This window comes from Varroa destructor, unplaced genomic scaffold (genome assembly GCF_002443255.2).
Source record: "Varroa destructor unplaced genomic scaffold, Vdes_3.0 BEIS01000001.1, whole genome shotgun sequence".
Taxonomy (NCBI): Eukaryota; Metazoa; Arthropoda; class Arachnida; order Mesostigmata; family Varroidae; genus Varroa; species Varroa destructor.
The window spans coordinates 64,546,809-64,609,894 of record NW_019211454.1 but is presented as its reverse complement, the minus strand read 5'-3'; the positions used below and the strand labels follow the sequence as shown (position 1 = coordinate 64,609,894).

Here is a 63,086-nt window from a genome sequence, read left to right as displayed (position 1 = left end):
CATAAATAGCACTTTCCGAACATCACATTGATTATGTCTGAAACTTTCAGGCGTCTCGGCAATTTTCCATATTATACGCCTTCAAAGTTAATGTTAACTTAGATTCCACCCACCAATTTAATGTAGCTCCGCAATTCTATATATATATATATATATATATATATATATATATATATATGTATAAGAGCATTCAAAAGATAGTCTTACACGATATAGTTATAATGGATGACAGTTTCCCAATTCTTGTTTGCTTGTCGTTTATTCGCTGCACAAAATCACATATTATCATTAAGTTCTTTTCCAATAGATTAGTAATATTGAAACTTGGGGTAAGTGACCAAGAAGAGCAATCTAGTTGTCAACTTCCGTTATGATCCATCAAGTCTTTTTCTCCGTCTTCCTAATATTCGGCTGTTGTTGAAAGAATAAAAGTTCGATGAGATTTAGTGACGTCTTCTGTCCACTGCGTTCTCGCGACACTTTCTCTATAAGCACACACGTTTGTTCTTCATAAAGGTTGTTTTTAGGTGTTTCATAGGTTCCGTAACCCACATGATGAATATGATTGTGATGGTGCCTTGCCACCAGCTATAAAAATGTATGTGAAGCGACTATGATCTCTATTGTCGAAAGAGTTGCTATAAAATAGGTATAAACGACTGCGATGCGAAACAGAAACGTGTACAGACGTTTGTACTCCTGGTTAGTTCCTTAATAATTAAGTTTACTAAATAAAGATAATTTTCATTGAATCAACGGATTCGCAGGATTATTAAATTTGATATAAGATAGATTAAAAACGCGCAATTTTCATCTCGTCCTTGCAATAGATTCTGCATGAATACACACACACACACACACACATAGCTGCAACTCTGAAATTTTGAGCGTCTTACTAGAGGAAAATGTGACCTTTGTAAAAAAGAAAGAAAGAAAACAAAAAGAACGATTGTTAGACTTAGTTGCCGAAACGGTTTTTTTAATTTTCACACTTTTCAGATAACTTTATAATACATATAGAAATTTATTATGGCTGTTACTTGTTCAAACAGTTAAATTAGATGGCAGACGGCCAGCAAGCTGTGACAATAAAGTAATTTTTTTCTTCGCTTATTGCAACTTTATTACCCTCAAATCCTTGTGATCATATTAATGTTCCTGTCGACTTAGACTTTCTTTTGACAGGCGGATTTAGGCTGCGTGAAGGTAGCTGACAGATCGTCGCTTATTTCCACTAATAAAATAGAACCGTTTTGCTGTGTCAGATGTATACTTTACATACGCTGTTCTTGTATCGGCGGCTAGATATTAAATGTAGGATATAATATAACATGATTACTAGAGGAGTCCTGTCTCCGGCACTGGGAATGAAACGAGCACTATTACTCAATTCATCTTCGACATGAGAATCGCGTTCGCGAGATGGAGATGGATCACAACAAATTCAGGCAACAAGTCTGTCAGAGTTACAACGAACCGCGGAGAAACCCCTCGGTATAAACAGTACCTCTCGCTCTTATCTATCAATGTGAGGAAACTCACTTAAGGAAAAGTAGATAGGGAGCTTCAGTATCAATCATTTATATTTTTCTTACTATCATTAGTAATGTGCCTCGCGCGGACGCGCATTTGGACGCGACAATTGCACAAGAAGTTAAAACAGTTAGATGTATACTAACGGTTTTGTATAGCCTGACAAATATCTCAGACGTAACTTACTGGCTGCGTCGTCATTGGCACCATTCTAACGGAGAGCATTCGCCTAATAGTAACATGACAACGGATTATCGTACCTAATGATAAACAATATTGAAAGAATGCGAAATTCCTTCACCTCATCCACGAGCAACATTTTTAAATGCAACATGTTGAAACGAACCACGCTAAAATATATCGCAAATTTGATTGCAGTGTTCATCCATTTCCATTTATTCAAACTGCAAAACAATTGCAAATTTAAGAAAAGCACGGAAATTATATCTTTGTAGTTCTTCTTCGAGTTGACATAAGCGTTGAGGCCAAGAAAAGCGTTTGTCCTATGCCTTATTTTTGGGAAATAGGCTAGCCATGAAACAGAAGCCATTTCAGTGGTCCGCCATTTTTGCAAAGGCTAAAACTTTGTCAGTGCTGTTACCCTTGTATCGTCTGTGTTTGTTTGCATACAAACGGCCGAAGTACGCTCGGAGTGCAGGAGTGTTTACAGTTTCTACTTGACAATCCCCCATGCTAGCAGAAATTTTTTAAAAGCACTTCAAAGAATAATCATTTTGACACGCTAAGAACACACCTTCAATTCTTGCTTTTACCTCTGCTTTGCCATGTGAGCCTCTACCTGACCGTGGAAGTAGGTAATAATGCAGTTCACAGACGAATGAGTTTTTACCGCATGTCAGCTTGGAATATTGGCAACTACTAGCATCGAAATAAATGCCGGTGCGTCGTATAGAAAATACAGCTTCAGCAGTGTGACTGGCTGGAGAATCCATGATAATGTAAATAAGACGCCCTTCTGTGCCTTGATAAAATTTCGATATTAAAAATAAACTGAGAACTCAACGTGACGTGAGTAACGACGCTATCGATAAAAGGAGTGCTCAGGGGGGTACCAATTCTATAAACAGTGTCCGGAACCTAAAGACTTCCCTTATCCTGGCCAACCTGCCGAGTTTCATGACGACAATCTGAAAGCCCTTCTCAGGGAAGATAAGCCGACAGACAGCTCGGGAGTTGGCCGACAAGGTAGGCTACAGACACACGATCATCGTTAACCATCTCAAGTCCTTTGAATTTATACAAAAATTTGGAGCTCTCTGAGTTCAGTAGGGAATTACGACTTGACGCTGCATCGCATGGTATCGATCGTCACGCAGTTGCAATGACCAACTTTTGCGTAGAATTATTGTCAATGATGAGGAGTGGTGTTTGCACGTTAACTTTAACCAACGATGGGAATGGGTGGCCTCCGGATCCGGAGCCTAAGCAGGTCTGCATATAGAAAAAGCTATTCTTTGCACCGAGGGCCTGATTTACTAGGAGGCTGTTTGTTACAAACCAAACAGTTGATTGGCATGTCTTTTTGGCCAAATTGTATCGAGTCTGCTGTGGTATTCAAAAGGTAAGACCCAACAAACGAAGTCAGATCATCCTGCTTTAAGGCAACGCGAGGCCATACGCGGCAAACCTAAGCAAGGCTGTCCTTTTGGACCTCTCACGCTTCTTTGCACTTTTCATATTCTCCGAATCTTGAGCCGACAGATGTTTATTTTTTTCGTTCACTGAACAGTCATCTTTGTAGCCTTAGCTTAGTTAGAACACATAGCTGGAAAACCTTTTTTGGAGACGAACTTCTCGGTTTTCACGCGAGACGACGTTCATCATTTGATGACAGATTTGGAAAAAGTCGTGAAAAGTGGCAGTAAGCACATAATACGGTGACTCATTGTCACAAGAATAAAAAATGTGGTATTCTATTCAGTAAAAGAAGCGTATGAATATGGAATAGAATAGTAATGTATTGTAGGACCATTCTAGGCAATATAAAAGCATTAGTCGTAGGTTAGGATAGTATGAATGCGGATAGTGGGATTATGACCATGTCTAATGATGAATTTATTGGACACTGTATAAATGTATTTCGAAGCCAAAGTCCTGATTCGCCTGCGGTGTGGTAAGTGGACAACATTACATTTAAATGACCCCTTTCAACAGCTGTCTCGTTGCGAAGCTGGTAATCCACTGTTTATTTTCGTCAATGATAGTTTTGCTCAACTAATTACCTCTACAATGACAATGATAAATAGGTTATCTCACTGACATTGGCCTTGGACCTAGAGTGTCGTTCTCCTGCTCGATTTTTAAGCGTACTTCCTCGAACCTTATTGGATTTAGTGCTGTAGCTTCAGATTTAGAGCGACCTTTTTGCAAAATTAACTTTTGCTGAATCAGTAGTATTTAAAACAGGCTGCAGGTCGATTTTGCAACTGAGTAATTCTCTTTACATTTGTTATTATAGAAAAGTTAAAAAAGGACTGCATGAGTTAGAAGTTGTCTTCTGCCACTAATCTGCTGGACAGATATCCTGTGGTTCTCCAACGAACCATTGAGTCAGCTTTGGCGATACTACCCCCCCCCCCCCCCGCCGGCATAGTATTGCTCTACGGTTTAACGAAACGTTTGCTCTGGGACAGCACTCGTGTTTAATGGCGCTCGGTTAATACTGCTCACACTTGGTGGCAACAGGACAGACATTTGGATTCAGTTCGAAACGAGTCTCATAAGGTATAATAATTTAAGCTCTCCAGGCAATAAAACATATATATATTTAGTTTATAGTACTTCTGTATATTCTATGAAAGGCCTTTTGTTTCTTGGGAAGCTCGTAAAGTAGGTGCTATGTATGAATTTTGTTATTATCATGACAAACCTATTGCAGAATGAAGTAAACGACAATTCATCAAACTGACCAATCGAACAAACACAGTAAGAGCTTACCCACGAAAAACCGAACAAAAGTTAGACTAGGAAATTGTTTTTACTGGCCAGTCCTTCGCCCGACTATTGCCACTTATTCAGATGAAGTTGAGATATTTTTGCAGAAATTTTCAAAAGTAAGTACCTCTCTGCCCAGCTCACTATCTAAGCATATATCGGTATGAAAACAGCTGACGTAATATGCATTTCTGCTGCGATAGTGTGGTGCCCATTTATACATTGCAATAATATTAAGGCACTTCCGACTTCCGGGTTATTGACTGAGGACATTTTCAATGGGTTTGTTGAAATGGCGTACCAACTAGCAGTATAATAAAAAATGCCATCCAATTAAACTCTATGTAAACCATCTAATTCACTATCTACCAGGATTCGTGTACGTTGCCCTTATGTCTTCTGCACGAGCTTTCAGAGCAGGGCCATTCCAGCTGCGCATTCAACTTATGCAACTTCCGATACCATAAGAGCCTCTGAGTTAGGTCTTAGTGAAAAACAAAGTAGTCTATGTTTCATAGATCTCAACACAAGGGCCAGATATGTGCCGCTACGCTGGAAGTGAAGCAGTATTTTTAAAAATTGATTACTTTTTTCTTCACACAGCTCTGAGATAGCTATCTCACGAGTTGTAGGATACAATAGCTGTTTTTTTTACTAGGTACAAAAAATGCATTGAAAGTTGCTTAGCGGAGTCGCGCTTTCGAACAGTTCAATGTTGTTTAGCTAAATAGTTTCTGACTCTTTTTTTAGAAAGGACAGTTAGTGCCCTTCTGGCTTCGGACTGCAGCGGCTTTACGTGCTTAGAATATTGCCATTGATCGTCTAGGGATAGAAGGAACGTCCACCATCCCTAGAAAAAGAAATTATCCTATGTAACCTAGGAGCGGAAGAGTAGAAGAGCTGACAAGATAATTGCTTTAATACTGGCTCCCATTAATATGCGCTTAATCTCCCAGACAGCCTGGAACTTTTGTTGTCCTGGAAACAAGCCTCTTGTGTGGGTTTTATCTATAAAGTGCACGAATACCTTTCGATACTTAACCAAGCGAATATGATTTTACTTTAGCTAGTGCGAAAATAGAGACGGGTGTTGTTAAAATTTACGAGGTACGAGCTAGAAAGAATCTACAATCGGTGCTATTCTCATATAGTTGCTTGGAAATAATTGATATTATCACATAATAACACTTTTAACAATCAACCTGCTTCTACCCTCCTTTGTGTACACTAAGGTTCGCCAATAGGTCCGTTAACGGCCACGGATTCGTCCTTATTATGTGGCGATAACTGCCGACGTGACGTTTGCCGCAAGCAACGCGGCTTATTTGCATTAGAGTTCAGATGTTTATTTTGGTATGGGTTACGCTAGACTCCACATCTCTCAAAGTACGTTACCTAATTAGAGTATCCGGAATATTACGGTGCTGATTCACGGTCGAACTCTTTGTTTTGGTTCATCTAGCTTGGGCTCCTAAGTCCTACAAATGATCTTCAACAGATTTTGTCCTGAACGGAGCATTGTTTACAGCCGAGGTACCTAAGCACACAATAGGAAAGCAACCATGCATTTTCATATTATTTAGAGTAAAATAGATTGTCGAAAACACTATTGTTATTTTTTCACATTCTTATAGTCACAACAATTTCAATAAACAACTAAAAGGCTATTTTACATAATAAAGGTATATTGGTCTGACTGGATAAAATTAACGATTAACGAGGTTTGCTATGAGGCGGTGAAAAGGCGAGTGGCGCTGCGAGAGATACAGAGCTTTTGCCATTACGGAAGTCCATTGGAGGTTGGCGGGCGTTGTCTTGTCTTACTTCCATTGTAACGCACCATATCGTGTTTATTAATGCTCTGTAGTGACTATAGTACAAGAAGATATAATAACCCAGCTTAGCTAGAAATTATTTTGTAGATTTGTGTTAAGTGTTCTAAGATATTCAAAGCGTTGTCTTATTTGGATTTACAGCACAGCAAACAGAAAGTGTAAAGCTCCGCTCAAATCTAGTAGCAAATCGATTAATTCTGTATTCGCCGTCACCCCTTCGACCTTCATCCATCCCTCAACCAACTTATGCACTTCGTCTAGCCATAACTTCTTGGTAACTTGTCAAGCCAGCTTTTGAAAATGTCTTCGTTTTCCAGCGTGCTGTTATGGATTTTATCAAGCAATGATCGAACAGTAACGCAACCCTTTGCCGCACTGTTAAAATCCTGTTCAACTTCTAATGGAAGGTATATTTGAGCCAATATTTTTCAATATCGACTCCATATCGTACACGGTAGCCTTTTGGCCTTGGTTAAAGAACAGTTATTGCAACAACGAGCACTTCTAACGCAATTACAGCTGTTTTATGCAGCAGAGGAAACAGCTTTGTTTTAAAACGGAAACGGGATATACGTGCAGTCATCTATATTGTAGCCTTACGTTTGACAAACATGGAGCCGTTAGGTTGGAACAGAATCGTTCAAGCTTATATTTAATCATAGGTTTATTGAAATTTTTACTTACTATTCATTGAATATCATATACTTTTCATTTCAACGTGTATATAAGAGGAAAAATACTTTCTATAGTGCAACCTTTTATACGTACCAAGAGGAGGTTTTCTGCAGGCAACCGCAGCGAGGATTTTCGGCTGAATGCAGCTATGTTGGTGTTCTTAAAAGCTATCGATTTCCAGTAAGTGACCACACACCGTCAGGCAACGAGAGTTCCACAGGCAGGATCGACAACGTTGTGGAAGCTAACCTGGACAAAACTCAAGGTTTAGGAGCATTTGAGAGCAAAAAAAAGTCCTTCAGTCGTTACCCAGTACTAATTCCAGTGTCACTGCAGCTCGACTGAGCCATCCGCTATTACGTATAGCATGGCTTTTCTTAAGTGTCACACATACGCCTTTATAATCAATACCTGTCTAATTTGTGCTGTCGTCTATAAACACAATTGTCTCTTATTGAATAACCTAGCTATTACTACATTGTAGATATTTAGGTTCTGTTAGTTCTTACTATCTGTTTCAAGTGAACCCGATTCAGAAACATACCCATTCGTCTTCTTCATGTTCAAAGTCTAATTTCACAGCAGCTCAAAACCGACCGAATTTTAAACAAAAACAAACTGGTCCTCGAGTTTGTTTTTGCATCGCCGAATTTCACTGTTTGTTGTTAATTTTGGACGAATTTATTAGCGAGACAATATGAATCGACGCCTTTCTATAGTAGCAGGACTCATTTAATCGTTTACGTTGTTGTATTGCAAGGAATTTACTGCTCAGACGCATCCTTGGGCAATCAAGGATCAACGACCTGTCTTGCCAGGCGACTTTTAACCAGCGTCGCCCCATGTCCGACCCCCGCACTGTCTCTGCAGGATTGTTCAACGATCTGTCGGTAACGGTTTCGTCAGACTGAACGAAAACGTGGAGACCCAAAAAAGAAAAAACGATTTAGCCACTTTAATTAGAATAGATAAGGAAGTCGGACGACAATAACGACGAGTAGATATATTCTGGGCACAAGTTGGAATTTAATTTCCCTTTTGAATCAGCGTGTTCTCTCGGTCAGGTTCACGGGCTGCGCTGATGGTGCCGGCTGAAGTCGCGTCCACGCGACAGCAGACTTTTGTCGTATAAATCACAGTATTTAACTGACGACAGTTATCTATCGAGGTTATATATATATGCTATCGAAATTATTTTGTTGGCAATAGGTGTTCTAGCTAGAACATGCAGTATACCCCTGACATTGTACATCTCCGAAAATGATAGTAAATGGAAGAGCATTCCAAATCGTGATCTTGGTTCAGATAAAGGTCAGACAAACAGCTGTCGACATTCTCACAAATGGCATATGCATACATACATACATACATACATACAGGAAGTACACAGAGTGTGCTTTAAAAATGTGTACATAGGTGAGTATTATGGTAGGTAAACTAAAATAAAAGCAGAACAATAATAAGGTTTGCGATGTATTAGAAGTTGTTACTCGCTGAGCCATACGAACCATAAAGGGCCACCCGGATATGGTAAGCTTCGTATGTGTCAAACATAGCAGATTCAAATATGACGACTTTGCAGAACCTCTCCCCGTAGGTCACTAGAACGAAATACTGGCCAGATTATGACTCAGTATGTGCCTTTCAATTTGTCCTGCTGGACTGTCGATTCCTTGTGAGACCACAAACGTCGATGAAGTCATCTATTGTGCTGTGTAATGAAATAAGCATTAATAAAACACCACCACCACAACGCACTGGGAACGCCAAAATACCTTTGCGGTTTAGAATCGACATTATTTGAAATCAATTCTAATTCATTTGTGGCAACATGCGGTGAATATAGGCTCAATGTAGGTGCATAGATATCGAGAATACATCTCGTTAGGGGCAACAGGCCATGGCCTGTCTCGGGATTGACCAGTCAATTTTGTCAGAATAAATTGTTTAGAATTTTATATCTAGCAAATGCTAACCATTGTAAAATTCACTGTTGAAGTGTCAATATTTCAGTGCTCATTGTAAAATCACTTGGCTTTATCATTGGTTAGAACCACGGGTGGAATCTGTGTGTGTTCAACATATTTAAATTTCTACTGATTTGTCCTAGAACGTTCCACAGTTGACTTTATCATTCGAACTAACGCTCACCTTCACGCTGACGCGCCTTGTGCTGCACTCGCTTGTAGCTTACTTTTGTCAGAGCTACGAGCACGCGAAAATGTAAAAAATGTTTCATGTGCCATAAAACTTATAAAACAGGAAAGCTTGTTCTATTTTGCAGGGGATATTGATCTTTTTTGCGTTTTTCTTCACTATACGTGTAGAATGCCAAAGAGTTCGAGCCAGCTCGCTCAATATGCGGTGAGTGGCGTTCCGGAGCCTTCAGCGAAGGCCCATCACGGCCTTCGGTCGTTGCGGAATGCAGAAGCATGTCACATCTTCTATTCGACCCTATGACGTTACTGCTTCTTCCATAGCTCGGGTAGCTTTCGCAAGGCGGAACCTTCGATACAACGTTTGGTAAGTGTCGCAGAAACGGCAAGATCACACGGGCAACGCTCATACAATACTGCTATAATCTTCACAAGCTACGTTCATACTTACGGATATTCGCTCGAATTCAATCGGACGAAGAGCGATGTTGTTTCGGCTCGTTAAATCGAGCCCGTTCATTGTTGTTTGTCCGTGCATCTACCAGTCTCAATATATCGCAATACAATGCATCAGTAATGGCAATTCGACTCGTATAGGTACGGCTAACCGAAGCTGAAACGTCAAGAGAAACAGTTTTTTAGCAGGTTTAACAATGTAGACTTTTGCTCTATTGGGACGTGTTGCCTATATAATTTAATGAAGTATACAATATGTATTCAACATGTGACATGTGTTATCATGCCGCTGTCGCAAACGTTCAATAGATTTTCTAGGTATTTTCATTGAGATACTTCGATTGGATTCTTGGATCGATCTCGTATCAGGATATGTACACCACTTGCTGCACGGGCTCGGCGCTGACGAGTCGTCGCACTGGCCAAAGTAAACAACGTATCCCTAGTGATCTACTAGTATCGATGGGGTGCATGCATGCACCAAAATGTTCTAATAAATTAAATGGGTTTAGTCTATTTTTTTATGATTTATCAACATTCTCATGCGATAAATACCTAAGATGGATCGATAGACACGTAGCCCATACAACGTCTTCGAGCCACACATGCGTTCATGCACGAGGATAACATGTTGATCTGTTGAGTACGATCTACTGCTCGATCTTCTACCTAGTATATAGCATAGTTTAAGCGCCGGATCGTGATAAATGAACATTTCTTATGCGAAGTACGCTCGCAATCTGACCTTACTTGTTGACTGGTCCAATAGGCTAAACACACAGTTTCCTTATTTTCTACAGAAGTAAATCATCATCGTTGAAGGTATCTGACGAGCGGCTAATCCCTGCTGTAGATACGAACCAGTTCATGTGCAGGTTGCGCGTCGGAACGTAGCGAGATCACTGATCCAGTACTAAGTGCACAGAGGGATCCTCAGCCTTTTTGGTCCAGTATTGGATTTCGCAGTAAGTGCTGTTATGATTTATGATATCTAGCAAATGGGGGCTCTCCCCCTCTAGAAAGAACCTCTTCTCTGACTTCTTCAGGTTCTGTTTTTCGGCCAAATCATTTGGCATCAGTCTGATCAAATGATTGACCGATAGAGCCAGGCCTAACGAATGGGCCGCATAAAAACCACTAGTTGAATATGAAGCTGGTTGTTCGTACCCTGTCTGCTACGTAAGGACGAAACTTATTATCGAGCAAAATAACCTTGGCACGATCTCGTCAGTAGAGGGCCTTTTTTCTTTAATTGAACTTCTCAGTTTGATTAGATTACATTCACAGCGTTACGTAACAACCATTTCATAAGGATTTACAAGCTCGCCGCAAAGAAGTATTTTACGGAATAGCAAAAATACAAAGGAACCTTTTTATCCGTAAGGATCTTACTTATCTAGATTAGATATAGCCAGGATGTGTCGGGCGTTGATTTAGAGTAAAAGGTTTTCATTAATTTAAGCATCTTCTAATCTAAGCTGAGTGTGTTGGAGTATCGCGCGTCTATCTTTCATCAGTTAATGAGAAATTTACTTTTCTTTATTCTGTATCTCTGCCATAGCGCGACTAATCAACGTGTGTCTGCTGCGTCTGAACGGAACTTTTGTCAAGAAATGTCTAAAGTTGTTCATTTCGAATCGTCTCGAAACGCCCACGCTGCGAAAACATTTTCAAGCAAAGCGCATCTTAATAATTACAATACAAACTAAACTATAGCATACTGTTGCCTAATTGGTATTCGTGTATCTCGACTGATGCCTTTGGGATCCCATGTAAATAGACCCAAATGTCTCAGAATACGCAGAGCTATTATTCCCAAGCAAGAAACGGATCGAATTTTGAAATGACACCTTTTTAAGATCACGACTATAGAAACTTGGGTTGACAATTAGAGTGTACAGATAATAACATTTGTGGGTCATTTAAAGAAAATGTACAGCAACTATAGTACGGTGTTTCACTTTTTGTCGTGGACTAAATTGAATTTGTTTGAAAATTCAACGTAATTAGATTCTAAATAGGTTTTCCTTTTTCCTGCTTCCGTTTTCTAGTCACTCGAATGCCAACCTCATCGTTGAACCGGAGCACATGTGCGTACACATGCGATAAATTCCAAGGGGCTTTATCTAATCCTATGATTCAAGATGCATCAACTTCGAAATGGCTCCCGACCTCTTCACACACCCCAACAACTAAAGCGATGAAGCTTAAGCGACTCAGTATCGAGTAGGCGAGAACAATATTGAGAGAAAATGAATGCGTTGTATGATCACGGTCGATTGTTTAATTTTTGGATCATTCAAAGTGAAAATAAACCTAATTCTGTCGAAGGACAGTTAGTCGTAGACCCCAAAAGCAGGCAGCTTCCAACTGTTTCATCAGTTGGCGGTCCGGACGGCTCGAAATGAACAGCGACGTTGACGAACGATGATGAAGTAGCGGCATCTCTCTGAAAAAAGGAGTGTATGAGCTTCTTTGTCGATAGTTCCAAATAGCACAATATATTCTAGATGCGTCCAAGGTCCCCTTGCGTGCTTCTTTTTGATATCGTACAGCTTTTCAGTCCTACTATGCAATGAGGCCGGACGAGGCAAAGTTCCCACTGGGTCTCACCGTCTAGTTATAGCCGTGCCCCCGTAAAATCTTAATGATGAGTTCCTGTCTTACCGAAGGATTCCCTCCCGATCCATCATGAGTGGATCTCGAATAAAATCATTTTCTGTTCAGGATCGGCTGACCAAACCGTTTCCCCCAAATACCTCCACACTAACCAAGCCTCCGTAGCTACAGTAGCTAATATTCGTAAGACAAGAAAGTGCCTATCGAAGATTTGCTTTATACGCTGTTCCACTTTAATAATAGGATTTATATTTGGGAATCTCTCTCTTCCAGTAGCTATCGTGAGTAGCGCTTGTCAACAGAGCAAACGGGTAGAGAGCAAAACTTCCTTGCAAAGCCGTAAAAGTGAATGTTACGTAAATGTATAGCCATAAGGATGTACAATTTGATATTTAGGTGGAGCAATTTAATTTGCATTTTTATGGCTTGATTCGTGAAAATGTATTGGGTTGCCACTCCAATTTTTAGCATAGTCTTGACGTAGCATACATTTCCAGCTTGGTATACCCAGAGAATAATATGTTATGTTTATTATGTTCCATTGGCCCACTATTGTAGGAAATTTATAATCTCTCTAGACACACCCACGGTTCAGTGCTTTAGCCTATAGTAAAAACACAAAGTGTTCCTGCTTCAGGTCAATTGAGTAGAGAACAAGACAGGTGACAGCCTTATTAGGATAAGTTCAGGGTTATATGATGGACGGGAAACAACATCTCTGCCAAAGTTCGGCGCCTATTTTGACATATGTCTAGCTGGAGTGCGCGGAGTTACATTTATATTTATGAAAAAGTGCTTTAGTTTGCAAAAGTCTATTGTTGTCGATTCGGGGATGATCGATAAGGGATATACTGTACACGTTTGTGTACAGTATATCCCTTATCTTCCAAGTCACGATGTATTTTTATCTAAAAACCAGCTATACGCCAATACAAACCGCTCCACGTAGCGACTGTTGGGCTCACAAATCGTCCGAAATCTTAACTCGGCATAGAAATAGATCCTACCAAGTCGAAATAATATGGAAATGAGTATTGTCATACAAATAGAGGCAGACGGGAGAGTAGCAAACTTAGTGTAGTACCCATTAAATGGAATCATTACCCCAATCCTACACTGCCACGACAAATACTCAGCAGTGACGTTTGGGCTTGGTGAATAATAACTATACATTAATTTCTTAGAAAAACGGATGCCCGACAAATTTTGAGCGCTCTACAAAAAAATAATTACCCAGTTCTAACGAAAGATGCCGGTCTTTAGTAGCAAGTAGCATTATGTGTGTCGAACAGAAACTTGCAGGTCGTTTAAAGCGTCTTACAGTCTTTTCTTAAAGAAAGAAGGTTACACAGAGGAGTATCCCGTCGACCGTCTGTGCCAACATGCTTCTTTGCCAAAAGTTAAAAATATTTTATACCAAAAGTGCTTCTTGTGATCTTTCATTTTCTCTAGATACATATCTATAATCATCGCTCGGAGTCGAACAAACTCAAAACATGCGGCTAGCTACAGCTTCATTGTCACTATGTGTAGATAAATCTTCTCCCCGCTTTTGTCCTTAGGGGGGAGCTATACCAAAAGAAGGTGCTAGAACGGATTTTCACACGGGACACAGTGCTATATGGGGGCACAGGGATATATCGGCCAAAATTTGCGCAGCGCTACGGCCGAAAATAATTGAGGGCAAGTGGATTCGTCAAAGACCCTTCGATTATATAGCCGATACAATTCAGTCATTTTCAAAACAATATCAATTGAATACATCTATGTTTTTAGTTTATATAAATTACACAACGTTAGACTAAATGGGGCGGAGGCGCGGATCTATAGAATAATGATAATCTTGCGTAACAAATGCAATCATTCAACAAAACTTTAAGGAAAACGCTTTTCTTTTTAGAAATGGGTTGTGATTAGAGCCGATAAGGCGTATGAAGCTTTGCTGCGCAGAGCGAGGTCGGTCTTCAAATGGCCGAAGTATTGGTACATTCAAGAGCTGCATTCCCTTCGAAACGAGAAGAAGAACGGTAAGAATGTGCATACTGGTCTTCTCAGCCAACCTGATCAGATTGAAGTCTATATAATTATCGTGGTATCTGTGGAAAATCCCGATTTATGACCATGTTTGATATGGCATATATATCGATAATATTGTTCCATACGACGCGCTACGGAAAAGAGTGGTCAAGAAAAGTAATCACATGCGACATGTTTTTGAGAACAAAAATATGAGATACAAAGAGCGCAAGGTTAATGTGTCTTAGTTCAACCTGGCATGTACTACCTTTATGCTTCTATTAAACTCAGCTTTTCTATCTTTCTATAAAATTAGTGTCAACGTTAAAAATGCAATGGCTTATACAGCCCCCACGGTAGTCACGTAACGTATAACTCGATGTAATGATAAAACGCAACTCCCTTTCAGGATGCTTTGGGATATATATATACATATTTGGGGTAGGAAAAAGTGTGCTAGAAAAACGAGGTTTACTACCAAATAAGAATAAAAGTTAGATAAAACACAAAAAAAGTAACTAGCTGTTCCATATAGAGTTACGTTTGAGAATTTTGTCACATAAAAAAATCCAGTAATGTGAATCGCATTAAATACGAAATAACGTTCTTCTACCAGAACCAAATAGAATAGCCTATAGCTCCATTTTCCCCTAGGCATTTTTTTAATTTCTTATCATACCTTGTAGATTTTCGACCTTTATTCGTGAAGACGTTCTATTTGCTTCGAAATAAATCATTGGGTAAGCAGAACCATTTTGACCATCTTGCGGCGGTCTACATGCAATTTGTATTTACCTTGTTACTTTTCCATCTTATTTTTTTCGCATTGTTTCACTAGACTTTTAGATCAATTTTGACCATGTTCTCTCTATTGTACCAAGCCCATAATACGATAATAACACTTTTTCTTTAGAGATTTTAAGCCTCGTACAAGCAGCGTTCTCTTTGTAAGGTAAGGAATATTTGTTAGTAGAGATACTTCACTCCATGTTGCACGTAACTGGAACGTCTAACCGCAGCCAGCAGTGCACGCTTGCAGTAAGCCAGCGTCTCACCTGCGTACTATCCTAACAGGTAAGAAGGATAATTTCTTTGTATGATGAAATATCTGTGCGCAAGACTATAGCCAGCTATGGCTTCTGGATATTGTCCGTAATGCGAGAAACGAGCCAAAAATGCACGCAATGGTTGCGGCAGCGAAGACGGTGGTTGAAGTGCGGCGCACGTGAACACCTGAAGGAATGAGGGGAGGTTAGCTAGTTGAAGTGAGAACGTTCACCAAACCATCGCTGTTGTTGTCTCAGTCTCCACGGAAAAGAGGGAGGAGCAAAATAACCGCGTCGAAATGGCGGAAACTCAAAGTAAACGCTTCCTCGCCGCATCTGCGCACCCGAGTGGCTTACCGCTGCCAAGACCCTCGGGGACGATCTGTTTTAAACTCCGTTAGCGGACACTCCTCCTCCCTTTCTTGGTTTGCTTACGTCCTCTGTCCGACCTCAACATCACAGATCCGCTCTCACGGCCCCTTACTCCGTACAGCTTCTTCTGCCGTTGCAGCGGTTTGGTATGACAGCCTAATCCATTCATCCATCGAACAGGTATAAAGCGCAGGCTGGAAGGGGGTAAGGTCGGTGACAGTGACGTTAGCAGGAGAATGTAGAAAACTTCGTCTCCTGGAACGAGTGTCGTTGAGTCTGTCGTCTAAGCGCTTGCGTAAAGCCAGGCTCGAAAGATAAATGCAGAAGGATCCGTACGCCATTTCTTCTTAACAGGCAGGTTAGGTCTATCTGTCCTTGAGCCGCTGCTCTTACTACTTACTGCTACTAGGGATAAATAGAAAATGGGAGTGAAATCGTTATGCAGATGCCTTTATATATGCGAAGCAGGACGTTAGGGTCTGTCAAGTGTCTTCATCTCAAACAGATTCATTCTGCTCTCTAAATCTCCTACCTTTTTTAACGGCTAAGATCTACAATGTTGGCTCTTGATGCAGATATAACTGTAGGCGAATATTACGCATATGTTCTAAAAATTTCTAAATAACGTGTGATGCACCTAATGCGTGACACAGAATGGAGTAAAAGCTTCTCGACGACTATTTATGAATATTTATTTTCGATGCGGGGTGATGATTATATTTCGATGCAAAAAGGTAAAAATAAGAGTAAAAAGTAAACGGAGTACTTGCAAGCTGTCAGGTTACATTTTTTTTTTAATCAAATTGTCAAACGACCCTTGTCCCACTCTATCTAAACACTTCTATTGATGACTTATGTTACCCGACACGATATATAGATATATATTGCTTGTAGGTACTTGAGTTTATTTGTTCATTCGAGCACACGCACGCACGCATGCATCTGTGTACTTGAAATGCCATCGTCATTTTTATAAATACTCTTCGAACAATTACATTCGTCAAAGTTAAGGCACGCAGAGAAGTACCCTTTTTCATAGCTTTTTTGTCGTAGCAAAATGTTCAGAAACTATTATTACCATTGACTTTGTCGATTTTCTGCAGGCGCCTCTGTTCAGAGCTCGCTCCGACCCACCTTGGCGGCGGGAACCTTTGTTTTTATTTAGGAGTTTGCTTTGTGACCTTTCGATCCTGAAGCACTTCACACTTATTTAGTGAGAATAATGGAAGAATTGGCTCGTTTTAAGACAATTCATCGTAGCAATGGATGCACAACTTTAAAAAATCCTATAATTACTTAGCTCAACAATATTTTGCGCGGATCAGTTGAATCGGGTCCTGATCTGATCTTCGTGACGCTTGCGCTTTCAACATCACAATGAACGTTGACTAATTCGGCCGGTACCTTTAGAAAGCGGACAGGCATCAATGGCTCGTTATCGAAATGTCGGGAATATAATTATCTCGATTGTCCCATATCTTTGCTACTATTATGACTACCTGAAAAATGGTTTTCAAATCAGCGTTTGTATTGAATTTTTATTGTTGGCTCATCAAAACATGAATTTGCATTGCACACATAATTAACCACTTCGATGAAGCCACAACATGGGCGCGCTAGCTTCTAGTTGAAACTAGTTCTAGTGGGTTGGCATAGCTATTTTCTGTGGGGAAGGTTTAGGCCACAGTGGTCGGTTAGTAAAACCAGGTGGCTTTAGGTCATGGGTTTTTTTTGTTCCTTGCGCCTAAGCCAAAACCTCGACCCACATTGTAGCCTCTAACAAGGGTTAGTCCTATGTCGTTGCACCTCAAGATATCGAGGTCGTAACGACGCGCTACACGTAAGCATCTGAGTCCATTCCCATCTCCAAATGAGTCCGCAATGACCTGCTGTTCCAAAGGGAACGTTGACCATGGAGGCGGTCAGGCAGAAAATTAGTATTATCTTAGCTATGGGACGCTAAGGACCCTTGAAGGATCAACTTAGCAACTCTCAAGTGTGTCAGTTGTTCGGAATAGGGCTAATAGAGGATGTTAGCAGCAAATCGCCACTTACATAGATGCCTTACTGTAACTTCCATTCTGAAAGGCTTAACAAACGGATTGAACATAAGTATTTATTTGAAAAGCGAATTTATGTGAATTGTGTTCAAATCTTCCAGAGAACATTCTTCTAAAGGAACCCTTCGTAATTAGATACTGGTGACAACGAGAAGGGAAAATGCATTCAGGCGCACAGGAAACCTAGCACATAATGATGGGTTAGATATGTATAGGTAAAGCGCATTGAAGTGTAACTTAATTAATGGGTTTATCTCACGCGAATTATGTCGATATTTGACCGTGTCCTGAGTTGGACCGGACTCGTTCTTCGGTGGACAATGGTGTTTTCATCGCATCATTTCTATCATCACGTGTGGCGTTTGACTAGATATGATAAATAAATTTTCGGCCAAAGTATGTAACACCTGCATTGAGTTTACCGCTGTAGGAGTTTCGTGTTGATTCAGCGTCATAATACATATATATATATATATATATAATAGAAAACAGTATAAATATAGCATCAATGATGTAGTGCGTGAACAGTTTTATTATCAGTACCATAGTATTATTATACGTGAGATATGTTCAAATCCTGCTTAAGGAAACGGAGGCTTATACTCTGAAGGGCCTTTGAGCCTTAAACACATTTTACCCATCAATTTAAACTTGCGTACACTTTTTATTTTGTTGCATGCCCTTATTTACTCGAGCTCGTTTAAAAAGTAAATTTATCCATTTACAGATTTACTAGCTTGTGCTTGTTAAATCTGAACAATATATTATTCTATGTCAGATAGGCTACTACTGAAATATATCCAGTACCGCATTCGTCGGATATACACTACTATTGTTTATTCATGAAAACAAAACTAGAGTCTTTAAAGGAACATCGACGGTCAGAGACGCATTTGTTATCTCAGCATGGCGCTGAACCAAACAACGCTGGGTGTTCGTAAGGAGATTTTAAGGCATTTAAGGAAAATTGTACGTATCTCAAGTAACGCCCCGTTTGGAAGGTTATTTGACGGCATCGAAGACAGGATGCTTTGTTTAGGCCTTATGAAGCAGTCGCTATTCTCGCGACGTACACAAGTTAAAAAACCATCTAAGCCGATACCTTCAACCACTGATAAGCATATATGTCGAGCATATATGCCGAATAGATAAATGAAACCATGTTTTTGGAGAAACCTTATTTTTGGAATAATCAAAAATGTTTTCAAAAATCGATTACCTGATCGATTACCATCGTTTTAGATACCTTATCGAAACCTACTTTGCTTGTTCATCTTCCTCTGGGACACCATTTCGACAAGCTCATTGTTCTACATAGCCACGGAGCTTTACTGAATCGATACTCGTCCTACTACATTTGGAAACGTCGTAGCATACTCAGCACTAGTAACTTCCGGTAAACGCCATTTTGTATCACTTTGTCATGTATGGAAGCTCGGAATTTCTGTTGCCTGTATCTCCCGTATAGTCCGTGAGCCGTTCATTTTCTTCTCGGCAACGGAAGCGACATTGGCACGGGGTGTCATCACACTGAAGCAGGCTGGCCCTTTTTTTGTTTCCTAAGGAAAAGGTAAAAGGTTGCAGAGGCCTACCGAAGTGGTCATGTTTTAGGAAAATGCAGCAATGGAAAGACGGACGGAAGGCGTTTCTGTCTGTATGTCGTCTCTCGTAGGCATTAAAGATTGCCCAGGCTATAAAAGGGTAGGCTGCGATAAATGGGCCCTGATCTGACTCGTATAAAACAGTAAAGCTGGGACTGCTAGTATTACCATTCGATGGCTTCTGCGATGTCGTATCACCATTGGCACCGTCGGTCCATGGGAAATTGGAAGAATATCTATATATACATACTCCTTATAATATCTTAGAAATTGCGGGTTTATACACCATGGCCTGGTATCTGTTTTACCCTGTTTTCCCCGTATGTAAATATTTCAAGTTTTGCGTCCGATATTGCCTTTACTCATCTAGCCCACTATCACTTTATACGTTTTGTTCTGTACTTCAATCTTTATCGCCCATTAAAGCAGCTTGTCTATTGTTTCATTTAAATCTAGCTATTCGATATGGCCTCTATATAGGGTTAAAGAAACGCATAAAAGGCATCGCCGATGATACGATGAAACAAAATACACAATCATATGGATATGCAGAATTATTTATACGTGTGCATTTTTGCTCATATCAACAGCATAGCACGCGATACGCGTAGTACTATAGGAAAAATAACGACATTGTCTTATGCAGATATATTACCCCCACCCCATCGGTCGCCTTCTTTGGCGCCGGAAGCCACTTAGTGTCTTTTTTTGCCTAGACTTCAAACGGTCTGAGGTTGCTGTCACCAATGCTTTACTGTGTTGCTGTGAGTAACGGGCGGCGAAAGGCTACTGGCAGGCCAGTGCTGTACGATGAACTGCAAACGCCCTAAGAATCGCCATTTTTTGAACGTCGTCATCCACACGCATAAAATGTAAATTCTTGTTCCCGTTGACGTTCCTCCTCTCTTGGCCTGTTCTCGACCCAGTCCCCGTCTGCCGTCCTTAGCACGCGAAGTTACGCACTATCACACGCCATCCTGATACCTAATGGTGCTACTGCCACTACGAGAGCATAAGCATGGCTGAAACTATTGTTTACATTATATCGCTACTACCTTCTCTGTGGCTACCGGCTTCGAGTGAGGTCACAGGCAAAGCTAACGACGATTCATTGGTTCGCTGCTGGCCAAGTCGGCTGGCTCCGTGATACTGCGAGGTTAACTTCGCGTGGTACGGTGAAGGAATAGCCGAGCCGCCAGCTGATAGAGTCAGCCAACACTTGACACTCCGCTGAAAAGAGACAGGAAGAGAAGTAGTTTCGTGGATACTAGTTCGCTCCTGACGGTGCTGCCACCTCTACTGGTGCTGGGCTGGCATGACGCAATCATAAGCAAAAAAGGCAATGAAATAGGACAACAAGAAAGAAAGCAAAAAGCAGCGGCAGGAACAATGCGCCCCCCTTTTTTCATGCAACCATTCAAGTTCTGTGGCCCTTTGCTTTCGGATCCACGGTCTCTGTATTTCTCGCTTAGTCGCGGGCTGTGTGCGTGTGTGTCCCATCGCTAGGCCCTGTTGTTTTCGTATGCAAATCGCTTGTACGTTGTTCGCCGGTATATTCCGCTTGCTCGACGTTGTCATCCAGATGAGATAATCATACATCACTTCTCTCATTTATTCAACCATCCGCCTTTAAGCGGTCCGCCTGCCTTCATCATATCATTGCCATCACGAGGCGCCAAGAATCTTGGAAAGTGTCACTCTATTCAAATGCAGGAAGAAACCATTCTAACATGTCCCCACCCAGACACGCTCTCTTCATTCCTATTCTTGACCACCCGGCCCCGCGCGTAGACTCGCCCACCGAGCTTCATGTCATCGTAAATACCCATAGAAGTAGAGTATATATGCGCTTATGGTAAGCGAAGTCCAAAACAGTGCCAGTTAGCAGAGGAACAAATAAATGTACCATACTTATATGCAACCATCTGAGCTGTTGTTGTGTTTCGTTACGAAACGTATTAAATAAAAGAGCTGCCCATGAATGAAGATCTATTATTGAGGAGTGTTTGATACAATAGGAAGGTTCAAAGAATGAACGATCGCCGGAGACTTAGTATAAAATAGATAATACGTCTTAGAACTAAATATTATTTTGCTACAACATACAAAATGACATGAGATTTAGTAGTTAATAAGTTCGGAACGATTAAAAGTTAATTAAGTCAGCACATATGGTTTCGACACATCGCTGTGCATTGCTCTTTATAAGCACCTGCCAGGGGTTCCGGTTGCCATGGATGTTGTCAAGCGTAGATTATTCAAATTTCAAATGGTACCACACACTTCTAAGTTCTGAAGAGATCCTATCTCCTCATTTATTGCATCGCACCGTGGGACGGTCCTTATGGAGTCCGGCATAAGTGGTGTATAAGATGTATATATCGTATACGTATACTAAATTACTATGAAATTCTTACAGCTTGCGCAGGCGTCTAGCAGAAAGAAACGGGCAACGACGTTCACTTATTATCTTAAAAATAGAACGCACGCTCTGAACGTTATAATGCGCGTTAATAATAATAGAAATTTACATTACTGATCGCTACTACATCAAGCTAAGTATAAGATCCGAATGGAGTTTGCCTCTTTTTGCCTCAAACAACAATGTCAAGCGTCCCTATTGGTTTTCTTGGATACAGTCTAACCTATGTCAAACCAAAAACAATCCAAAAAACACTAACGTGAATGATACTGTCATTAAAAAAAAAACAATTATGAATTTCTCAATCGAATCCACTACTACAAATTCTGAACGGTTCTTTCCTCCTGTAAATTACACAAAGCATAACCTAACATTTATTTAATTTGATTTGTTTATTGCATAGTATGAAACGGCCCAATTTTTAATGTTCCCTGAGAATATATAATCAGATCATACAGAAGCAAACGGTCTTTTCATTACAGCAAGAAAATAAAAATCCGTATTATTGATATCGGAGGCAGTGATGCAATTGAAGCTGAGTATTTTCTACATCTTTAGGAATAACTAAAAGTTTGCTTGCCTAATGTGGTCAGTTCATATAAAGGGAACATCTGCAAAATCAATACAGCGCGATGCAACGGTAAAAAAAAAAGAAATGTCAAATGTTGACAATTTTCTATCAAATAATATACCATATAGCTAGCTAGCTAGCTAGCTGCAAGTCCTCCGTTCAATCAATTTTGCTTTTACTAATACGGAAAATATAGGGGCCTTGGAAAAGTAATATTAAGCTATTCTCGGCTTACTACAAGCTTGTTTACGTTAGAAGTCGAACGTAGGGTCGACATTGATGCACCATTTACCGCCTGTAAGGAGGAGGGGAAGCTATAAAAAAATAAGTATAGTAGCATCGCAAGCATTACCAATGTTACCCTTGCACAGAAGTACTTGTATAATCTGACGAGAAAATCATCAGATTATCCAAGTAGAGAAGATCGTAAAAGCGACTGTGTGCTTTACGATTTAAAGCCACCTGTAAAAAAAAACGCAGGTTAACCGAGCCTTTTACGTATTACGTAGAAAGGCTGGCGATTGATTGTTGGTACCTGGTGGAAAAGTGGTATATTGAATTTTATTGGCTTCATTCGTCGCGAGCTAACGGACCGACACCCTTGGGTAACATTTACCGCGACTGCGATCTCCACAACATAGCGGTACATACACTTCCCTCGTTGTCGTCTTTAGGGCACGCCAGAAATTTATTGGACTACTTGTGAACAGCCGTTCCTGATGCCATGCAAAGAAAGCCCACTTACAAGGTGATAAATAAATATTACGAACGGCTTCCATGACACCGTGTCAAAGCAGTGACATAGAACTTCAACGCTAACGAGTTACGGCGTTACCTTCGATGGCCTAATGATAAACACTGTGAAATCATGAATACACGAGCTTGCAATTTATAAACATTTATTACTCTGTCGTTTACGTGTCGCGTATCAAATGCATATCTATACTATCCTAGGAGAAAAAAATCCATACCCACTTCAGTACTAATTATTTAATAGTCTAACTACTATATCTAACAGAGGAACTGTGTGAACATTCCAGCTCTGCGTCCCGTAACCATCACTAGCTTCAAGTTCGTCGGACCAGTTATTCAACATAATACATAAGGTATAACTTAGTTAGTACAAAATCAAAGAGACGATCAGTACCATAATGGGTCACCCGACTGAGCTAGGAACGAGCAAGGCCTTGTATCGAATGAAAATAGCCGCCATTGTGAACACATTCCTCCACACTCCTCAAGTAGGCCCTCGAAACTTAATGGGCTCAGGCGTGATAGCCATGTCTGATAAATAGCTATCGATTGTAAACTTCTATAAATATATCGTAACATTACACGAGCTTAATTTTAGCGAGAATTAGCAGCTCTTGAGGATCTATCATGTTACTAACTTATTTTGCCAGGAAGATGAGCCAGCCTGCTGCAAGCTACTGAATAGTTGTAGTCAGTCCTGCAGATGTTACCATCCTATCCCCTGCTGCGACTGCTGGCACTGACGACCTATGAGATAAGACACTGTACTATATATACCCGTCATTGTCTGCAAGCAGCTATGTAATGCAGGACGTAGACTCCATTCAGCACACTTGCCGGTTCTTGCGTTCGCAGCACTGGACCATCGTTTCTTTTTTGTCTCCACCAACTAAAAGACGTCATTAAAATAATATTAGAATAGACAAATGAGGCGAAACGGCTAAGCCAGAGCCTGTATGCGACTTTCTATTCTATACTTTGGTACGGCAGTTGGTAGTTGATTATTAACTGAACGCGGGGAAGCGGCGCCGCACACCCAACTCCTGCTTACTTCCAGCTGTGTTGTCTTGATATATGAGAAAAGATTTTTCTTCATTCAAACGCGACTGACTTTCGTCATTGTTACTGTCGCCTATTAAGTGAGGCGCCACACTCATGTGGCAGTACGTCCCGATCTGGTCCTATAGAGTTTTTCCTACAGATAGGCCGGGTTTTTTATTCTTATACAACAAAACAGATATTGTGGTACTTGGAATGGCTGGATATTCTCTCACTTACTTGGTAATTACAAATGTGGAATTAGTTATCTTTCCAGTCATAGCTGATCTGAAATAATCCGAAAGTTTCATATCGTCAACCCTTGAGCCGTCGCAGAGGGAGCAACGGTTTTTTCTTTGTTTTTTTTCTAAATTTGACGCGCTATGTATTTATATACTCCAAATGTGTATATGCATATCTCTAATTTTGGGCGCCTGTTTCATAGGCGCTTTTACAATTTAACTTTCCAGGAAGCCACTCGAATGACGCCTAGAAGTTACGGTGCGTGTACGCGGTTTAGTGAATGAATGTCAGCCTTTGTTGTCTACTTATTTGGTGGTAGCCCTTCCACGTTCCAGCGGAGATGGTGCTTTACGGACGATTTTTGAGCGTATCGTCAACATAGCAAATATGAAGAGGTCGATGTGTTCGACAACGATTTTGTTCCTGACGGTATGTGCGCTTCATGCCACAGACTCATAAGCCTAGACTACGAGCGTATGGCTATTTATGTTTGCCGTTCGAGTTCGCAAGGGACACCGCGCCAATAACAAGCCTAAACAATGGTTTCTGAGTGGATAAAAAATGACCAAGTTTGTGGGTCAGGATAATATAAATGTATGATATCGAGCGATAGGTCCCTTTCATATAGCGTCGATCATGTAACTGCGTAACGCACAACCCACTGAACCTCCAGGATATCGAAAACAATACGCAATAAGTACCCACTATCGTCACATCAATAAGTTTGACCACATGAACTCAATTGCAGTCTAGAAGCGTATTTCGCACTAAAATTGGATAAACGAATCAGGATAGAACGCACGGATCTTCTCCTTACACGGCACGCGACCGCCCCTTTTCGATGCAAAATGCGATCGCATTTTACCACGTACTCGTTGTTTACTGTGGATGTAAGTACGTATATTTATAGTACTTTCGCAATCCTGATCTGTTGACATATTTTGATGTGGTTTCCTTAAGGCAGTTCCCGGACACTGATAAAATGGGCACAACGATACAGTCATGCAATAGAACATACATGATTACACCTTGAATAATAGGTACTCGCACCGTTAGATTGCATAGCCGTACTAGTAACTTCGTTGTCTAAAACAGACGATGCCCCCGTGGGTGTCCGCTTCGGTGGCTTGTCGTCCGCTGAAGTAGTGTATGGTATTACCACGCACAGTATTGCCCAATTAACAAAAATTACGATATCTTAATTCGGTTAGCGCGGACATTTGATGGCTTTATGTAGCCTATATACCATCTGGGGACATATTGTGTTTCGAGTTACACGTAACTGAGCTCTATAAAGGCGAACTTTAATCATACGGAGGCTATGTCGGCCATCTCTTCTGTACCAATTCTGATTCGGCGAAAGCTCAATATAGCTTATTTGTCGATAAGCTGGCTTCCTTTGTACCTTCGAGCAAACCCGCTGCGAAATTTCATCGATCGTATAATCAGTCATCTTGATTACTCAAACAATTTTAATCATATACGCCGATTAGCTCCGATAAAAGAATCATATACGCCTATAAAAGAATCAACTAGAGACTCTTCTATCGGTAAAAGCTGATCCAAGGAATTTCCATCATTGTATGAGAAAGCGCCTAAACCTGAAGAGCGTACCTGCTTTTCCTCTACCGACCGGTCGTGTTGGCCACTGAAAGTAGGCTATTTAAGATCATGCGTTCGATGCATGCTGATGATTAGAAGATTAGCATCACTGGGTGCAACTGGTAAAATTACTGATTTTTTTTTCACTGCTTTGGTTACTTTTTAAATTTTATAATATATTGGATATAGGATCTACTACCCAATTAGCAAGCGCCCGTTAATCTCAGGGTCCTGTTTTTCAGTAATGTTAACGATAGCTGACAAATGATCCAGAGCCATTGCCGCAACGTTGTTTAAGATTGCTCCGTTCGCCGGAGGTTTGTGCTTGTTAGGGTCAATTATTTATAGTAGTTTTTTATGCACTGTTCGAATAAATTAGTTCTTTTGATACGTTTGAGTACCTTGGCTGTACACGTTAGAGCTATTTGCCTTTTTTTACAACTGATGCACTGTCCCACGTAATTAAAAAAATGCTCTACTGAGAGAGAGAATTCGTTTCCTGTATACGTTGTTATCTGTTCTTTATTTTTTTACATTTCTTAGGTACAATAGAAGTCTACGGTACGACCTTCATCAACTAAATCTGTATTTCTATTCTGGCTAAGCGTACCCACAAAAAGGTTAATGTGGTATTGGAACTGAATTAAGACATCAAAACGTTTTAGCCTTTTTAGTTTTTTGTTTTTTTTTTAATTTTTTTACTTTTTTCTTACCAGAAGCGGTTAGCTTTGGGAGTGAACGGCACAGAGCTAACGAAACAAAAATGACTATTTCCAAATTCACTCTACTAAATACGATGGTATACAAAGACAATATAATATAATAGATATCTTGGATTTGGATTCGACGTATTTACGAAGTTTAGGGCTTACATTTTAGAAGTGGTCAAGGCGGCGTTCCGTACATGTAATCTTATAGGCAGAGCTATACGAAGGATAACAATAAGCACGTATATCAGACTACGCAAGGAGCACGTTGGTCCTGCATTCAAAAAAAGCTGGTTTCAAAAGTCAAAAGAGATTGATTCGCGAGAGAAAAATCATTGTAATATTTACATAGGTAATAACGACACTACTAATGATGGCTTCACATAGCCCCCGTCATACTACTGCTCTAAAACCTCGTTTTCGAAGTAACGTGATCTAGATTACATTCTATTATGATACGTGTTAGGTAAATCGCCATTACCGTTAAATATGAACAAATTGGTTCGCGATGGTGGATGGCGTAGATACGGAACGTGTCACTGATACCAGTTATCGACTAATGGAGGATAGCTAAGTATAACTGATTCCTCGTCTAACTGCTATTTTTCAGTTTGCACCAATCTTAACGTCAAGAACCATTCGTGACTTACTGCGGTTCACTTTACGTAAAACTATACGCCTTCAGTAGCACCCCCGTGCGCTAGATATTCATTTGATGATCATTTTATTATTAAGATAAATTAGTCAAGATGAGTCCATAACCTATAATATCGTCTACTTCGATCTATTCTATACTTGATTCATTTTTCATATGTTTCTTTTTTTTTATAAATGTTTATATTCGACACGCACAACCGGTGTTTGTGAATATCTCTGCGGAACGTGGGGTTGAAGGGACTGAATACATTTAATTGTAATGGGTAATATCTATCACGAAACTAGTGTATGCATTAAAGCAAGTAAAAATATATACTGAAGCTATCAATAATGGACAAAAGGGCCACCTGACTCTATAGAACAGCATTGTTAGGACCTAACGGCTTCACCTAATTGCCTCCGTTGAACAGCGAACAGTGTGTTAACTGGCGTTGGGTCTACTTTAAAAATACATTGCTGTAGAAGGCAGCGACTAGTCCATCGATGTTCAATCCAGTATAGATGATTAGCCCAGTTTTTTTGTCCTACAGTAAATACTGACTGACCCGTATCAACAGAATTCCTTGTCACTCGCCTGTGACGTCAAAGCAATAAAGAAGGACCCAACGTATTAGATCTCAGATGATGCCCTGCTACCTCACGTCATATAGCAGGTGCTGGATAGGAGCCCAAAACAGCTCGACGTTGGGCACAGCTGGTTTTATCATGTCTGACTATTATGCTACGAGCGGAGCGCATACATAGCCACGTTCCGCTTATATCGATGGGCTAACTGATAAGGTTCAACTGCACTCCGCTGCAATTTTAAGAAAAGTACGAAGATTCTCGGAAAGAGCACAAAGCTCAGTTTGATTCATCTCTATTTCGGCCATACTGAGGAGTCGTGACGTCTCGCCGATGTCTGAAGTGACGAATACGAATCTCGTCTGGCCAGTAATAATTGATGACTGTCATATCTGTTCCTAGTGATTGAATGTCCCGTCTCTGGATGGTTGGATGTCCTGTGGGTGAGTAATATCCAAAATGATCGAGCCCGACCATTGTAACTGTAGCTGATACTTAAACAACAGATCAACCTGCAAAATTAATATTTCAAACTAACTCATTAGTGCCATTAAGAATTACTGTGAAAAGTCTTCTGTCATCATGCAGTAGGAGTAACACTCTGGTGTTAAATATGAGTGTATCGTATGGCCATACAAGTAGCACCTAGTTCTCTTCAACATCGGAGAGAAACCATCAGACAGTATGTGTTAAGCACGATGTGAAAATATCACGTGGCCATAACACTTTACTAATTATCGATCCTGCTAGCAACAATATCTACAATAGATAGTGCATCAATCCGAAGACAGCTCATGCCGGAGGGGGTCGCATCTCCGTTGCGCTCTGACTCTGGCCGACCATCGGTTCGACACAATCGTCTGTCGTTTTGCTTGTTGCGGTCGAGTGCCGGTGTTCGGCCGTTTCTATTTCTACTGATCGATGTTTGCTCCCTTCAGCGATGTTTTGACAGGTGGACATTGGTTCTGTAGGAAGTTGTTAGTGATGCAGTAGCTAAATCGGACTCGTCGCGGTTTGTTCACTTGCCCTACTTTACCGTAGCTATGCGATATTTCTTATCGTCTGCTTCTTGCTACCAGCGAATAAGATTGTACTGTAGCTTTTAGTTGTTCAGTGTCTTGTCCTCTTGCAGATCTGCCAGAAAGTTGCAACAGCCGCCTATTCAGTTCTGCTAACACTATCCGCTCGAGGCAGGAAGGCCCATCCATGTGTATGTACGCTTGAGAGGATATATGTAAGCTTTCTGACGTCAGATTGACCTCTGCTCCGATCTGGCCTCTTGGGAATCGCCTGTAAGAGATCCATCGCAACTCGTAACAGCCAAGAAGAGACCGCTGAAAGGTGTTCTGGTTTCAGCAGAAACGCCAATCAAGATCCCTACTATATTTGTGGTGTTTTCGACGGGGAACAAAAGCCCAAGACTTGTCAAGCGTTACGAGAATGCGCATACATGCGGTTTCATTGTCAAAACAAAGACTATACAACCGTACGCTTGAAAGGAGAGTTAGGCTATTTAACAATACGAGCTATAATAGTCACACTAGTTAGGGTATTGTGCGTAAAAATAACAACCTGCTTATGTACGCTCGAAGCGCGATGGTGCTTAAGATACGTCGGGAGTGTACATGTATAGTTCGCTGCAAAAAGTTGACCGAACTGGTAGCAGCTATACGATGGTCGCTTAGATGTGTACATGTTTTGGCTACCCACCGATATCTATTTACTTCAACGGGACACAGATGCGACACACTGAACTCGAGGTTTCATATCTCAAGGTTATTGCATTTACGCAAACTCTCCCGAAAAGGCTTCTATAGAACGTCGACAGGACGAGTTTAAGTAAGATGTTTTAAGAAGTCCGCTGCAATCCGCTTAACATTTATAGACGACCCCGCGCCTACTTACGTATAGGCGAAATTTCCTCTTATGCCCTTTCTGTGTTCACTGCATTGACTTCTCACATTGAAGCTGCACCAAACGTTAAGGCCCAAAGACGAAAGCTAAAGCTTGTTCCTAATAAAGGTTCGGTTCGAGAACTAATAAACGACACATCCATCAAACTTGACACAGTAACAAAATGATGCAAGATGAAAGTTTCGCAACATGTTCTAGTTTTAAATCAACTTGCCTTCGTTCTTAACTTTCACAGGTAAAATATCGCACCACTTCAAAGTTGCATAATACTTAATAACTTGAAAACTGGATAATTTTGCAAAGACCGTTTTGATTTTGATCCTCGAGAGACTGGACTCTGCGTTCAACCCTAGAAAAAAAATAATGGGTAGAATGTTGCACGAACGACTCGATATCAATAGACAAAAGCATTACTTGCCCGTTTGTTCTCTGCCCGTGTCTCGTTCGGCTTTTCGTATTTGTTTTTTACGTTTGTCTTTTTTCTATTCTTTTCTTATATGTTGATATACGATAGCTTCCAATAAACTGAGAGTAATCGTATTGATTGCGTGTTTATATGGCATCGAGCTCCTAGACAGTAAAGTAACTCTAATTTTTGCCCCGTGTTTGTTTGATAAATACAACTTGCTTAGGTAGTCCTGCCTTCTAATCAACGAAATTTCACGTTCTATTCGTTGCGTACTTGACTGGCGTGAAGGCGCATCGATCCCCACACACTGCTCCTAGTATCTGTGTTATGGAAGTCTTCCATGTTGACACCACCCGCGTTTCTCCGACTCTGATTTATTTCCGTGTATACGATGCTTTAGAAGTCCGCTTCCTGTATCGTTCTGGCCGCAGTTGGCACAGATGCACTAATGAGACAGCGTCTATCTAAGTAGAGAACAGTTAGAAATGAGAAACTTAGCGTTAAGATGGCGTCGTCCACCGTTCAAAGCTGAACCAATTAGTGTAATTTTTCAGAGCCGATTTAAGTTCATTGAAGGGGCACTCTATAAGTAAAGCACTAACAGATGTTTGAAAAATTTAGGCGGATATCAAGAAGAGGAAACGTTGATAGACATGTCAGAAGCAGATTATACCGCAAATGTTGACATTCGATTCAGTTGTATGTACTCTGTTTAAAACCTATTTTTATAGCTTTATTATATGGTTGTCGTCGCTCTGAACGTTTACAAGGAATATATAGAGGAAATTGGTATTAGATTTAACTCTCTCCGAGCGGCTCTCACCACGCGTCCTAGCATAGGCAATGTCGTTTACGATGGACGGCGTAGATCCTATATTCTAATTTCTCTTCTGGTTTCGAGGTCTCCTATTTGCTATTAGGTGTAGAACTTGTTCTACTTCAGGCATTGGATGCCGATGAGTAGAGACCTTCCCCAAGAGAAAGCGGCAGTAAGTGCGAAAACCTATGACACTTCAGTCCACTTCTATAAAAGTATACACTTTATGCATAAAAATGAATTGGATTTAGCAAAAGTTGTACGAGTGAAAACTATTAAGCGGACTCGAACGATATCGGTCTGACCCGACAACGTACCAAAATAGCTATTGCAGCCCTCGACGCGGCTGTTGACTAGAAGTGCTTGTCTTAGCACGTCATAGGCAATGATGACGCTGACTGATTTGATACTGCCTGTTTGTGTATTCGTTAGTACTGTGTATTTATCTATAAGGAAGGGTTGAAGCTTTGTAGCGTACCACTACCAAAGCACAGCGCTTACAGCAGGGAATCGCATGAAATGGAAGCTTCAATTTTGGGGTCGGGTGGCTGGACCTTTTGTTCCTCCTTATTGTCTTGCGTAACCTTATCGCACGAGTCGAAATAGCGGATTAGGAATAGCAAGAACAGTTCCGGGCGGATGCTATTGAAGATCGAGTGGCTGGAATTCACATGGGCAGCACAAAGGGGAGAATGCGAGTTAGTTACGTTATCTTTTTTCTAAATTGGACACCTCTCTCCTTTGTAACAGCCATAGTCTCTTAAATGAAGAGATCTTGTGTATGTATCTATGCCACCGGGTTACTCCCTCCAGTTGATACCAGCCCCTCGACTCGGTTAAGTACACAAAGTAAAAGACGGACCTAAGTGTCGAAAAAAATAAGCGATTCTCCTCTTCCTGTACTAATCGTCGATCACTTTCATGTGAATACTCTATTTGCTGGATACCATTTCAATAGTGGGGCAGCTACCTAAGAACGGTGTATATTAGAGGATCATCTTGATAATACTTCAAGCTGTTTCGCCAGTTAAAACATTTCGATTAGGCTGATAAATTGTTCAGTGCTAATTGGCGCTCTTAATAGTACCAGGAAAAAGATTCGAATATTTTAGACGTACTGATCTCAGATCACTACATTCTTTGGCTTGTTCAAAATCCTACATTTCTTGATTATTTAGAGAACGTTGAACTAAGGACAGATAGATCTGTGTATTAGTATATATTTGATTCGAGAACAATCCAGAACCCTGGACAGAGTGCGATGCATGGCCGAAGAGATTTCAGCGTGCGTCTTTAGCTTCTACGCTATTGCTGCTTCTTCACTTTCTACCACTTATAAATGGAGTTCTCATCAAGGTTTCAGTTTGTGCCAATGGAACCTATGCAATCTCTGTACTATTGGATAACCTTAACAACCCTTAATTAAAATAAGCTATGCAGTTTACTTTGTAGGTAGTTTATAATAACATACCGTTTTAAAAATACTTAGCAAGGACTAGATGTCTTTTAAATATTTCATTTATCCTGCACAAGAAAGGGAGCCACGAACCCTGCGTAACCCTGCTTTTAAACATTTACACCTGCTTTAACAAGAATTTTATTTTAAAAACTAGGCATTTTCGACACTACTCCAACCGCTTTCGCATTTAGGGGACGCCGGCTGTCTCCACCAGAAAAAAGAGCTCTATTCGACAGGCCCGCTTTGGCGAAATCCCTTTGTGAATATTACCATTACATATAAATTAGATGTTTACTATTGCTGATAACCAGTTCAACGTGTATGAATCTGAAGTACTGCGAACTCCCCAGTACCTCCTTACATGCGCTTACTTTTCTTATTTCGGTTTCAAGAAAAAAAACAAGCCTACGACGCAATGAAATGGACTATTTCAAGGTGGCTCTATGCAAAATGAATACGCGGATAAAGTATACTCAAACTGTAGCCCCATTTCCGGACAAGTCAATTAAACACGATTCTTTTTGAATTCACTTGTTTGTATTACACACAAAGTATAAAGCTAATCAATAGGTCGTAGCACTTCATCTAAAAACAGTGTCAAATCAAGTGAAGTCGATCGTTGACGTCAAAGAAATCGTAGAAGCACACTTCCGTTTTTGTGCACAATGAAGCATTTGCATAGTGTGTCTCAAAAAAGCTGCCTTAGCTGATCCAGACAAATTAAGTACATAAAATATAAATAGTATAAAATGTAGCATAGTTTCAAAGTCATCAATTTTGTGCCAACCTAAGACGCAATAGTGTTTTTAATATATAAACTTTGTGCTAACAATTATACTAACAATAAATTTGACATCCTTGCGTGCCACTACACTTCGGGCCTAATACTTGTGCGAGCTTGGCCTTTCATAAAACAAGTAGCGGCCAGCTTTTTTCTGCCGTTCCTTCAGACTTCAAAGCTCAACAGGGAAACTTGTTCTCTGTCGAAAGTTTCAGACCTAAGCATGGTAATGCCGTTCCTCAAAGTAGATGTTCTGCATCAAATTCAGATTATTTTTTCTGCCAGAAGGTAAATGCTTACATTACAATATCCTTCCTACGCGCTGCACCTCATTCTGCACAAGATGCTTCACTATTGAAGAGTAGCGTCAACGGCAACAACAGCATAACGTGGAAGAGTCAGCCACCCGACTAGAGAACAGCTATGCCCACTCAACCAGCCAGTGATCCAGCAGCGGGTGGTGATTGCTTTCCCGGTATTTTTTCCTCCGGCTTGTTACTCTTGGCTATCAGTACACATTGGATGGCATCCGTTGCCCACGGGGACTGGTGAAAGAGAGATTGGAAGGACAACGCTTCAGGACGAGAAGCAGAAGCAGTAGCAGGAGGGGTTCTGCCAGGATCTGTACGTGTTTATACGCCATTTCACCCCTCAGTGAGAGAGGAGGAGAAGCTGGGGCAAACGGAGGAGACGGGCATTCCTCTAAGGGACGCTGAATATGGAGCTTCTCGTGAGAGCTGCCACAGGGGAGCTCTCAGTTGCCTAGCAGACAACAGCCCGCTGGCGTGCACATACTGAACCTCAACGAGATCAGCGATGGAAGCGGTAGCAACGCAACGATTCCGATGGCAAAGCCATGATAACGCCGATAGCAACGGCAACCGGGCCTTTGCTAGTAGCGTATCATCACTCTGTGACGTCGACGGCAGCGGCACTAACAGTCACTGTAGAGGCCATGCGGCGGGTAGCACCGGCTTATCTTTCAGAAACCCGCCACTACATTCCTCTCAAGCCCTAACTATTACGCACGTGGAACAAAGCCCGCTCATACCAAGCAAGCTACCAACGAGAGAATTCGAGAAATTACCATTGCTTCTATGAAAATTTGCTCACTGTGAATTGCATCCGTAATATCTGCATCTACGTAGCTTTTAGCTCCCAAGCGCTACTTAGCGATATGGTCGTGACATGGCGTATAGGTGGAGAGCGAGATTAATATATTGATTCCAACCGTAGTTATTATCGTCTAACATGATTGTCAACAGTCAATGAAGTGCTAAACTAGAAAACGCTATAGGTTGAAGGTTAAATTGCGAATGTTAAGAACAGTACACAAGTTCTTTGCCTTGAAAAAAGGTTTTTCCAGCTCAGAGACCCATCAGAAAAAGGATGGAACACAGTTGAATCGACCAAATCCATGATTATTTTAATTTCCTGAGTTTTTGTTAGTTAGCTTGCCCACGTGCACCACGTGATTGACCTTCAGCACGACACAAACTCATCTCTTTGAAGATCGGAGCCTTAAATCTAGTCCAAACGTATCGTATAATGGACTTATATGTAATATTGCTACGAGGGCCCGCACCTGAACCTAGTTACTAGAACATACGTTACATATAATTTCAGCTAGCAGGTAAATATAACAATATTATTACTGAGGGAATTTTGCCGCTACTTGTGATACTCTCCTAGAATACGGTGTGAGTTTGAAAAATTAGATGTAGCGTTCGATTTGGGATCATTCATTTATATCAGTTATAGTAAGAGGTGTGGCAGTAGTACTGAGAAAATCATAGTAAGCTAACACTCTGCCATAAAGTTCGATATATAATAATATATCAGGTTCCCAATGAGTAGGATAATACGCGAACAGCTGCACTGGTAATATCACGAACCCTAATTCATTCCATATCAACACACGCAACTGTAGCACTGGACTACGCAAGATGATCGTCCTTATCTTCCTTTATTATTATTTTCGATATCTATCGAGTGCATATCGAAGTTCTAACCCGCGTGGTGATAGGTAGCTTGTGTACGGACGTCGTCTGCTCGCCGTGTCATTATGAGGTGTGCTTCCCAAAATGATGCACAGTTACGAACCGTGATGAACGAGACTACTTCCCTCGGATTGCCGAATGTATACTACCTAGACTATAATTAGTGTGGTAATCATTTGTGCTCTGAGGAAATATAAGCTCGGTTGAGGTTATCCGTCCAACGATAATTAGCAACGTGACATCCTGGAGGATTTCTAGCGACTTCCCTGTGTCATCTGCATATCTGCTGTCATAATGCGATCCAATGGCCGTTGTGACATGCTCAACAATGCTAATCACTAGTCGTCGCACAGCCAGAAGAAACTACTTGTGGCCCATATTTGATTTAAAATAACCAAAGCCCATATAAAGTTGTAGACTGAAACGAAGTCGGCGCTGTAGTTCGAACATAACATCTGTGGCTCAATAAAGAACCTAAAGCCTGAAGCAAACGAATCGAGAATCCGATAATTTATCAAGTAGCAGTTTTAATTTTATCGCGTAATTTTAAAAGCTGTAATAGCGACCGTGACTTAAAAGTCGAGTTTATTTCTAGGTGCGGTTCGTTAGGTGCATGATGTTAACTTTTTCTGTGGTTTTGGCAGACAAGCGTAAATGGACTTTTCCGTCACATAGATTTTGTACCGAGCGAACCAAAAATCCACGTTCGAGTTCTATGGGAATTTCATAGATTGCCTCGTGGGGTCGATACTGTCCAACAACAAAATCACTTTGTGGGGTCTTTTGCCTCTCAAGAACCCCCGTATTGTCAACTACTGCTTAGTTTAATTACTCGCATGATTTGATCAGACAGAAAGCGGCTACAAACGAGCATAAAACGTAGACGACCCTTCCGTAAACAGATAAGGATTTTAGAGCAGGAGCATGCCAAACCTCTTAAACCGGACGACTAAATGGTACGAAGGAGCGTCAGAGGTTAAAGATTCCAAGGATGTCTTTCCGGCTGCGTAATCTACTTGCTAAGATAGATCGGTATATACCGTGCAGTAGCTGTATGTTTTTCAACGCATGAAATGCGATAAGATATTGTAAGCACATAAATATACACACATCGTTGTTAAGGTATAACGGCAGTTCTTACAATGACTTTAATTCATGATAGCTAATTGCCTTAGACGTGAGTACACGTTACGGGACGCTTACTCCATATTACGTAGGTCTTATATAGTCGCACAGACAGACAAATGGTGACATCGTGGCAGGGTTCAGAACTAAGACCGTCGAAAAAATAAAACTAACGTTTTTTTGCTCATTTAGGGCACGTCAGAGCAATACAATAATTCACCCATCCACAGGTTAATTTCTTTTTTTCCAACCTCATAAATTAACGTGACGTCTTTCTCTCCATTTCCCTTTTTCTCAGTTTTATCATAATGATTTATAGTTCCCTTGAGAAGATAATTGTAAGAGTCGCGGCATGAAACGGGCTAATTGTTCTGACTATATGTACGAACGAGGATACTAATCTGGATTCTTGGAAGGAGCGAACCCGCAGAAGCGTCCTTGTTCGTCTGTTCGAATTCGAATAAGCTTAAAACAGTAGAATTTTTGTTCGGGCTTGTTTTTGTTGACATTTAATCAATTAGATGAGTGAGTCATAGGCTCACACCCACTAAAAGCCGTAGCTTCCTTTACGGCACTAGCTGGCGTTTAAATATTTCAGAAGGGTTAACCGTAACCGTAAGTGCTATCAGGTGCTTATCACGCAAAGACTCTGAGAAACTGAGACACATTGCTCGAACACTTCCAAATAACTACTAAAGTTGAATCCTTTTTTAGGTAGATTAGACGCCACTGATTTCTTCTTCGACGTTTTCGAAATTATTCTACGTAACACTGAACGAGTCATTCGGTGTTTTTTTCCTAGAAGTACGATTTACAATCTGGCTCATATGACGGATTAGATAAGCCACAGGTATAGTTTATGCTTCAGTGTTTGCCACGTTTAATGGATACAAGTTGTGTGTCTATGCACGCTCGAGGCTGCATCGCTGCAGATGACATGAACTCTCTCACTTTGCCTCTGTTACCCCGCTGGCAGACAAAGACGCTGGTTTGAATATCAAGCTGTTGGCAGCCAGCTCTTGATTTCTAGGGGGAGCAGCATCCTATTTGATAGACAGATACGGTTCCAGCAGTCAGGAAAGACATTCGCTAGCTGTGAAGGCTGGCTGGCTGACTACCTTGGCTCCACAGACCGGCTGTTCAAAAGTGGCTTTTTTTTTGACTCGCGTTTTTGCGCACGGTTTGCTCCCGTCTGCTGTTCGAGCCCGAGGCGATTTCTTTTTCCTACAGTTGTGCTACAACCTGCCGACCTGTCTGCCTGTCTGCCTGCCAGATAGCATGCGTTCCCAGTAGACGAACATCGTGTGTCAAGACCTCCCGCTCTCACATGGTCTCCGAACGCAGCAGAAGCACGTCTAAGAACCTAATTTCCTTTTTGCATCCACGTATCAGGAAGGTACAGAGGATCAATCTGCTGTTAATTTGCAGGCATACTTGAACCGTTCAGTGGTTTAAAAAGACGCGACGCATCAAATGTGTCAGTAGCTGCGTTTTGATGCGATCGGTATATTCGCACCTATCGAGCTACGGATGTACAATGTATGTGCGTGTTGCAATATAAATATATTGATACAGGATATTTGAGATAAATTAGGAGCGGGCGTGCGCGGTTTCTAACAGAAAAGTAGTTATTTTCACAACAAACTGCATCTCCATCATGACCGAAATCCTATTTCAAATGTGAGAGAACGACGAGGCGGATTTATCGTCCAAAGCATTCACGTTCAACGAACCCCCACTGGGATTATAGTCTTTCGTTTTTTCTTTGCCTGAATTTGACAGCGTACATAACTGTCGATCTCCATGTGCATCCGAAATGTCCTGGAACTGTTTTCTATGAGGCGAAGAGAACAATTCACGGCAGAGAAGCTCATAAATTTATCAGAATGCTCCATTTTTGACGACATTTATATTTCGATGCAAAGATTGAGGGCTGCTTCCGAGGTAAGCGTATTGATCTCCAGTTGTGATACCATAGGACAAGATCACCTACTCTGCTAGGCAAAGTTAAGAACGGCTTCCACCCAAGGTCCGTCAAAATGTGCCGGTAGGCTAAATCAAAGCCTCGTAGAACTAAATGTTGTTGTGAACGAGACTATTTAGAGAGTCCGTTCGTCTTTGATGAATTGGCTTTTGAATTGAATCAGGTCGACGTCTGCGCCCATCGTTTTGCTAGGTCTTCGAAACTTAAAATTAAACGTTCCCTACGAATCACAAGAAAAACCCTTAGATTGTCTAAATTGCGTTGAATAATATTTTGCTAGGCGTTGTCAAATTCTGATTGACTAAATCCATTTACTCGCACAATCTTCGCCGCTTCAGCTGGCATATTCCTAAACGGAGAATAGTGAAACCTAACCGCTAAACCTAAATATGCAACTAATCGTGTAGATTCATAGTACAAAAAGCCACTATAGGCTTACTCAGACAAAATGCAAATAGTGCAGCGCACGAGAAACGGTCTGTAGAAGGAGTAGGTTAGGTTTCAGGCCAGAGGGTTAAATAAGGTAGAAAAGTATAGTCTCTTTCCAGGACAGCCAGGCTCTCAGGAACTAAGTAATGATTATAACAATGCTAGAGGTAACTGATCGGAAACGAGAGCGTAATCCAACGGATCAACCAAATGGTGGACCTGCAAAAGAAATTTCGCTTCGGCTTGCTACCAATCGAATGCTCTAACAGCATGACACGAGTCGCCAAATCTGAATGCGGAAATCTAGTTGATCTCTAAGGGGATAAGGTGATAGTGCATTAGATAAATGGCTCGCTCAATAAGTGCTAGACTTCATTTATAATTAAACTAGGCGATAGGCGGCTTGGCGCGTCAGTATGGTGAGATCTATGCATGTTCGTCAGAGACGGTAGATAGGACTTCAATTATGTTCAGTGCTATCTGTTTTTTTCTTCGCGAAGTGCTGTTCTAGGAGTACCTAGCACGATCAGATTCTACTACACTTGAGTCACTTTTTGTGCTCATTTTAATCTACCATTGTAGCAACGTTTGTTGCTCTTTCTTCATATTCAGCAATAACCCGAATAGAATGCCCTAAAAATGAATTACGCCATCGCACAAACGAACACTAATTAAAGGTATTGCTTTTATAATCTAACACGGTTAAATGTATAGTAGCAAGAAATGCAGGTAAAGCTCGTAATATCATAGACTAGCGTAAAGTGACCGTATCCAGTTGTATTTGATCGAGTTTTCTAACAGTGGCTATGTAAGTCAAGCAAACTTATTCTACATATTCAATGTATTGGCCGATTCCAGAATTTACGGCGGACTACAGTGAAATTGAATAACACGATAAAAACAAATGTGTCGTAGACGAACCATGAGCTATGTTATGGTGGCTGCTTAACTTCCCAACGCTATAAACTTTCAGATCAATGAGACCATGGAAAAGCATGGGCAACATCGAAATACAATAAGCGATTAAAGATCTCGATTTCTACGGCACTCATCCCGCATAGGTTAGGACAAAATTTGTTCTTACCGCACAAAGACATCGAACCCCTCTGGAAAATATAAGCGGTGTAAAAGAAATCACAAGTTAGAATATGTATGAAGATACATTACACCTACCTACTGCTATATTATAACTAAACGACGATTCCGCGAATTTGAACAAGGAAAACCTGAACCTTTTGAAGATTCTCTACTATCTGCACGTCTGCCAGAAGAGTTAAGACAAACACCATCGGAATTGCCGCTGTGACAAACCCAGCCTTTTACGTTTATGTCCGGTATCGCCGTTAAATATTCTCCGGACATTAGACGCCCGGTCTAACTCACGCCGAAATTTAGTCGAACGTCTAAAGAAATTGCGATAAAAGTTATGATTTTTTATAAACGCGGCGCAATCAATGTTCGCCCTTGCTCGGCCTGCCCCACCAAAGATCATTGGCTAACAGGTAGAGGCGTATAGTTTTTACTGTCCATACAGTAGGAGCAGCGCGTAAGTGGCTGAGCTTAAGAGTAAGTAACCGGTGTCACTAAGGCCACTATCCGCAGAACCCCCGGGAGAAAATTATTCACGAAGCCATATATATGAATATGAAGGCTTAGAACATGGTATTTACGTGCAGTTCGAATAGACGCCGACGAGATGTTGTAGGTTGTAGTTTTTAGAAACTCAACATGATTAGATTTTCTTAATAACCAGTCGCTATGCTATAGGGGTCAAGCTTTACTCATAGAAAATCAATTGAGATCCTTGCACGGCGCCCATTTTGAATTTATATCCTAAATGCATCAAGCTCTAGCCGAGCAACCGTTTCGTTCGCGCAACCGAGGTTCGCGATCCATATTTCTAGCCTATCAATTTTAGCCTAAGTATTATAGCGTCACTATTTCCCCTAAATACAATTCTGTATATCAAGACTCACATTTATCTATTAATGTGATTACTTCCGGTGTACGCGTAAAAAACGTGCGCCTATGACGTGCAGTTCTGTGGAGTAATCTAAGCTGCTTCAATTAGCCTTCAATAGTTTCACGAGCTAGGCACGCCTTTCAGACGGACGACTTTCAATCGTAGTACGTTTAGACTACAGCGTCTATTGTGCATGTGTACACAAGCATGACCATTGTGTAAATGCACCTTAAAAGGTCAGCGTTAAACGAAGTTTAATTAGTATATCGTCGTTGATGCGGAGCTCAAATATGCGAACGGCATCGCCAGATCGACGAGCGATTTGTGCTCCTTAGATCATTTGAGCTAACACAGCCAAAAGTATATGTTGACTTACTCATTACGCACGTCATCCTACTTGTTAAAATGTATTGTCCGTATCTGGAAGCGATAGCCGAAGAGAAATAGTGAAAAGGTCTGGACCTTTGCACTCATACTTGAAGAATTACTTATTAATATGATATGAACAAAAGGCGTATACTCTAACCGGTCTTAACTTTTACCAATACACAAAATACGCAGCCGCAATCGTTTAGCCAATATATATGTATATATGATTATATATACATCTATATATATATATATATATATATACGTAATGTAAAATACTTCATCCTAATAATCGAAGAACACTTCCATATGGAACATATTTAGGTGGGGAATTTTCAGAAACAACAACAACTGCAACGTAATCATCTTTGAAAGAAGCGTTCGCATTAATAATAACTGGCAAATGACACTGTTTATCGCACGTTCTGCGCTACTGCTTGATTGAAAATTTGCGTTTCGGGAAACTGTGCTCCACCACCCCCGTTTTTATATTACCTCCAGGTAATGGTGTCTTTCTATGTCCCTTCGCGACGTCCATCCATCTCCAATGGACGAGCAAGCAGTTGCGTTATCTAGCGAATTTCTGTGCACTCATCCGGCAATATGGTATCTGCTAACTTCTTTGGGCCCTCCACAAAGATGGAATATTGTTGACCGGCAGGCAAGACCGCTCATGTTTCGGCTATGCTAGCATATGCTAGATACAACAATAACAATAGTCTGGCAACATGTCTACCAAATCGTCTGGATAACGCATTGTTAGACGGAGCTCTGTCCTGCTTCGTACGGACGCATTTCTGGCACCGTTATTTTGCCTCGCTTCCCATGAGAGTAGTATTTCAGAATTGATCGAAATGTCTAGAGCCGCCAACACTGGGACGTCCTATGAGCAACAGAAAGGAGGCAAGCGGCAGAAATCGGTCCCCTGTCGCCGCCCTTAAAGCTATTGATTTCCGTTAAGTAACCGCAATGCAGTTTTCTTCATCGCTCGATTGGGTTGACGAGAAATGCCAGACTACGGGCATCCATGTGTAACCGAACAGCAGGGGGCAGAGGGCAAATACACATCTGAGAATCCACAATCGTATATAGGGCTATTTTTTCACAGCCCAATCAGATCTATTCTAGGTGACAACCTAGTTGTGCGCTGTGTAAAAGTATTCGTTGCAATGCCTCATCTCCATTTCGGGTCTCAGTGCATTTCGGACCCAGTAAAATTTCACAGTTGAAATGAACTAATATAGGTTCGAACCTGCTAAAGCCATTTAAGGCCCTCCTCGATACGCCGCAGCCAGATTGAGCTGCGTTAATTTAGGACCTCGCGGACCCATCGATGCTCCTTTAGCTGAGGCGTTTAATCACATAGAGGGGGTATCAAGGAATTGCGACGGAAAGCCAGGGAGAAGAGTGCGAAAGCCAAATCAAGCCACTACGATTGCAACGGACCATAGAACTGCACCGCTTGCTAATTGCTTTTTGCAGGAAGAAAGTCTGGTTGATGTAGCGATCAGGAGGACGTTCAAGGTAGAGATTGACGAAGTAATTGAAGCAGAACGAACGAAGGCCATTACATTTAAAAATTTTGGTTCAGACAAGAAAAACTTTCTCACGCGAATAAAATTGGCTCATTAGTGATATCAAGTTAAGCCGCGAACCAAGTTAAGCTCAGGCATTAACCGATTCGCGAGTTAAATATAGAGTAAATAAATAATATAAATAAAGAATACGCTAGACGAGACGTTTATTAGTCAATCAATCATACATGATGAACATCAAGGTCAACTTGTTGAGAATTTGCATATATTTCTATTCATTTACGCCAGTCTATAATACGCTTGGCAAGCTGGACGCGTTTTTTCAACACCTATTCTATATCAACCACCAAAAGAGTACTACCCAGTAGTATTTAGACGCGCACAGCTTCTTATTAATGCATCTTGTTGTTGCCCACTACCAGGTATGTCGATTTTCGAAATTCTTATAATTCACTTACGCTGTATATTTTTGACTTTTTTTTTTTTTTTTTTTATACAATAATGACTTATAGCTTATAGGACACTAAATCTATCGAAATAATCATATAATAATAGGGCCGTGGCATTATTATAGTATCGACGGTTTCTGAGAAAGTGTTCTCCTCGATGGTCAATGGAAGAAAGGCGTCCTGACTAGCGATACCCCTAAGCAATGGCTGGCTGAGTGCCATCCTACCAAGGCACTTACTCGCCTGCATGGCTATTATATGCAGCCTAACACGAAGCATCAACCACTGCTGGCGAAGGAAGCAGTGGCCTTTAGGTTCGTTGTGGCTAGCATGTTTAGCACGGAGCACGTTAAGGTCAGACGCAATCCTTTTTTTCTTTTTACTACTGCCAGTAGTTCTAAACACTAATTAGATTAGTTGATGTGTAAAAAGCGGTTAATAAAAAATTAGAGCTACCGGTAACTAATGGAACTTTTTCAGGACACCGATCTCAAATGGCTGCAGACGACGTCTTGCCATCTGTTTCTGTATTGAATAGATGAACACTGTTGTCCTACAGATGGATGCTAGTATTGAAGCCGTCTCTTTAAACATCCCGTGGATTTAATTTTTCTTTCGTAGTGGGACTTTATCGAGGTTTTATACTCTACTTATTAATGCATTCTGTTATTGTCGTAAACACAAATACAGAGCATTGTATAGGTCCTCGCAATTAACGAAGATCTATAGTGAACGCGAACCATTTCGGGCTGATGCGCTATACCTGTTTGCAGGTTCTGATCAGGACTTCTTCATCGCAATTATATAACATTCTGTGGATTGATCAGTAATATGATAAATGTGCGGCCTCTATTCACTCAATAATATGTAATATTCATACACGAAATTTGTGTACGTCTACACGTTCTGTGTATGTATATATAAACACGCAATTGATGTACGGGTTGTTGAGTCGACGATGGCAAAATCCCTTAGCGAGGTCGTGTAGAGTTATGCTGTCCTTTTTGTGCTAGCTGCCGTTGTCGCCGCGGCCTGACAATCTGCCACATCTGCGATCGGGCATTACCTCGACACTCATATTGGGCAGTGCCATAGAAGACGAGAAGGCGAGAAGGGTAACACTGTTGAAGACCTTAAAGGCGAAGCGTGCGCCGACAAAGCTATTCTTTTCGCTATTTTCCTACTATATTGGTGTATAGGAATGACAAAAATAGAGTCAATTACACGGCACACTCATACACAAACACCAAGGGCACTCACACTGGCGCGCTGTCATAGCAAAAATTGCCCTCGCCATTTCCGTGCGTCGATTTAATATTTCGTTTGCTCCCATCGTTTTCCTGTCGCATTTCTATGTTTTGTTACAATATATTACCGGCAAATATAGTCTAGGTCCTTACAAGTTTCATTTTCTGCACTTCAGCTCCTCTCCTTAGGAGCACTTCGTTTTTATTTTCTACGCTTATTTGACATTCTTATTGGACAGATACGCAACCATCGCATGTGCGCCCTTGTTGCTTACAACGTAACTTGAAATGAGCATACTCATGTGAGCAGACAAACGCTAGTCTACTTGACACGAACACTCTTCCTATTTATCTCTTTTTTTCTGCTTAACACACGGTCTTGGACACTCAAGTTGAACGCTGCTTGCTTCACCGGCCCCTAGTTGTGCCGCTTATCGAAAGCTGGGAAAGGCACGTGCAGCTTCTTCTTGCGACTGAATACAAGCTTGCGCTACGGCTTGTCACTCACAACAAGTAATGGCAACGACAATGATGGTGACCGTGGCCGGGAGTGTGAGTCGCTACTGCTAGAGTAGCAGAAAAAGAAGCAACAACATCACTTTGCAATGGTCTGAATACATCTGCATAATATCATCTTCATACATTGCGGACATAACTTTTTCCCTGCTGGGTCTTTGCACTCTCAGTTGAGGCTAGCGTACTCCTGCATTGGTAAGTATACTGGTCGCTTGTGTACAACACTGTTTATGTTTGTGTGTGAGAAGAATTTGACAGACATCCGTGGATGTCTTTCTCTCGAAAGCACCACAATCGCTGTGGCGTCGGTCGCTTGTCGCAAAACGGTTTGGCGTGCGAGCATGCGTGAACGTTTCTGTCGTGCGCGCGTGCGCCTCGTGCTCTACCACGCCGTGTGAGCATGCTTTATTTTGTCATGTGTGAATGCTACAAGCGGCATTTGTTCCGACGCGACTAAGCCTCCGGCAGTGGTTAGACAACCACAGGCTCTCACAGGCCCTCTATGAATTTGTGTATGTGTGTCTATAGTCTCAGATACCGTCTAAGAAGGCCCGATTGACGGGTGAATACTAGAGGCGGTTGGTCTATGGAGTGATGATGCCGGGGGGATCGCAACGTGGGGGTGCTTTTTGAGGATAAATTTGCCATAGTGGCAGTTGGAGTGATGCTGTTTCTGCTTGCGGTTCTGCTCTAGGAAATTGCATTCGATGGGTACTGATGGGCCCCTAGCGTCCTTCAAGTCGCATTATTTGTCTGCCACATTGGTTGGCCGCTTCAGTCGAGCGACTCGCTTGTCTTTGTGCTACAAATAGACGCAGAACACATACAGGCATTTGAGTCTGTTCACAAATTGACATAATGGATAGTGGAGGCGACATCGTCCTCGACGCGAGATTTTACCGAAACGATGGAAAGAAAGCGAAGAGCAGGAACGGCAATAGCAACAAGGATCCAACGGAAATGCTCTTATTCTGCCCTGTCCGCTTTCTCGTACAGCCGAAAAGGGAGGCGTTAGAATTGACGAAACGAGCCCGGACGGCTACCTATGTATGTAACGAGCACGAATGGAATTGTATATCGGATCGTTTTTGCACGTATGTAGTTACTGAAAGAAACGTAAATAATTTGTATTTGTTTGTCTGACTGGCCGAGCCACGTCTCACCCAATGCTCGAAGCAAGCGTTGTATGTTAAAAAATATGAAAAACAGTGAGCGATAACAAGCGGCGGGCTATATACTAAAAAAGTTGTGTTGTGGATACCCCACAAGGAATACATTCTAGTCTGTACACCCTTATACTTTTCTCCTCTCTCTCTCTCTCTCTCTCTCTCTCTCTCTCTCCCTTACGTGATATATATCTATCACGGGGCGATGTGGTTTTTTCTATACGAAAGTGCGACATACATATGACACACGTGTCTGTGCGTCGTCATGTCTCGCTCTGTGTGTGCACCAGTTTATTTAACAAATGCGTTCCAAGTGTCACGGTTGGGAGATATGTATTCACTGATGCAAATCAGTTCAAAATATCTATATGTACAGATATGTACATATAGATATTTTGTATGTATATCTATGTACAGATTATCCTTTCACAAGATTGACGATAAAAGCTTCTGTATACTTCGTGCAGTTTGCGTTCGATTCGCCCCTGCCCTTTGTCTCATTATTGTTATAGATAGTTCATTTAGAGCTGACAGCACTGTGATTAATTTGCCCAATTGTATGCCTTCTCTCGAAGTTGATGGGTACAATATCTTCATTTCGGTTGTGTTATCTATCTGCGAACAAAGAGAATCGTGAATACGTTTGATGAATGCCTTTCTATATATATATATATATATATATGTAACCTTTTTAGTTTTCTACAAGATACAGTCCATATTGCGGGCGAAAGACTACTGATAATAGAAATGGCTAACCAATTTGCTGACCAGGACATCTTCATTTTCTGTCCTTTGTCATGCGTGACTTCCGAGCTCGTTATCGTTTTCGTTCCTATAGATGCTGTGGGCCAATCCCATAAGGTCCTTATCAGTTCATAGCTTTGTCTCCAACGGTATCCACTAGAGGTCAAAAATGTAATATAGTTTCTGCTGAAAGACCAGGCAACTCTCTAGATGATACAAAACATGACTAAATTTCGATATTTCCTTGATTAAAATAAAAATACAATATTTGAAGATGCAATAAGATCGGACTTTTATTACCTAGCGAGCTTGATGCCCGACGGTTTGTTCTGCTTCGGAAGTTCAGCCTTATAGAAACTGATGGGCACAACATTCTAATTTTGTTCATTTTAATTTGTACGTATTATCCTCAATTTTGATTTAGTATCGTCTTTAGACAACACTGTTCTTTCAATTGGAAATAAAAATATTTACAACCCTTGACCATGGCGATGTAAAGTCTCATTCACTTCCCAAGTGGCACTTATAGGGTTCAAAGGATGAGAAGGCAAATCTGTCTAAAATCTTGCGTACGCCCTTCAGCGAGGACACTTCCTCAATGGGCTATGACCGAGGCTCGAACTAACTCAAACCGCTTTGAATATATTAAAGGTTGAAAAGGTCATCTGATTCGTTTTAGTTCGCTTAGGAAACTATAAGGTTTCTCGACCGTTCTGCTAACACTAAAGTTCGTACCCCACGCACGTCTGCGGTTGGCTTTTTAATACTAGCCCGAAATATTTCGAAGACGTTGGTCGCACGCAAAGAAAAGCTTCCCAATAAAGATTTTGCCCCATACCCATCAGCGGAACAAAGTAATTTCTTTGAGTTAAAATCGAACCAATTTTTAAGGTCACTTGAAAGAGAAACAGATCCAAATACTTGGAAGAGATAAAGAAGTAAGCGTAATTTTGCCCTCAATGATAAATTGAAATAAACTGCTCATTTCCATAGCCATTTCATGGTTGAATGCACCTTCATATTATATGTAGTTATTGGCACATCTAATAATAATAGTAATCTAAAGATGAAGCCTAGACCAATATGATAACCATTTTTCAATTGCAGTTTTTATGTAGTTCCCTTGCTATAACATGGCCTTCTCAGCCAGCATATATATGTATATATAAATTGTCATTACTAAGCAAAACCGGTCGTGCTTTTAATCGAAACTAGATGTACCTAAATATATTTTTTGGGTCGTGTCTTTGTTAAGAAATACCCCAGAAAATTTGAAGCCACTTAGCGGAAGCATCAAAATAGACTTGGCGTGAAACAGATACTGATGGGCAGACTTCATTTAGCATACGCTATAGCATATACGTTAATTAGCATGTTATGCTACTTTAACGTTACGCCTACGTTATGGGTATTACGCGCTTCTTTTCCCTTTCTCGCACTCTAGATAAGTCGAAGAAAAAAATCACCATTTTCAAATGCTTTACTGACGTGCAAATTGTAAGGATACTTCATTTGCGCGTCGAACCGTGTACGACGGGCCGGTCGTCCTTGCTAGCGATGCCATGTTTCGCTTCTCTCTAATCTAAAATTTTAGGCTCTATTGCTATCTCGAAGATGAGTGGCCGTCAACCTTGGTACCCTGTCCATCGTCACCGTCGTTTCAGAAGTTAATGGAAAAGGGCACGCAACGAAAACTGGAGAAGAGATAAAAAAAATTTTCCAGGGATCTTTCCGCTAAGGGTTAGGTTCCATGCTTGTCTTCTGCAGGAATGATGACTTAAAAGTGGCACAAGAATAGAAGAAAAAAGCACAAAAACGGGAAGAGCTACTGACGTCATATTTTTATGCGGGAATGCTGATTACGAATTTTAGGCAAGAGCTATATGTAAAATAAATGCTCAGCAAATATCAATCTGAAGTTCGCTGAAATTCGACTAAAAGCATTGAAGACGTTTTTTTTTTTTTATCTATCTTTACTTGATATTTTACTTCAGCGGAAAAATAATGATTCTGTTGGTATTTACGATACACGAGGCATACTGAACGGTCGGAGTAAGGCAGGCAATAGAAAATAGTATTCAAAAAGGAACAAGCCGGGGATTGAAATAAACCATAAACTAAATTCTAACTAAAATAGGCAAAAGTTTGCGGTAAAACTAAGCCTTTCTACTTGTTAATCATATATACATAAACTTATTGTGTATCTTTCTACATGCTTAATTTTTTATGGAACTCCTTCAATATCAGTTGTTAGCGTTGGATCCCTAATTTCCCGGACGCTGCCACGGATCATCAAATTCATTATCTAAATATTGATAATAAATAGCAACAAGGTATGTTACATATAATTTCATGATGACAGTCGTATTTGAATAGACATTTAAATACAAAAACAATATTTGACAGTATTTTTGTACGCTTCTGGTCGTTAATACATAACCAGGACCCGCCTAGTTAATCTGGGTAGATTGTTGCGCTCCTAAAAAAGGAGCAGCAGCAGCAGCAGCAGCAGCAGCAGCAGCAGCATCAGCAGCAGCAGCAGCAGCAGCAGCAGCAGCAGCAGCAGCAGCAGCAGCAGCAGCAGCAGCAGCAGCAGCAGCAGCAGCAGCAGCAGCAGCAGCAGCAGCAGCAGCAGCAGCAGCAGCAGCAGCAGCAGCAGCAGCAGCAGCAGCAGCAGCAGCAGCAGCAGCAGCAGCAGCAGCAGCAGCAGCAGCAGCAGCAGCAGCAGCAGGAAACGTTGTGTTCTTCTGTGGACTTATAGCATATTCTTTCTCAGGTATAAGCTGCGATCGGCGAAGGCTAGCGACCGCAGTAGCGAGCAGTTTCGTCCAGTACATACATGTACCGAAACATAGTGCTCACAAGAATAAAGGAAAATAAAGATCAATTAGCTCCCGCAGCCTGGAAAACCGATGGAAAAATGCACGTTTGTGTATCATAAACGATAATATTATAACTATATTAAAAATGTTATCTCGTCGTTTCCTTAGGTCAGTGCAGAGCTACCCCCGCTTTATTAGAGCCGAACAACATATTGTAATAGATATCTATGAGCTCTTTTTTTAATCTTACATTGAACTACATCTCAATTTAGGGCGATATATGTAAGATACGATGCAACACGAGGTTCCAGGAAGACTGTGATGAACGTGGGTGTTTTCTTGGTTGCCTACAGTCTGTTGCATGGCAGTCGGAACATGCATAGCTATTTTATCATACATTTTGCAACATGTACTCTTAGACTATTGGGCAGTGGGTAGTCACTCAGCATCTCCATGCCGCTTCTTTAAATCTAACATGATAGACAGCTAGATCTACTTCACAACACTCTGTAACAGCTTCAGTACGCTTTTTGCCTGCACACTGAACTAGTATGAACACCCCTCTAATAGTCGACAAAAAAGAGGTATCTGATTGAAGGCTATTTTCTATTACATGGGGTAGCGTGCAGTTCTAGTCCTCACATCAATGACTTTTGCTACTGCATACATTACATAGAACTGTCATAACGCACTTTACCGTTTCGACATTTATTTACCTCTTTCGCCTTTTACTAGCTAAAAACATAAATGCCATGGTCCCGTCGAGGGTAGACCCAGCGCGACCACAACGAACCCTTGGTGGGTTCGAAAGGGTCTCCCTCTAGACCGTTAAGCCGACCACGCAACGCCAACCTAGATGATATCTAGGTTTGCTTTCAAAGTTAGACTAACCTAACCTAGTCCATTTTCGTTCTTTTTTTTTGCAGTACAATTAAAAAGCAACATAGTCATCCCAAATATAATTTTTCATATGAACCTTCTTGTATGGATACAACAAGAACATCTGTGCCATAAGCCATTGTTACGTTTGAGCCATACGATTTCATAAGCCCAGCAGGCCTCCGAAGTGAGCTTTCGCACGGCGTCGAACCGTACCGCTACAAATATTAATCAAACACAAAAGACCACGATAATATAATACGATCTCCACCACTTCAGTAGCTACCACAATGGCGAAGCATTGCGATGCAGAAGAACAACAGTGTGAAGCCCGTATAGAGAACTGCAAAGGGCCATTGAAATTAAAAGATGTATTTCCGTTTCTGCTGACAACAAATTTGCATCTAATTAATAGGGACCTGCGATAGTCGCAGCACCTCCGACCTTCTTCTGCAGGGCCGTACTTATCGCCTGGTCCATCCGCGAATCATACGAATCAAATAGACCTCTTCGTACTTTTCCTTTTCGCTGTGGGCGCAGTGCACCTTGAAATGCGTACACTGCAGAGACTGAAATACGATGGTCTATATGTTCTCCTTATAGAAGTTATTTACCAGCCCGATCATTAAGTTGCCATTACCTTGAGTTCTATACAGAGCGAATATAATGTATCGTATCCCTTTAATAGTTGAGATGGTGAAATCCCTTACGTTCCACAATAATATTTCTTAGAAAATAATACATACAAAAACAAGTTTCCTTATGTGTTATAACATCATGTACAATAACGTCAGCAACATAAAAATTGATCACAAATAGTCTCTTTGTCAATTGGCTTGACATCTTATTCCAAATCAATGTAGATCTGTAGATTAACAGATGCTCTGTTAATCCCTGCTTGTCCTTATCCAGGACAGTAATCGACGTAGAGCCTGACCGGCATCATAGGTAATGGCAGTTCATAAAAGTAAGGCTACGTACTAAAACGAGATCGAGGTATCATTGGGCAAGGGATAAAGATTCTTTTAAACCAGCAGTGTAGTCTTGCACATATCGATAGGCTAGTAACACTGTAGATGCAAGGCCGCGTCTCTACGCTTTGGTATTTCTACGTTATCATGTCTCAATGCTCTCGTGAGTTTATACCAGACACTTCGATCAGGTAGAGATCGCTCCCACCCCTTTGTTGAACTCAGTTATGATTAATCTACCTTCTAGAGTGTGCCTAATTTCATAAATTGAACATAGCCTTGGTGTTGCCTTGTATACCTCATACGAAACTACGGACAGACTTCAGCAGTAGTCTCCGAAGCAGATCGTTCGATTTATAGCCCGAATCTAGTCCAGCCACAGTTTAGCTGTCGCCCTGGGAATTAATTCTTGGCAACTTCTAAGTATATGTTAATGAAAACATACAGCAGTATGTCAATATTGTTCCGGCTTTTCCTTCTGCAGTTACGTTCGCTACGCCGAAGTGCGGCAGGAGGCAACGCGTATGATACGCTTGAAATACATTGCTCAAAAACCTTCAGTACTCTGAACCAGTCGGATGCAAAACATCTCTTATATATATCTGAGTTGGTATAATTGTGTGTCCCTACAACGTTCAGTACTGAACAATACAGTGTAGCCACGGTTTTTCGTTATGTGCGCTCTGTACATGAGACTTCTTTGTATAAAAATGGGCGAACTTGTACACCTTAACCGTGCGAATCGAGACGTCCTTTGAACTGGCGATCAGTTTGTCTACCTTGATTTAATGCGTTATTTAATTACTGTTGTATATATGTACTTTTCAATAAGTAGAAAAACGAAGAGTATATTATCAAGTTTGAAAACAAAGTTATATTTCGCCTGCTTTCGTAAGTTATAGGTATATTCGTAGGTAGGACAACTTTGAAACTGATGCCTACTATGCAGAGCGTAGTTACCAATGCTGACCTTTGAACGTAAATTCTTACGCACTTACGTAGCTAGTAGTCAAACGTTCATCACTTTATTCACTCTTAACTAACGATCTCTACCTGAAGGTTAGCAATGAAATGCGCATATATCCGCATGTAGGCTACTTGCTTGTATTTTGTAAAGAATATATCTTGTACCACATTTGTCATTATAGAGATACGGCCCGCATGGGAGTTGAGTTCAGACGGGGAGGGAACGCCAATTCTGTTAACACTTCATGCTATGTTCTACACCGATGAAGCTTTTTAACGGGTTCCTTTTTTGCCAGAGAAAAAAAAATCTCACAAGGGAGGTACCGATGCCTCACGCGAGCCCGTTTACATCAACCACCTGCCAGCAGGCAGCTATGGCAGTGACGGCCCTTCTACCAGCTTCTCTTCGTCGGGTCCTTTATTCAGGAAAAAAATACCGACGCGTACAGAAAAGAGGAAACGTGTGATAAATAATTAACTAGAGCGAACAACTACACGCATCGATGGTTATAATGACGAAAATCTATACATACAACGCACCGAATCGACTTCCAGTCACTCAACTACGTCTGCCCTCACTGCTGAAACGGAAGCTCTTTCGAAGATAAAAATACAGATCCAGCCACAGGCGAGGACGCAATTCGGTTTTCCAGTGAACCTCGAAGTCTGGCGCAAACAGAGAATCCGTCCTCGGATGACTATGCGCCTATTTTTCTGCCTCGTTTCACGGTGAGACCATTGGTGTAGATCAACATGATAGCCAATTGCGTCAGTTAGAAAAATTATGATAAATGAATAAATTGTTTGAAAAATCAAATTTTTCCAAAAAAAAACTACCGTAATTGTGCCATAAAAACAAAGCAAACATATAGTAACTGATTTAGCACTTGTTATTATGTGCGCCTATGGCCGTGCATAAGGGAACATATGGAAGGAAAATTAAGCATCAGAAATCATCATTTTTTCACGTTTAATTGGCGGGTTATGGTACCATTTTAGATCAAGGCTACAAACTATGAAGAAAGAGGCCTATTCAATAAGGTACTAGTTAATGTATTCTTATATGATGGATGCCCGCGTGTTTTTCTAATTGTCTAACGCCTTCTTTACCTGCAACGTGTCTGGATGAGCATTTGCAAGCTGCCGCCGCCGACACGCTGGCCTGTTGCTAAAAATAGTTACCCATCATTTGTTTACGTTGAACTGTTACTAGAAGCACAGTAAGCTGATGTTTCGTAACCAGTAAATGAATAGCACGGAAATGAAGTAAACAAAAGAATCATTTCTATAATAATGATTTGGTAGAAGACCGCTGTTAAAGTAAAACTTATGTAAATTATAAATAACTATGGCAAGTGGTATCGTGCGAACATTTCAGCATATTTTTTTTTTCGCGTATTTTATTTTTATGACACAATTCATATCGTATTTGCAATTCAATAGAACGCAAATTCCGCCGTCGACCGCAAGCTAAGGCCCAGTTAATTAACTGGTCACTTACTAAACAAGGGAGCTTAAAGCTCTTCTTTATTCAGGTACTCAAATGACGTCACTGTTTTTTTATAGATACAGGTTGCGTTAGGGAAAATCGCGGATGGTGGATCCGAACTTGCAACCCTTAACGAGAGGTCCAAGTGTACAGAGGCTGAATAGACTATGCTATCGTCGCCTACACGGCCTCTAATGAAGACAAAAAAAATTGAAGACAGCAATTTAGGACTGTCGTCTAAAAGCCTCGTACTAATTCATCCATTGCTTAGTGGTTGTTTCATAGTAAGTACCTCGCGTCCTTAGTAAGATCTATTATGTATAATATATTGGCAGTAACTGGAGCGTGTAGATACAAAGTAGATTAGGGCGCACGACAAGGGTCTATGACGCAAGCAAAGACCTTCCCTGATCTATGAGACGTTCTGTCCTTAGTGATACTCTTATGCTTCTGAAAATGCTTGAGCATGGAATTCATATGAACTTCTGTAATGAATTAGCGATGCTAAGAAAATTCTGAACCTCAGAATCTATTCGATAAGAGCGGCTGCAGGTAGCTAGGCTACACGTATAATTATTTTTACGTACCGCCCCCAAGATGGCGCAACGGTAACATCATCGTCTACGAATCTGATTAGCTCAAGTCTGATTCCGCGCATAGGTCAAACATTTTGACTTGGGCTCGCCCGCTTATTGTCGAGGTAACTGTATTGCCTGAATATGAGATCGATTGCCAAAGTAAGAAAAATGGGTAAGTAAACTACTCCTTTTAATGCTTCATATCTAATTAGCGATGCTTGGCGAGTCTGTTATATATTAGAGCACAGGAAAACAAAAACATCGAATATTCTCTATAATTTTAGGGTTAATTTTACCGTTAATGAAGAGTCACAGTTGACTGTTACACGAAAACATAATGGTTCAAATTAGATTAGTCAGACGTATATTGATGAATTTGAGTGCTTACATTTTTCTTTTCTGCCGAGAGGCCGAAACCAATTCAATCCTTTAGCCAAGGGGCTGTAATCTTGTCGCTCATAGCAGTATTACGAATCACACATGCTTTTAACGTTCGAAAACCTTTTATACCTCAAAAGATGCAAACCACAGCAAAAGGCCGACTAGCTTGTTGGCCTGGCATAGAGCTTTATAGGTACCTACTTGATCTAAGGTAGCAACATGTTGTGACCAAGATTATTTTTGTAAGAATTGTAGAAATACATAATTTATGGTTAATTCGAAGTTTAATCGTACTATTCTACCGCATGAACGCGCTCCAGCTTAGAGGTTTTTCTATCAAGTATTTTGCAGTGAGCTTAGATTGCCTGCTTAGCCAATATGATTATGTTCGTCATATAACTACAGTTATAGGAAAGTGTCCCCTTTTCATTTAAAATAATGATGTATGGATCACATGTTCACATGCCTCGAAGGTAAACACTTCAGCACTTCACCATCATGGTGACAGACGACCACGAGAAATCTATTTAAGCTAAATGATGTATTTCCGTACGATACTAGGGACAGTTGTTCCTTTGAGCATTAATGAATTAGGAATTTTTAATTTTCTCAACTTGAAAAATTGGTCATTCTTTTTTTGCATGAAGGTGTTGCTCCTCAAAGAGCCAGCTTGGATAAAAATAGACAGATATATTGAAACATGCTAGGTCGTGCATCTTCGCTGAAATCGCGTATGGTTTTTTAATGCATAATATAGATAGTATAAAGCACTACAATGCTTTAAAGTGTGTTACGTTTGTACATTCATTGACTAACAAACATATTTAAGTCACTTTCTACTAGCGTGCTCGAAATTGTCCAACTTACCACGATCTTTATTTTTATCCGTACGGCGTTCCTTTCGCCTTTCGCATAAAAATAATGTTTTTGCTACTAGCTGGTTGTTGACTCGTCCATTTCTCTATCTCTATCCACCTTTCCTGCAGTTTTCTTCTTTCTGTCAGGTTAAAGACGACAATAATCCTTTCTCGGCGTTTTTTTTTTGTTCTGTAATGTTTGACAACCGTTGTCAGGGTCCCTGTCAAGGCTGGTGCGGGTGGTCCATCCATCTGTCGAGATTCTTGTCCGGACTCCAACGAGCTGCATTAACCGGCGATGCAGCCTTTTTACTACTGTCAACTGCAAGACACAAAGTACGAATAACGAAGAATCGGGATTGGAGAAAGAGCTGATAAAGACCAAATCGCAGTTGTGCTGTCCCCCGTTTTAGTTCGGCCATGCCTCGGCTAGTAGGCGTCTAGCGGTATATCGTAGAATCGAATGGCAGTAGTCGTCGTCATTGCAAGAAAGATTTAGGCTTAGTATCGGCCTAAGATTAGGCGACTCTGCGTCGTCCGCGGTGGCAATCGACACAATTGGTTAAAAAAAAAACAGGCCGTTCTTTTAGATCTGTTTTGTGTTCGGAGGGAAAAAAGACGTATGATGGTACGTTCCTCTTTCTAATGTATTGACCCTCACCCTCCATTTTGCTTTCTCTAAAGCAGCTAACACAACTGTTTTGCGCCACGTGGCTGGTAGCATAGACTGTTTTTAAGATGGGGTAGTGGGGGATCTCCAGTGGAATGGCTTAATCATAAGTGGAACGATTCACGCCTTCACTCTACCAACCCCTAGATATCGACGGCCCGTCTCTTCGGATGGAAACCAGGGCCTCCTAGAAGTACAAATGCTTGAAGGCGAAACAATGGCTATAAATAGTTGAGAGAGTCTGCACAAACGATAATTATTCAGTAGGCGCATGTGTAATGAACAGTGCTTAATGTTAGACGGCCAGATAACTGAATCTGTATTAAACTCTTTTCGATGACATCCGTTTGGAATGGCTCTAATTTTATTGCGGAATTCTTTTTTGTGGATGCAAGATTCGGATGGATACGTTTTTTTTTTTTTTTTTGTTAGTAGATAAGATGTTTCTAATGGGCCCCACATTAATTACTTGATAACTGCATTATGAAAATCTGGATTTTTTCACAACAAGCTAATGGCATGAAGCACAAGTGTAAATACGATCACGGGTAGCTAGCCAGTGTTAGTGAGAATAGTGCCATTTAATATATAATAAGTATAAGACGTTTGGTTCGTATGTATTGCAAAAACGTTTCAAAATCGATGAAAACACGAAAGCTTTTAGAGAAAGCAGAAGGAACACAGAAATAAGTCATCCCTAACAAGATCGCTGTTCAGCTGCATATTATTAGGCTACCTCGGTGGTGACAACTACATTAGTATCGTATTCTAGAATATGGGCAAACCCGCCCGACATTCTGACTGGCAAAAACCCAGTAGTAATATATACGTTTCGAAGCTACTATCTCTATAGGCTAAACTGAATTAGCTGATTGCCAATGACTGACCGGACGTTTGGCAAACGGGTACAGCTTCACGGATAGGCTCTAGCAGGTGTTGTAAAAGCGGGATGGTTGTTCGACGTGCGCGACTCAAGAGAAACCTTAAGCAGTTTTTCAAAGGCAGTCGATGCCGTCCTTGACCTGTGCAAGATCACCGGCAAGGGTACTTGTCATAAAGAACCAATAGAGACCACTACCTAAGTTGGGTTATCTTTGAAACTGATGCGCGTGACCCATTATAAGTGAAAGCCTTGTTCTGCTACCAGCGTTTATTAGTTTGATCCAATGTGCAGAACCTCTTCAAAAGCACGCCTCCATGTATAAGATGACACTACTTCAATGTTTGTTCGTTTACAATCGAGATTGACTCCATAAAGGGAGTATCTTTGTTTAGATGCTTTCCGCGGCGTAATAATAATTTCTTGCGATGACCTTTAAACGCTCTTAGCATTCATGCTAGATACAGTTTGCATGTTCTTATGAGAATCCTATGCCTAAGGAATCTTCGTAATTGGTCATGATTCCATCTCTACCCCATACGAAATGTATGTCGATAATTTAGACTAATATAACGTATATGAATGTTGCGTATTCATAGAAATAAAATACGTGTGGCCTTGTGTCACGTATAATTATTCGGTTGAACAGAAAGTTCCTGCTGAATAAAAAATACAGCATTTTTTTTTATTGTCGTGACAAGATTATAAATTTTTTTTTTTTTTTACTTCGAGTTACTATGGTATGTATTCTCCATATTTTTTTTCACGACTTCCTCCTACCTTATCACCCAATAATGTATGCCGTCTCGTTAGACGGTTGTGGGTTTTGTCTCAAGGAAGTTTTGCAATCGCATTTGGTGATCTGTATCGAAGATAAGGCCACGAAGGTGAGCGGCCAGCGAACGGAAGAGGTAAAAATTCGTCGGCACGGGATTAGGAAAGCTTGGAACGAGCGACCAAGCCACCCATTTGAAGTCCACTTTGTAGCTTTGAGGATGTTTGCCGCGCGGCCTCGCCTTATCGTGGAGCAGAACGATCTGACCCTGTTTGTTGGATCTTTTGGATAGCCTAACTGACTAGATGCGGTTGGGCAAAATAAGTATAATGATTAACTGTGTGGTTTGTTTGGAGCAATCCCCAGTGACTGAGTCCCAGCAAACACAAAATATAGCCTTTTTTTAGGTAAGGATCCTGCTAGACCTTGAGCTTTGGCTTCTTTCCAGGAGCCATCCATCTTTATTTTTGGTTCATTCTAATTAAAGACATCACTCTACATTACCGGTGACAATTCCATCCGAAAATCGGTTATTGGGGCTGCATAACATTACTAAGCGAGAGCCTAAGATGCCCCATTAGGAACATAGTTTCTCTTCCAAGTTTTAAGTTAGGTAACCCGAGGGACTTGAGGTAGTTAACGATGTTCGTGAAGCTATGGTCTATCGACCAAGTCATGAGTTGTTTGTCGGCCATCATCTTTTAAAAGTATTTTCAGACGGCCATCATGAAACGCAGACGATCGACCAGATCAGGGGCATTTTTTAGGTCCCAGATATCGCTTTCAAACCCGGTAAGCCCCCCTCTTGAGTAATCCTGCTAGCAATAGCGTCGTTACTATACCTTAAAAAGGTGCATCGGACTGTATTGGTAAACGTTTTGGCTTGACAAAAGGCACCATTTACCACTTGAAATATTAATCTCTAAAGAGTTTTTTGAATTTAAATTACACACACAATAAAATATCGTTATAGTGCGTCGATAGAACAGGAATAACACTTTTGAATAGTATATCAAAAGTAAACAACAGGTGAGAAAAAAATGCAAATAAACATTTCTTCTACGTGCACAAACTTCCTTTTCAACCTAATGTTATCATTCGTCAGAATTCGGATTAATAATAATAGGACTAAAACCTGGAGACATCACCCGCAGGCCTTGTGTCATGTCACAAGCCACAATAGCGATTTACTGACATATCAGACATTTTTGCACGATAATAATCAATTGCGAGGAAGTGAAGAAGTAAGCGAAAATTGGTTTTCACCAAAAAATTGTTTTTAATTTTACCCCTTACTTTTTGCCCATTATTTATTTATAGCACTCAGTAATCAACAAGAGTGTCCTGGTATTTTCACATCTCAGTTCTGATTTGTTCTTTGCAGCCGCAATTTACTGTAGATTGAGATTTCGTATACTAGGGACTTGAAACAGTGAGTTTAGACCTTAGGCAGGCCACAGTGTACTCACTTAAAAAATCACCTCCATCCCAGATGGATTATAAATGTCCTTAACTTAATAACGGCGAGCTGGCCCAGGGCCCTGATTATTTCACATACAGTGGTAGAAACAGTTTTTAGGTAGGGCAACGTTTAGGCGACAAATTTTTTTACAGCTTATACTCGTGAATGTGTGATGTCACAGGTAGAACTCATTACAGCTTCAACAAGGTGTGTTATGTGCCTAATGTCTATTCTGTGCGTTATTGTTTGTTAACAACTTATTTGAATAACTCGAATTCCTTGTGACCTCTGTACTACGGTCTATTTTCGGTTAGAATCATCACATGTCAGACTCTCGTTTAGTGTAGCTACCGTGGTAAGAATAAGCCAATATTAGGAATACTAGTATAATAAGGTATGGTACATTTGCAACAATACAGACCTTGAGAGCGTACGTTAGACGATTTTTCAAATCCATTTTCGCGCAACACCGAGAGTTTAAATTATAGGATCCGCATGTGGCCCTCATATATTCCATACATAGCCGTCGCATGTGGTGCTGCAGTGTCTGTGTGTTCCTTGGTGCGTTTCCTCGTTATGATCAATATGTCAGCGTCCGTGAATATAGAGGCGCGAGTGCAATCAGCTGGTTGCATGACGCACTTTCTTCAACAGAAGTTTGTTCCTACCAACACTTCTCCTTGCCATTGCCCTGTTTGGCCACTCCTCTGCTAGCCACGGAAGTCCTTTCTGCTTCTCGCAATAGCGAGAGCTTTGCTTGAACTAACTCGTCTGAAGCGCAACGATCTTTGCGTCTTCGCCTTCGGGATCAGATAAGATGACGCGACGAAGGCAGCTAGCCAAAACTCGTGCAAGTTGGCACGGCGCTAACGTACAGCACCGATGGTAGCGGTCGCAGTGAGGAAAAGAAGTGGTGCTTGAAATGCAGAGCACGCGATAGAAGAAAGGCTTGTTTGCGTTCTTGGTAAGGAAAGCTGAGAGCGTAGGGTCGTGTCACCGACGGCAGCAGAGCTTCCTCCGTCTGCCCTAAACCAACATCATGACTCAGCGACGTCCGCGCACACAAACTAACTTGAACAGGACTATCTTGTTTCGTAGCGAATAGGAATGCAGGTGGATCATACACCTTCTATACCAATTCTACCCAATAGTGCTACCTTTGGCACTCCTAGTGATGCAGCGATGACGACGACAGCGCGGACGCCAGCGCACGCTCAGTGGCAACAAGAAGGTCACTGCAGCGATTGCTTCAACAAAAATCTTATCCAGCCGTGCCTAAAAGGCTCAAAGGTCGTGGCATCAATGCAGTTTGGACAACGAATATGAACTCAACGGCCGTCACAAGATCTTCCTGAACAATACTCCCTTTTCCTTTACTTCCTATACGCGCCGATATATTTATATACATATATATCGCTCCTTATGGGTCTTTTTTGCTTGGCGTTTCCCAGCCGTTAATTTCCTCTCGCCACGTAACGATACTGTGTGAATAGATCCTTCAGTCGAGTCAACAGCGTTTTGCTTCAGCGAGCAACGGAATGGCGGAACGATACCTTTGTATTGAAAGACATCAACTTCGAACAATACGTGGTACTCTATGAAAATTTAATGGGAAAAATATATAAGCTAGGCGATATCTATATAGAAATATTGTGTTGTTTGAGAACATTTGATATATATAAGAATGACTGTGTATGCGATCAAAATCTGCCATTAAAGTAGATGTTACGCCTTCATATAAATTCTTCAATAACTCAATGCGTCGACAGCTTATTCCAGTAGTAATTCTGTAACTCCGATTTTCTGGATAGGTTGCGAAGAAACACTAAACTTAAATCAACATTTTGTAACCCACTAGGTGGACATTAACTGTTTCCTAGGGTGTCCCTTAGGTCTAAGTCCGAACCCGGGCATAGACAGGCAGTTCGTTGCATGCTAGAAGCCAGCCGTCTATCTGCTGAAATACCTAGTGGCGATACCGGAATGGTAAAACTCGAAACATAGAAGCTAGTGGGATGCGTAATATTTTAGAAACGTTCCTACTAGCGGCTAGGGTTTTATTTATCAACCCTACTGGTCGATAAGATTAGCCGATTTTTGTTTAATGCTATATTCCGCTATGTTTAGTTCATATTTTCAGTCACTTGTTTGACTAACGCATATCATTACGCATTTAAAAGCTGGCGGCAAAAAAAAACCGCCGTTAAATGTGTTCACCTTTTGCCTTCGCCCGACGACGTCTTGTTCTACAGAAGCAGAAGCCAAAGGCGCTAAGTGTCAGCATTATCCCCATTTTCACTGGTTTGTTTAACCCAACTCAGCCCAGCCCAGCCGAGAGCAATCCGCAAGCTCGGTAAGCTAGAAAAGCTTCGAAAAGTTCCCGATTCGCTCGATTTTGCAAGCCTGACGGCAGCACTGAGTTCGTTAGCTTATTCGCCGGAAGAGTGTCGACCAAGCGTGCCCTGACTCTAGTCTGTTCGAGTTGACTTGACTTTACTCGAATCGTCGTGCGCGCAGTCATATAAATGACTGACGTACTAACTCAAAGATTGTTGCCTGAAACCTTGCCCACATGCTGCCATGACAGTGACACGTCTTGAACCGCTGGCTGCTTGGTAGAACGACAGATAGTTAGACAGGCAGCACCACTGGAAACAGCCGTGCCAGCAGCGATGATTGGTAGCTGTACTACCGCCGCTGCAGCTGCAAGCACCGAGTGAATCTTTGTCGGCGAACAGAAAGAAGCACCTCAACTAGGCACTTTCGTCGCAGCGGTAGCAGGTCCAGGAACGGCGGCGGAAAGACCGCCGTACTAGCAAACGATGATGGGCAAATAAAAGAAGACCGACTCAGCAGCACCACTAGCAGCGAAGGAAGAAGTTAGGCTCATCCCCCCCAAACCCCTTCAGCCAGCCCGCTTTTTCCCCAAAAGTCACTCAGGAAAGAGGCACTCGCAGCGACCCTCACACACAAGCAAGGCTAGGCAGGCAGCGTTAGGAGTTTGGTCGTTCCATACGGATTTTGGTCGGTCATAATTCTTCTTTGAAAATCATAATTGACACTGTTGCTTCTGGAAGAGAATAGTTTCGGGCGTCTTTGTCACCTTGACTTCGTCAAGTGAGTTAAATACGGCTCACCTGGTCTCGCCTAGTGAGTCGTCGTTGATGCACTTCACTAGAGACTGTTTTGGCGTTTCAGATAGGACCCACAGCAGCAGCGCAGGGGCTAACGATAAAATCGACCGTCAACGGTATAAGAGCACGTCGACATTGAAAAAACACGACACTTTCGAGATGAGGCTGATACTAACAAGCAATTGAGCTGAAACAAACGAAAAACTTTAACTGGGTGCGGTGCTAAACGTGCTGAGGACATCATATTGATTGAACCCTTGAAAAGAGAAAGCAGCGAACAGCGTCATTGAAATAAATATTTACTTTACTTCTGATAATCACAGACGAAGCGTCAATGGTAGACAGCAAAAGATCTATGCAATAGGCCTATGTTTATGTATGTTAATATATTATTACTTATAATGTCAGCGATGGGGAATCGCAAGAAACCTAGA

General features: G+C 41.2%; 2 long non-coding RNA genes across 2 annotated transcripts; one reads left to right on the top strand and one right to left on the bottom strand.

The window, feature by feature from the left end:
- The first annotated feature begins 2,427 nt into the window (after positions 1-2,427).
- On the top strand, positions 2,428-12,020 carry LOC111255392 (uncharacterized). Its single transcript, XR_015325213.1, has 5 exons — positions 2,428-2,433; positions 2,622-2,739; positions 9,283-9,521; positions 10,411-10,575; positions 11,662-12,020. It is a non-coding gene; the product is annotated as an uncharacterized LOC111255392 (long non-coding RNA).
- A 42,176-nt stretch (positions 12,021-54,196) lies between these two features.
- LOC147758973 (uncharacterized) lies at positions 54,197-60,064 on the bottom strand. The gene is made up of 3 exons (XR_015319180.1): positions 59,940-60,064; positions 55,742-56,053; positions 54,197-54,628 (listed from the first exon to the last, which is right to left on the bottom strand). It is a non-coding gene; the product is annotated as an uncharacterized LOC147758973 (long non-coding RNA).
- Between the last annotated feature and the right edge of the window lie 3,022 nt (positions 60,065-63,086).